The sequence below is a fragment of the Mustela nigripes genome, chromosome 14, assembly GCF_022355385.1.
Source record: "Mustela nigripes isolate SB6536 chromosome 14, MUSNIG.SB6536, whole genome shotgun sequence".
In the NCBI taxonomy this organism is placed as follows: domain Eukaryota; kingdom Metazoa; phylum Chordata; class Mammalia; order Carnivora; family Mustelidae; genus Mustela; species Mustela nigripes.
In genome coordinates this window covers 26,839,677-26,911,765 of record NC_081570.1, presented here as the reverse complement: position 1 = coordinate 26,911,765, position 72,089 = coordinate 26,839,677, and the positions used below count along the sequence as shown (strand labels likewise).

Sequence of the window (72,089 nt, the reverse complement as noted above, 5' to 3'; positions counted from 1 at the left end):
GTATAATTGACATATATTAATTTCAGGCATACATCATAGGAATTCAATATTTGCGTGTACTATGAAATTATCACCATAGTAAGTCTAGTTGCTGTCACCACTCATAGTAACAAATTTTTACTTGTGATGAGAAATCTTTTAAAAGATTTTATTTATTTGAGAGACAGAGATCACAAGTGGTAGGGAGGGGTAGATGGAGAGGGAGAAGCAGACTTCCACTGAGCAGGGAGCCTGATGTGGGGCTCGATCCCAGGGCCTGCAGATCATGACCTGAGCTCAAGCTAGACACCTAACTGACTGGGTCACCCAGGCATCCCTCTTGGGATAAGAACTTTAAAGATTTACTCTCTTAGTAACTTCGAATATTTGTCTTTCTCAGACTCATTTTACTTAGTATATTGTCCTCAAGGTCTTTCCCTGCTGTTGCAAATGGCGAGATCCATTTTTTAAAAAGATTTTATCTATTTATTTAACACAGAGAGGGGGAGGGGAGAGAGAGGGAGAGAGAGACCACAAGTAGGGGGAGCAGCCGAAGGAGAAGCAGCCGCTCCACCAAGCAAAGAACCCTTCCGATCATGACCTGAGTGGAAGGCAGATGCTTAAACAACTGAACCACCCAGGCATTCTGATTCATTCTTTATATGGCTGAGAGGTATTTCCTTGTATATATGTGCCACATCTTCTTCCTTCATCCATTGAATCCATTCATCCATCAAAGGATGCTTAGGTTATTTCCATGTCTTGGCTATTGTAAATAATGCTGCAAGGAACATGAGGGTGCATATATCTTTTTGAATTAGTGTTTTTGTTCTCTTTGAATAAAATACCCAGAAATGGAATAGCTGGATCATATGGCAATTTTTTTTAAGATTTTTTCTTTATTTAACTGACAGAGTGAGATCACAAGTAGGCCGAGAGGCAGGCAGAGAGAGAGAGAGAGAGGGAAGCAGGCTCCCTACTGAGAGAGAGCCCGATGCAGGGCTTGATCCCAGGACCCCGAGATCATGACCTGAGCTTAAGGCAGAAGCTTAACCCATCGAGCCACCCAGACACCCTTGGCAATTCAATTTTTAATTGGTTGAGGAAAATCCATACTGTTTTCCATAGTGGCTGCACCAATTTACTTTTCTACCAATAGAGCACAAGTGTTCCCTTTTCTCCACATTCTCACCGACACAGATATATAAAAAGAAAAGGCAATCAGACCAACAGTAGACTTCTTAATAGTAAGAGTCAATGCTAGAAGGCAATGGAATAATATCATCAATGTGTGAAGAAGAATGACTGTCTATTTAGAGTTCTATACCTGACTGACCTATAACAGAAAGTTGATGGCAAAATAACGTGATCTTAGTCACATAAAGACAAAAATAGTTCTTTTTGCTAAAAGAACTATTAAAGGCTGTCTAGCAGCAAGAAATACATAAAATCTAGAGAAGGTGTGGGATGCAAGAAGCAGGAATGTTTAAAATGTTTCTAAATATTAAAACAATTCCATCTCCTGTTCAGGATTTTCCTTCCCTACTCATCCCCTAAATATTGCTGTTACTTTGAATTCTGTTCTTTTTTTTTTTTTCCTGACTCTACCTGGGCAATTATATCTACACAAATATTTTCAAATATCATCAGTAAAGAGAAGCTTTAGAACATTCTATCTCTGTTCTTGAATTTGAGCCGATATATGCAACTGTATGAAGGGCATCTCTATTTAAATATCCCAAAGACTGCTTCAATGCATCATGCTCAAACTAAATTCATCACCATTTTCAAACTTGTTCCTCCTCCAGTTTCCCTGTCACAATAAATGTCACTGGTACCTTCTCAGTGGCCCAAGCTACATGCCTATACATCATGGTCAACTCAGTCTCCCCAAATCCAATCATTTACTGACTTCTAAAATGTTTCTTGAATCCATTTTCAGGCCACCATCATCCCTAGCTTTGACCGTAAAGGCAAGGAAACTTTTACTTGTAACCCTTGACTTAAACAAGGCAAAACGACTGGCACAATGTCTATCAGACAGCGACTACATAATAAGTGACAGGTATTTATTTATTTTTTTATTTTTTAAAAAGATTTTATTTATTTATTTGACAGACAGAGATCACAAGTAGGCAGAGAGGCAAGCAGAGAGAGAGAGAGGAGGAAACAGGCTCCCTGCTGAGCAGAGAACCCGATGCGGGGCTCTATCCCAGGACCCTGGGATCATGACCTGAGCCAAAGGCAGAGGCTTTAACCCACTGAGCCACCCAGGTGCCCCCAGGTATTTATTTTTTTAAGTTAGTTGATCATAAATACTTTATGATATAGGTTCTACTCTTATTCTTATTTTAGAGTTCAGACAGCTGATGTCCATGAAAACTAATGTCTCTTACCCAAAGTCACATAGCTTTGTGATAGAAGACCTCAAGCTTTTAACCACTGTGTACTTAATATATAATATTTTAATCATGGATAGAGGTGTCTATCACCTCTATAACAGCTACCAGCAGCGGCCCCAGGGTCAGGGACTGGATTCGATTTGTTTCTGTGTTATCCATAGATATTTGCTGAATTGAATCTGATTGAGAGCTTTGAGGATGAAGCTGACACTGATAGTTGCCCATAAGGACTAATGGCAGAGTTAGTGAAGAGACTACCAAGCGGGGGGAGGGGGTATTTGTGGGCAAAAGGTAAATATGGGGGCTAATGGAAAGAGGAACTTGATGTGTGGGGGACCTGAAGCACACTGTCTGGGAGTTTTAGACTCTTGTCCTATAGCTGTTCCTTCTTGATGGTCCTTTAGGCTTTATTTGGGGGGAGCAAGGTAGGGATGCATGGGGGCTATGCTGGCACTGAAGGGGTCACATTGTGAGCATCTACACTCTTCAGTGGACCTCTAGATGGATAAAACAGAAGTTTATGACTCCTTTCTCAGGGGGAAAAAAAACGGATTCAAAGCTAAGTATACAATGGCAGTTTCTTAGTTTTGACAAATGTATCATGACAATATAACAGTTAACAATGCGGAAGTTGAGTAAGGGGTATATAGAAACTCTCTGTAGTATCTTTGTAGCTTTTCTGTAAATCTAAAGTTAAAAATAAAAAGTTTATTAAAAACAGAAAAGCAATGTGTCACTAAATCCACGGCTAGAATCCTAGAAGAGCACAGCCTCTAGAAATAGAAAGGAAAGCCTCTGTTGTCCTTGGGCAAGCTACCTTGCTGCTTTGAACATCAATTTGTTCACCTGTGCAATGGAGAAATATCCTTTTGCAGTGTACCTGCTGGAAACATGATGACAATGAAATGAGCGAAAGGACAGGAAGGAGGTCTGGATCCAGCGGAACCATGAGATTCAGGACCAGGCACGAGTCTAGCAGGGAAACTAACCTAAGCCCTAGGCAGAAGCAATGGTGGCACTGGGTTCAGTTCATCCCAGTGCAAGGATGATAATTATCATTGATACCTCCCTTGATACCAAGGGAGGATAATTCAAGACCCTGTCCTGAGAGATAAGACAGTGGTCTACTTGATGGAGAAGGGGCAGGCAATGACTAACTCTTCCTTAAAGATGATGTCCCAAAGCCCTAGGTCCTGGGTGGCTTATCTCTGGCTCATCCTGTCTTTGTGTATCCCTGGGAGAGATGAACAGTTCGGTGGAGGTTGAGAGGGCCAGAACCCAGTGAGATTAGTAGCCCAGGTTCTGGCCCCAGAGGATAGGTCCTCCCTCCCCCATCAATGGAGGTAGGAGGCAGGTAGCAGCTCATGCCTACAGGAACAAAACAGCAACTTTGAGCTGGGGGCAATGAGTGAAGCTGGGCTCTGGCAGGTAGAGGCTGAGTGTTTCTGCACACTTGGGCCCTCCTTTGAATTAATTACCCACTGACATGGTTTGTGCGCTGCTCTCCCTTTGTGCTATTTTAATTAACAGAGATCTCCTCCGAGCAAACCAGCTGCTGTGTAAGTTGTCAAACTGTCAGCACACACAGGATGGGTGCCATGGGGACATTAAGTGTGGAAACTACTGATGGGCTCTCCATCTCCTTGGTGTATTTGAACTTCCCTCTAAACCTACCCCTGTGGTAATAATGGGCAGAAGAATGCCAAGATCAAGAACTGGCTTTGGGTTCAGACAGACAGGTCTGACTTTGTGTTTGCCACAAATCTGCTGTGAGACTTTGGACAAATAACTTAACTCTTCTGGATCTTATTTTCCTCATCTGCAAAATGGGAATCATACTTACCTCGTCACGGGGATTGTGGCAGATGAAACATATGACATGCCTCCTCTAGTGCCTGTAGTGCCCATTAAATATGATTTGTTATGAAATTGGTTTTCCTGGTCAGTATGGAGTTCCCTATCGGGCCCTTGAAACTTTTTTTTTTTAAATATTTTATTTATTTGACAGAGAGAGATCACAAGTAGGCAGAGAGGCAAGCAGAGAGAGAGAGAGAGAGAGAGAGAGAGAGTGGGAGAAGGAAGCAGGCTCCCTGTCCAGCAGAGAACCCGATGCGGGACTCGATCCCAGGACCCTGAGACCAGGACCTGAGCCAAAGGCAGAGGCTTAACCCACTGAGCCACCCAGGCACCCCGCCCTTGAAACTTTTAACTAAAACATACATGGGAGAAATCTCATAGTTCTCACTATTTTTCTATGCATTGTTCTATGCTCAGTAAACTCTCTTTCTCAGTAGTTTTGCCTCCCATCAAGTAATTAGGACCCTATAGTCCTCTTTCTTCTCTTTCTATTCCCCTAGCAGGTCCCTGGGTGGGATGGTCATTCTCTTAGAGAGCCTTACAGTTTACATGCAGCTACTCTCACCGAATAAATGAACAAATGAATAAAAGGATGGGTGGGATGGGGAGAGTTTTAAGGAACCAATGGTTGAGTTGGGCCCTAAAAGATAAGTTGTTTAGGTGAAGGTAGGGACAAGGGTAGGGAAGTGTTCTAGGCAGAGATAATAGGACGTTCAGATGACTAAAGGAAAGAGAGAGCATCCTGTATTTCAAAAGTTGAAATGAGTTTAGCTAAATTGCAAAGGCTTATAAAAGGCAAGGGGGGTAGGTATGAGAGGTGAGGTCACAAGAGAGGGTAGAATGTGAACACAGGCTTTGGTAAGCCACCTTTCAGAATTTAGATTTTATCATAGAGGCAAAGAGAGGCCAAGGAGAGATTTTATGCAGCAGAAGGACAAAGTCAGATTTATATTTTAAAAGGATAACTCAGATGAAGTATAGATAGTAAGTTAGAAAAGGCAAGAGTGGATCCAGGAAATTTAGTTAGGGAGGTGTTGTTCAAATTAAGATTAAAGCCGATAGTCTCATTTGACAAAAAGAGAGGTAGACTTCTTTTCTTTTTTTTTTTTTTTAAAGATTTTATTTATTTGTTTGACAGAGATCACAAGTAGGCAGAAAGGCAGGCAGAGAGAGAGAGGAGGAAGCAGGCTCCCTGCTGAGCAGAGAGCCCGATTGGGGACTTGATCCCAGGACCCTGGGATCATGACCTGAGCCAAAGGCAGAGGCTTTAACCCACTGAGCCACCCAGGCGCCCCTAGACTTCTTTTCCTTTGCAGATCTTTAGGAGGCAGAAGCTATGGAATTAATATTGAGTGGACATGGAAAGTCAAGGAATAGGACAGAAGAAGAAGAAGCCAATAAGAAGTGGCTAGAGAAGTGGGAGGAAGACAAGAGAGTCAAAATTTGCCAAGAGAGAAGACAACCAGGGGAGGCAGTCCCAAGGAGGGACTGACTGGTCAGTAATGTCCAACGTTGCCAAGAGCTTCCAACAGTGAGCACTGGACAGTGGACACTGGGTCAGCTCAAAAGACATGGCTGGTGCCCTGGGTGGGCAGCTGTGTGAGGGTGGGGTGGGGGTGGGTGGAGTACAAAGACATTGTAGTGACTGGGGAAACGTAGGGTGGTGAGAAGAGGATAGAGTGAGCAGACACAACTCTTCTGAGAAAATTGGCAATGAATGGAAGGAGACAGACAGAATGGCAGATAGGAAAAGTGTTGTATAGAAGAACAGCTTATTTTTTAAGCTGGGAGGATATGAGCATATGAGCATATTTAAATGCAAGAAGGACTTTGTGGAGAGCAGGATAGTGGATGGAGAAAGGTTCTAGGAAAGATAGATGGGGATGGGAAGCAGAGCGTCAGTGAGCAATTAGTTGCGGATACCTCTGAGATGGGAGGACATTAGGATGAAACCAAATTTGAGGACGATTCTATTGGGGGGTGTTCAGGAAGCTGAGAGGGTCTGCTTCGGTTGGTCCTCAAACCATGTATTTTCTCGGGGCGCCTGGGTGGCTCAGTGGGTTAAAGCCTCTGCCTTCAGCTCAGGTTGTGATCTCAGGGTCCTGGGATTGAGCCCCACATCGGGCTCTCTGCTCAGCCGGAAGCCAGCTTCCTCCTCTCTCTCTGCCTGCCTCTCTGCCTACTTGTGATCTCTGTCTGTCAAATAAATAAATAAAATCTTAAAAAAAAACATGTATATTCTCTGTAAAGAAAGAAGTGAGATTATATGCTGAGAATGAAGTCAGGAGTTGGTGGAGATGAGGGTTTCAGAAGAGAGGTTGAAGCAGCTGTTGAAGGAAAGGCTGGGAACTGGTTGGGGGTTTGGGAAAAGGCCTCTGTGCCAGGTTGAGGCCCCCGTGAGACAAACATGTGCCGCTCCCAGGATAGAGCTCTTCCTTTCTCTCACTCAGAGTTTTTCATCACCCAAGTGGAGACCCATCTGCCCACGGCTCACCTGCTTGCTGGGGATGCAGCAGTGAAATCAGGAGAGGAGAGACTGGGGGCAGCTAAGTTTGTGCAGACATCCTATGGGATATATCTGATGACTGTGGCATTGGCCTGGGGGATGAGGGCTCTCCAAGGACAAGAACTGTGGCTCAGAGGATCTGCAACTTCTGCTCGGAGGTGTGAGAACGAAGACCCCTAGGCATCTAGAGAGAGGCAGACAAGGAGAGCGAGGAAACAGTTCAGTTCTTCTAAACCTTCTCTCTCTCCTTCTCTCTCTCTCTCAGACTCTCTGCTTACCTGACTTGGCCCCAGACAGATTGCATCTCTGAGGATATGAATGTCTTGACACAAAGTTACAGGTTGGCAAAATCATTTGCTAACCAAGATGTCTTCCCTGTCCTGTGGATGTCCAGTCAACTCAACCCTCTCTAGGCAGAAAGGTTTTCAGTTTAGGGGCACCTGCATGGCTCAGCTGGTTAAGTATCTGCCTGCTGCTGGGTGCTGGGATCAAGCCCCGTGTTGGGCTCTGTCTCAGCACGGAGCCTGCTTCTCCCTCCCCTCCCTGCTCATGCTCTCTCTTGCTATCTCTGACTTTCTCTCTAGGATAAATAAATTATTATTATTTTTTTTAATTTTATTTTTATTTTTTTTCTGCATGTGTTTATGGGTTAATGTGTCTGTGTATCTATGTGAGCCTGTTTGCCAATAATAATGATAAAATACTAATATTTGTATTTTACAAGGCATTTAGACATGCTTTTCATTTCATCATACTTCTCACAACCTTGTGAAGAAGAGTCTGGGAGTGGGAATGAGAATATGTGTGGTTAATCTCAGTTTTGGGACACCCCCATCTGCCCATGTGAAAGGGTGAAGGGGTCCCCTCTTGTCAGCACAGGTGGAGCCTGTGGAGGTCTGGGCTCTCTGAATGCACATGAAGCAGTGGCAGGGGATGCTTGGAGGGAGCCTGCACATAACTAGCTCTTGGACAGCCCTTCACTCTTCTGCATCTTCAACCTGCATCTTCATTTTCTCCCGATCTACTGGCTCCTTCTTTTGCCTATAAACTTGCTTACATTGTCTCCATTCCAAAATGAGCTTACCTCAAACCATCATTCTAATCCCTCCCTTCCCTTCACTAGTGCAATTCTGGAAAAATAGTTGTGATCAGGGGCTACACTTCCCTCCCTTCCAATCTCTTTTTGAAACACTGCAGTCTGGCTTTTCTGTCCCACCACTCTCGATAGAGCTACTAATAAATCTGAAAGCCAATCCCAGTGGCCTTTCTCACAGCCTGTCTGAAACATTTGACACTTGTGGACCCTTGTCTTTCTCCTGAGAGCCTCTCCTCCCTTAGTTTTTTGACAGCACTCTATGTTCATCCTCTTTGTCCTTTGCAATACCTCATTCCTGGTCCTGCGCTCCTCTTTCTTTACTCACCCTTTGTTAATTTTACTTTATTTATTTACTTATTTTTTAAAAGAGTTTATTTATTTATTTGACATACAGAGATCACAAGCAGGCAGAGAGACAGAGGGAGAGGAAGAAGCAGGCTCCCTGCTGAGCAGAGAGCCCCATGTGGGGCTCAATCCCAGAACCCTGGGATCCTGACCCAAGCTGAAGGTAGAGGCTTTAACCCACTGAGCCACTGAGGCTCTCCTTATTTTAAAAATGTTATTTATTTATTTATTTGACAGACAGAGATCACAAGTAGACAGAGAGGCAGGCAGCGAGGGGTGGGAGGAATCAGGCTCCCTGCTGAGCAGAGAGGCCGATGTGGGATTCCATCCCAGGACCCTTAGATCATGCCCTGAGCCGAAGGCAGAGACTTAACCCACTGAGCCACCCAGGCACCCCTATTTACTTATTTTTAAGTAGGCTCCATGCCCAAAGTGGGGCTTGAGCTCACAACTCAGAGACAGAGACCTACATGCTTTACCAACTGAGCCAGCCAGGTGCCCCTCCACCCACCCTTTAAAGGCTGGGGTGGACTCCAATCTGCTTCTCTTACCTATAAATCTCATCTACGCCCAAGTCATGATCTTCCAACTCCCTGGTCTCTTTCTCCAGCGCTGATGTCTCACTTGGAATCCAGACTCTTTCCTGTTCCTATTCCATGCCGACACCCAATGCTCCTACCCTCCTCACACTCACCTTGCTGCGGTAAGCTCTTTCCCATTGTTGTGTGGGAACAACAGAACTCTTCGTGGTCCAGAACTCTTCGTGGTCCAGAACTCTTTGCGGTGCGAGCAGACCCTCTGTGTCTGTTACATAATAGCTCCCCAGTCCCCTCCCCTCTCAGGTTCTGGCAGCCACCATTCTACATTGTCTCTCTAAGGATTTGGCTATTCTAGGACTTCATATAAGTAGAATCATGCAGTATCCATCCTTTTGTGACTGGTTTATTTCATGGACCATCATGTTGTCAAGGTTCACTCATGTGGTAACATGTGTCAGAGTATCCTACCTTGTTCTGGCAGCCACCATTCTACATTGTCTCTCTAAGGATTTGGCTATTCTAGGACTTCATATAAGTAGAATCATGCAGTATCCATCCTTTTGTGACTGGTTTATTTCATGGACCATCATGTTGTCAAGGTTCACTCATGTGGTAACATGTGTCAGAGTATCCTACCTTTTTAAGGCTGAATAATATTCCATTGTGTGAATATACTACATGTAGTTTACAGCTTATACCCTTACATATTCTGCATAGTTCTATGCAATAGAGATCATTGTCCCCATTTTTCAGGTGAGGGAACACACTTAGAAGGAAGGTAGCTTGCGACTGTGCTGAAGGTGGAGCCAGGGCTAGAACCCAGGTCCCATCCTGTTTCTCTCTTCACTCCTCACTTCATTATAAGGCCCCCAGGCACAGGCCTCATGATCATCTGTGACTGAGATTCACTTATGATTGAGATTATCAGATAGCTCATGGTGGGAGATTGGCCCCTGTTCTCTCAGCATGCAAATCATCATAAACTAGACTCAGTTATAGGAGACACAGACTGAGATAGGGACCAGGCCCCATGTAAGCCTCCAAGGACAGAATGGGAGAGCCCTTGGTGATGGGGTGGGGAGTAGGCTTGTTAGGCAATCTTTGGCTCTGGTAGCAAGCAGTAAGACCTGGCTCTGACCTTAAGGATGGGATCCTTGGAAGGAGGAGGGATGAGAGGTGGGGAGATTTCTCTCATGAAATATCAGGGGGAAAGGGTTTTGTAGAATTTGGGCAGAAGTTTCTCTATGCATTTGCCAGACAGGCTAGCAAGATACACAATTGCATTCCTAGGATGCAAATTGTTCCAGATGGAACTTTAAGGGTGGGTGGGAGCAGGAGGAGGGAAACACAGAGAGAGGAGCGCCTTTGCTGAAGCTTGCTGCTAGGGGCAAGCACATGTGAGGGTCCACTCAGGTATGCACTGTGTGCTAGAAAGTATGATGCCATGTGCTGGGTCACACCCAAGTCCAGAGAGGGGGAGGGGGAGGGGTCACTCCCAAGTCCCATGCCATCTTGGCCACTGGACAGGGATTCTCTCTGTGTCCACTCCCACCCTCATCCTGGGCATAAAGAAGACAGATCACATCACATCAGAAGCTGGCATCCTTCAGTGTGTCTTACCCTAGTGGAGGCCATCACAGAAGCCCCACGGATATTGCCTGGTGCCTCATTAATGGCATTACTAAGCTCATTAAATTGATCTTTCTCTTCTCCTTAGTCTCTCAGCTCTGAGCTGTCACCTCAGACAATCCCAGCCTGGGACTGCATTAACCCTTGGTGGCTCCAGCATAGAGGATCCTGCAGTTGGGGCATTGGGTGGCACAGTTGGTCAAGAATACAACTCTTAGTTTCAGCTCAGACTGTGATCTCAATCCCCAAGTCTGGCTCCACGTTCAGTAAGGCACCTGCTTGAGACTCTTCTTCCCTCTCCTGCCCTCACCTTTCTCTCACACACAGAAAATAAATAAATAAAAGAAAAAAAAAAGAAAAAGGAAAAAATAAGATCCTGCAGAAGTTGCTGTTGGTTTTATGACACATATTCAGAAAGCCCCCCCTTTGGAGGTAGATTAGTTTGCTAGGGCTGCCATAACAAAGAATGACAAACTAAGTGGCTTCAATAACAGAATTTGTGGTCACACAGTCCTAGAGGCTAGAATTATGAGATCAAGTTGTCCACAGGGTTGATTCCTCCTGAGGGCTATGAGAGAGACTCTGTTTCAGGCCTTCCTCCCAGTTTCTGGTGGGTTGATGACCATCTTCGGCATTTCTTGACTTGTACAAGTATCACCTCATCTCTGTCTTCATGTGGAGATATTGATGTGTGTGTCTGAGTTTGAATTTCCCCTTTTCTTGAGGACACTAGTCCTATCAGATGAGCTCATTCTAACTGGATTTCTAATGACCTCATTCTAATTAGATTTCTCCTGGAAAGACCCTATCTTCAGATAAGGTTGCATTATGAGGTGGGGGATAAGGTTGCATAATAAGGTTGCATTTTGGGCTGGGACTCCAACATATCTTTCTTGGAGAATAGAATCCAATCAATCACAGGGACACAATCTTTTGCCCTTCACAATCTCCCTCCGGACACCATGTGTCATTAGGAAACACCTAACCTTTGCACCAGGAATGGTGTGTACTGAAGCTCAAAAATAACTTCCTAATAGGGCATGGTGATAAATCTGTCTGTGGCCATGGGGGAAGATAAGGGAGAAAGGCAGTAGGATAGGAGATATGTGGAAGTAGAGAAGTGAGGATATGGAGAAAAATTACCTCCAGACTTGCTTTTAGGGTGATGTTAATGAGCAAGAAAGCCATGGCCAAGTCTCTAAAGACTTGGGTTGAATCTCTCAGTTGGACCCAAACCAAAGCCTTGGCCAGGGACTATGATTTATATTAAAGAGCCTTTCCTCTCACAGACAAAATGTTGAGTGAAAGAAGTCACACATAAAAGAGGACATGCCACATGATTTCGTTTATATGACAGTGAAGACGAGAGGAAACAAATCTATGGTGATAGAGGTCAGCAGGTGTTACCTTTGGGAGGTATTGATTGGGAGGGGGCCATAAAGGAGTCTCTAGGCTACATTGATCTGGGTGGTGGTGTACACATATGTGACACCACAGAGCTTTATATTTTAGACAACCTCACTTGACTGTTGGTAAATTATGCCATAGGCGAATAATCAAAGCTCATTCTTTATGTTTTTTCTCACCACTGAACACTCTAGGCCATTCTGTTCAGTTCTCAAGCTGTTTCTGTGCTCTGTGTCTACAGACACTCACAAATGAGAAATGATATCGATAATATGTAGCACGATGCCCAGCATACAGCAGGTACTCACAAAATGCACACTCATATCACGTTCCTGTGCATATCATGTTCTGGAGACAAAGCTCTCGCCTCACCTCCAATCCATGGAGAATGATGCTGGGCCCTGGGAGTAGAAGGGGGTTCAGGTCTTGGTGGACGACTAGTAAAAAATAATATCCCCTATTCCCAGGAACAGAACATAGCCCAGCAGAAACCCCAAATCATAATTAAAAGATGCCCTGCAACTCTCTTGGCAGCATAAATTTTGAAGATGAAAGTAAATGATTAAAATAATTAAACACTTCAAGCTGACAAGCTGGAACAGAATCTTGCCAGCGGACGTTTGTCAGTAATTAGCTAATTAATCCTGGCGCAGATTATAAGCCATAACAAACCAGTCAGGCTGAACAGAGCCTGCTGCTCGGAATTAGACTTTTAAAAAAGAGAAGCACCAGTGGGGGGAGGAGAGAGTGGATAAGAAGGAAGGAGGGAAAAAATAAGAGAAAGACATGGTGTTTGTGGCCTCTTACTTTTTTACATTTAGCAGATGGTGTGGGTCCAGCCTGTCAGGGGCTTCCTGGAGAGTTCTGGGCCTGTGTCTGGGCCAGAGACCCAGCATGTGTTTGGACTACAAGCAGAATGGGTAGTGGGGAGGAGGAGAAGGCATGCTCTGGCCAGGAAAAAACAAAACAAAACGAAACAAAACTCTGGACAGTGGGAAGGAGTCCAGGCAGGTGGTGATGTCCACGGCAGGCGGGTTTGGCATTAATGCATTTGTTACTCCATTCAGCAAGGGACTCCCATGGTGACAAGGGTCCCATTTCTGTGGAAAGGAATGACAAGATCCAAGCAGTGGATCAGGGCCCAGCCAAGTGGTCTGGGATCAGGACGGATTGCAGGCTAGTGCTTTCCAACACAAATATGATGCAACCCACAGATGTCATTATATAAAGTAAAAAGAAACAGATGGAATTCATGATAGTAATATATTTTATTTACCCAATAGTATACTTAAAAGGCTATCATATCAGCATATAATTCATATAAAAACATTTTTTCCCCACGAGATATTTTACATTCTTAATTTTTTTTTTCAGTCTTTCAATTCTGGTATATACGCTACTTACAGCTCAACTCAATTTAGATTAACTACATTTCAGGTGCTCAACAGCCACGCATGGCTAGTGGCTCCCATTTTGAATGACAAGTTCTAGACAGAAAAGAAGTGGGGGAATTGGGATCCTAAGCCAGGGAAAGTCTGTGGCAGGTTGGAGGCTGGCCAGAGTGTTTGGATCTCCTCACGGTCTTTTCTCTTCTTGGCCATTCTCCCACCTCGCTGCTCCTGCAGGATATTTCTAGCCAAATCAATCCCTGTTTCAAGGGTCTCCAAGACGAAGGGTCTGGAAAGGACTGGGGAGAATGAAGAGGGACTAGATTTCTCCCCCGGCGCACACACGTGGGGTAGGAAATGCTGCTGCTGTACCCAGAGTTGTGGGTGGGAAACAGTCTGGGGATGGGAGTGCATGCATGTGTGTCTGTGTGTGCACCTGGACAGGAGTTCTGACCTTGGGACAGCTCCCTGCAGCTGCAGTCCTCAGGCAAAACTCAGTTTCCTTCATTCTAATCAACACCAGTCAGGGGACCTGAGATGGCACATTTTACTGCAGTAGAATGTTCTGTAAAGACTCAGATGGACTCTTGTCTCTTGGAAAATAATCAGGATCACTTCTTTTCCCACATTTTTCAATTGTGATAAAATGCACATAACATAAAATTTACTGTTTGAACCATTTTAAGTGTACAGTTCAGTCGTGTTGAGTACATTCACGTTGCTGTACAACCATTACTACTGCCCACCCCATAACTTTTTCATCTTGGAAAGCTGAAACTGTTTCCACTAAACAATAACTCCTTATTCCCCTCTTCCCCCTGCAGCTCCTGCCAACCACCAATCCACTTTCTGTCTCTGAATGTGACTAATGTAGGTACTTCATGTAAGTGCAATGAGATAGTATCTGTCTTTCTGTGGCTGGCTTACCTCCCTTAAGGTTCATCCAGGTGGAACCATGTCAGAATTTCCTTTCTTTTAAGGCTGAATACTATTTGGGTATACACCATAGTTTACTAGTCACATTTTAGTTATTGAGAGCAGTGCTGCTAATCAGAATCTTTGTGAGATTGAGGTCAGCTCTTTTGGCTAGAGACCAGTCCCCTTTTCCACCACCGCCCTGGCCTAAGCTCTCTGTGGATATGAACGGAAGCTCTCTGAATCAACATCAAAGGTCTGGTAAGAGGGAAGGAGTGATATGCAGCCTCGAACCAATGGCACAGACTTGTTGGTGCAGCCACTGCTACTGCTCCGTCTGCCTGGAGGAGACTTCTGGAGAGAGGAGAGGGTGCAAGAGGGAGAAGGTAGACCTCAGTCTGCAAGGACACGGAAGCTACCTTAACTTCTAAACTCATTACCAAAGAAACAAAGCTCTCCTTGCCTTGCCTCCAAACCTCATCCTTGTTTAGTCAGGCTTGTGTCTCTTGACTGTAGGAAGGAGGAAATCTCTTTTGTTATACAGTGGAAGATCCACATTTTACTATGCATCTTGGCCAGTAGCTCTGTGCCCACCATGGAATAAAGTACCATTGCTTAGGGCCAAGGGTGGTGCACAGAGAATCCTGTGGTGGCTCAGGGCCCAGGGCTCAGGGCCATCCTGTTAGCTGGGTTGATGAGGGAAGGCCCCTTGGAGATGAGGAGGAATCAGAGAGCAGAGAGAAGGAAGGAGGGAACTTGGGTAGGGGAATTTAACAAAGACTCTCTCATTCAAAGGGCTCTTTGGGGCTTACGAAGTATGTTCACACGTGTAACCTCATTTCATTCTCACTGGGCTGTGGGATCCCAGAAGCACTGTCTCATTTGAGAGGCAATATAGCATGGTAATTAAGAGTGCAGTCTTTGGATTTCTGGTTAAGTGTGGCAGATGGAATACATGCATTTATATCTGCGCCCTCAACAAGCCTCACTAAAATAAAAGTACAGGAATATAAAAGAGGCAATGGTGGACCACAGATGTCAGCACATCTTTGGAAGATTAGCAAGTGGGATGGAAAAGTTGACAGAGCTGGGATAGCTGCATATCAGGTGCCTCAACAAAAAGATACCAAAGAGGAGTCATCCAGTTGGAGACCCAGACCCAAGAAAAGATATTGGAGGCAACAGTTACAGCAGAAGCTGGAGTAAGGCATAGGGCTAAGAACAAGGAATTGGGAACAAAGGAGCATCAGAAACAGACCCCTTCCTTATTACACACAGATACCTGACCACACCTCCCCTAACCTGGCAGGGACTGGAGGTTTTATTCTGTTTCAAAAGCAAACCAGAAAGGCTCTAGTCTAGGAACAGTCAGAACTATGGTAATCAGAGAAGAATTGTCCCAATGAAAAGAGGAACATTAACTGAGAGTCTGAAGAGTGAGACTCTAGGGCTCACGAGACATGGCTTCTAAAATGCTTGTGGTCAGGGGCATATCTGCTCAGGTGGAGACTGGTGGGTTCTTCGCTGGAGAAACTGAGCAGAGAAAGGATCTTTAGATGTTGAAAGAGGGAGAAAAGAGGCTCACAGAAATAATAGAAGAAATTCCTCAGGGCTGAAAGACATGAATTTTCAGGGTGCCAGGTGGCTTAGTCCATCAAGTGTCTGCCTTTGGCTCAAGTCATGATCTTGGGGTCCTGGGATCAAGCCCTGAGTTGGACTCCCTACCTAGTAGGGTGCCTGCTTATCCTTCTCTCTCTGTCCCTCCCCCCTGCTCATGTACTCTCCCTTTCTCAAATAAATAAATAAAATCTTTTAAAAATAAATAAAAGACATGAATTTCCAAGTGAAAGGCTTACCAAAGATGTGACAAGTAAAATAAATTACAATAGGCCCCTATCAAGTCTCATGAACTTTTAGATGGGCGAGGGCACAGATAAAATCTTAAAAGTTTCCATATGGGAAGGACAATATACACATAAAGGACAACAGTGGAAGCAGCCATGGCAATGGACTTCTCAATAGCCATGTTGGAAGAATGACTTCAAAATTCTAAAGAATTCCTATACCAGCCAACTATAAATCACCTGTGAAAGTAGAATAAAAAATTTTCTGAAATTCAAGGTCTTGGAAATTCTACTTCTCTTCTATTCTTTCTAAGGAAGCTACTAATGGATGTCCATCTAAATGAAGGACTAACCAAGAAAGAAAAAGATGTGGGATCCAGGAAAGAAGATTCAGCCCAGAAAAATTGCAAAGGAGATTCCATGACCAACTGTGGCCCAAAGAGTCAATACCCATTGAGCAGGTAGGTGGAAGGTTCCAGCAGGGATACCCTAAGAAGAAAATAAAAGTAGAATTAATAGATCATCTGATGTGTTTTGCTATGTGGAAATTAGCATTTAGAAGGCTTTAACATTCTGTTGAAGAATCTGGAAAGAATGAATGGTAAGCAAGTACAAAACCAAGAAAATGCGAGAAAGGAAATAAAACAAGGCTGTTAACACAAGGGAAGATTAAGAAAAACTGTACATCTGTTGATGGACATCTAGGTTCTTTCCATAGATTGGCTATTGTGGACATTGCTGCTATAAACATTCGAGTACACGTGCCCCTTTGGATCACTACGTTTGTATCTTTAGGGTAAATACCCAATAGTGCAATTGCTGGGTCATAGGGCAGTTCTATTTTCAACATTTTGAGGAACCTCCATGCTGTTTTCCAGAGAGGTTGCACCAGCTTGCATTCCCACCTTAATCTCACAAAACAAACTGAGGGTTGCTGGGGGGAGGGGGTTTGGGAGAAGGGGGTGGTATTATGGACATTGGGGAGGGTATGTGCTTTGGTGAGTGCTGTGAAGTGTGTAAACCTGGTGATTCACAGACCTGTACCACTGGGGATAAAAATACATGTTTATAAAAAATAAAAAATTATATTAAAAAAAAAAAAGAAAAACTGTACAGGAAAGGTCATGCAGTATTAGTGTCAGTAATGCATGATGTGTGCAAAATCAATAAGGCAAATCCTGAATATTGATGTAACCAAAAATTGTGATATAATTATATTAGAAGGATGCAAGAGGGAGAGGTAGGGTGTAGGGGTAGGGTGCTATAAGATTTAATTATCTTTCCTAATAGATTAAAAACTAGCACAAAGGCATATTATTTAGATATTGAGAGTTAAATACTGGTAGAATCAACTCATTATTTTAAGTGACTGCCTTGGAGAGTGAGACTAGGGAGTGGGGTATGAACTGTTGTTTTTTGTGGTTATACTTGTATTACTAGCTGACTTTAAAAAACTATATATACGGGGCGCCTGGGTGGCTCAGTGGGTTAAGCCTCTGCCTTAGGCTTGGGTCATGATCTCAGGATCCTGGAGTCGAGCCCCACATAGGGCTTGCAGCTCGGCAGGGAGCCTGCTTCCCCCTCTCTCTCTTCCTGCCTTTCTGCCTACTTGTGATCTCTCTCTCTCTCTCTCTCTCTCTGTCAAATAAATAAATAAAATCTTAAAAACAACAACTAAACCATGTACATATATTGATTTGCTTTTTAAAAAAAAAGTGGGGGTGCCTAGGTGGCTCAGTCAGTTAAACATCTGACTCTTGGTTTTGGCTCAGGTCATGGTCTCAGGGTCATGAGATTGAGCCCCATGTGGGATTCCACACTCAGTGCAGATCTGCTTGAGATTCTCTCCCTCTGCCCCTCCCCCCATTCGCATGCATGCTCTCTCACTCTCATTCTCTCTAAAATAAGTAACAAACTCTTTAAAAAAAAATATATGTAGTGCCCAAGTGACCCAGTTGCTTATGTTTTTGACCCTTGGTTTCAGCTCAAGTCATGATCTCAGGGTTGTGAGATTGAGCCCAGAGCTGGGCTCTGTGCTAGGCGTGGAGCCTGCTTGAAATTCTCTCTCTCCCTCTTCCTCTTCCCCACCCTGCCCCCCATACACACTCTCTCTGTCTCAAGAAAATGTACATTGGAATATCATTCTTCCTTAATAAGGAAGAAAAGTCTGACATATGCTACAACATGGGTGAACCTTGAGGACATTATGTTAAGTGAAATAAACCAGTTATGGACACCTGGGTGGCTTAGTCAGTTAAGTGTCTGACTCTTGATCTCAGTTCAGGTTTTGACCTCGGGGTCATGAGTTCAAATCCCACATTGGACTCCACACTGGGCATGAGGCCTATTTAAAAGAAATAAGCCAGTTACAAAAACTGTATGATTCCATTTATATGAAGTACCTAGATTATTCAAATTCGGAGATAGAAACTAAAATGGTGTTTGGCAGGGGCTGAGCGATGGGGGTGATGTTTGGTGGGTATGGAGTTATATTGTTGCAAGATGAAAAGAGTTCTAGAGATGGTTGGTGATCATGTGAATGTGAGTGTACTTAATACCAATACTTATAAAGGTTAAAATGGTAAATTTTATGTGATGTGCATTTTACCACAATTAAAACATTTTAATTGAAAAAGAAAAGACTACAGCCTTCAATTCAGATTTCCAGAAGATTAAATGTAGGATTAGAATGTAAAGATTAAATGTAAACTCCAAAAGGGCATGGAGTTTTGTGAGCCCTGGAGCCTAGTACAGTAAGCACTCAATAAACAAATACATTTGACTACTGAACAACACAGCTTTGGACCGTACAGGTCCACCTACATGGATTTTTAAAAATATAATACAGTATTGTAATTGTATTTTCTCTTCTTTATGCTTTTCTTGGTCATTTCTTTACTTTTTTGTAAGAACACAGTAGATAATGCATATAACATATAAAATAGGTGTTAATCACCTGTTCATGCTACCGGTAAGGCTTCGGGTCAGCAGTAGGCTATCAGTAGTTAAATTTTGGGGGGAGTCAAAATTTATGTGTGGGTTTTTGGTTGTGCAGGAGGTCAGCATCTCTAATGCTCTGTTGTTCAAGGGTTAACTGTACAGCGAGCAAACAATAAATGCTTCCTATCATTTTTCTTCATATTTGTCTTCAGTGCACATACTTTCATGAGGGCGTTGCTTCTCATGCAAGTACACACGTGTACATACATGCACACAGGTATGCAGGTAGGTCGCAAGGCATATTTCTTCAACAAGCACTTGCTGTATGAATTAAGAATAACTCCACAAGGTAAGCATTATTACCCTATATTTCAGATGAAGAAAATGGGCCATATAACCCATAAATGGGATAATTCTCATTTCCAGTCTTGGCCTTCAGACTCCAAATCTGGCGGTTTTTTTCCTCAGCAGCCACAGCTGAAGAGTTTTAGAAGCACATTGCCGAGAAATTACCTAGATTTAGTGGGAAGGAAAGACGTGCCTGTTTGGCCAGAAAAGAGGAGGATTCATGCAGGGGAGGAATGGGTGATGACTGGGGACGTAAATGTTTGTCAGATGGTGGTGGACGGCCTTGAGCATCAAGCAAAGGGGTCTGGAAATTATTCAAAAGCAAAGTAGCTTCAGTGAGAGTCCCAGATGAAAGAAACCTTTGCGGGAGCATCATTTGGCAGCAGAAGACAGAGTGTACTGGAACGGAGGAGAAGGTCATAAAAGCCTCTTAGGAGGCCACCACAATAAAATGATAATGTCCCAAATTGCCATAGTGGAGGTAGTGGAAGGAATAATGAAAAGTCAGTGAGGGGCATCTGAGTGGCTCAGTCAGTTAAGCCTCTGCCTTCAGCTCAGGTTGTGTTCTAGGTTATGATCCCAGGGTCCTGTGGTGGGAGCCCCTAGTCAGGCTCCCTGCTCATCAGGGAGTCTGATTTTCCCTCTCCCTTTGCCCCTCCCCCCTTTCATGTTCACACACACTCTCTCTCTCAAATAGGTAAATAAAATCTTTTTTAAAAAAGAAAAAAAAAGAAAAATCAATGAAATTTATAAATCTCGAGTAAGACTAATCAGGAAAAATGGAAATAAGATGTAAATTGACAATATCAACATCAGGAACCAGAAAGGGTTTATTTATTACTGAAGATCTTACAAAAATTTAAAGGTTCATAAGTAATAAGAGGATACTATGAACAACTTTATACCAATAAATTGGATAAAAATATAATTTCCTCAAATTACTCAAGAAGAAATAGACAACTGGAATAACCCTACGGCTGTTAGAGAAATCACATCATACTTTAAGGTAAAGGGGGATGTGCCTGTAATTTCCCACAGCTCATTGCAAGAAGACTGGGCATTCAGTGTCAGCATAGGCCCCACCTCACTCATCCAGCTCAACCAAAGTCTAACTTAGGCTAGTTTAAAGTAGGTTTCCATTTCTTGACTAGTCCATGATTTTAAAAGACCGCACTTTCAGTGTAACAGCAGCCGATGGCATCTGTCCATGGTGCTGACTCTATGCCCCTAGTCACTGCAGCAGCAGGGAGTCAGGGCTACTGAACTCATTCTCACACCAAGCACCCCAAACCCTCTTGCTTCTATCCATGGTTCTGACCACAATCCCATCATTTGCCACTATAGCCTGAGATTTGATATGAGTTTATAACTAAGTCACGTTCTCCAAATTTGGGGATTCAAGAAGATGCTCCCATTTGGCTGTAGCCTCAGAAAACTTCAGTGGTCCCACAGTGGCCAACTAAGGCAACTGGGAGGCCAAGCTCTTGTAAAAGAAGACCAGCCATTACAAGTATATAAGTCCATACCCCTGGGGCAAGTTCAAGGCAGGAAATCAAGGCTACTACTAAATGGAGAGAGCTCCAGCCTTAGAGAGACAGGGAAGAAAACTAAAAAGCTTGTCATATAGAGTAGGCACAATTGAGTATAATGGGAGAGGGCACAGCCTGACATGCACAAGAATGCTAAGGGCACCCCCTAGATACCATATAACAAGCTTGGGCTAGAACCTCTAAATCCAGATGAATCTTGGGGGAGGGTCTCATGAATCTGAGCCTATCTGGTCCCTTTACTGGAATTTGACACTCCTCCAAAGGCAACCCAATACTACAGGTTGAGGTTCCTTGGAGGACAAGCTTCTCCAGGTCATAGCAAACACTGAGGTTCTTGCTGTCACTTGAACATGACACTCAAGTGATGAAAAGAGATATAGAATGAGGATTAACTACAGAAGGTTTCCCAGAGTGGGTGTCTCTTGAGGAGAATGGAGAATCAATTCCAACTAACTACTATGTGCCAGGGACTGCAGAGTACTTTTATATACACTTCCTTATTTAATCCAAACAATCCAGTGAGAAAAGTTATTTTTAATCCCATACTGTATTATTCAGGGTTCTCCAGAGAAACAGAACCAATAGAATATATTTAGACATATATATATGGAGATTTATTATAGGAATTGGCTCACGTGGTTATGGAGGCTGTGAAGTCCCACGATACACCATCTACAAGCTGGAGAACCAAAAAAGCAGGTGGTATAATTCAGTCCAAGTCCAAAGGCCTGAGAACCAGGAGCTCTGATGTCTGCAGGCATGGAACATGGATATCTCAGCTCAAGAAGAGAAAAAGAGAACTGGCTCTTCCTCAGCCTTTTTATTGTATTTGGGTCCACCGACAGATTTGATGGTGTCTGCCTGCATTGGTGAGGACAGATCTTCTTTACTCAGTTTACCGATTCAAATTCTAATCTTTTCCAGAAACACCTTTACAGACACACTAAGAAACAATGTTTTACCAGCTATCTGGGCATTTCTTAGCCCAGTTATTTGACATGTAAAATTAACCATCATGCATTCACATGGAGAACTGGGGTGCAGAGGAGCAAATGACTTGCCTATGGTCACATTGTCAATATGTGGCACAACCCTTGCTTTTTCCATAGCTTGTTATAAGCTACAAACTAAACCCTGTACCTGCTCACTCACCGATCCCTCCAAGCAGGTAGTGCCTTTTGAAAAGGCCATCTATCCTCCTGCCAGCTGTACCTAGCATGGCTGGCTGGATGGGTAGTAGCCATGCCCTCCTCTGAGCACCCATTAGGCCTGGGAATTGGTGAGGAATTGGAGACTTCAGGTAGCAGGGAGGGGGGAGCAAACTTCTGTGGAGGGAGGAAGCTGGTGGGGATGGAGGTGGGAGAGGACTGGCTCCCCGCTGCTCCTGGAATGATTCTCACCTGCCAATCGATGGCTAGAAACTCACGCAAGTGCTAATCAGGTCCATTGACACACAGAAGCTGGGGCTACAATCCATTTTCACATGGGATGGCAGATCGATTCCTCATTCTCTATAGTCCTCAACCAGCCTCATCAGGCCATTTGTCCTTGAGGGGTTGAGAAGTTGGTTAACTCTGCACCTCTGGTCTCCTGAAAGATTTAGTCTTCTGTATATTTTCCCCATATTACAATCTCACTCCCCAAACCATTGCCAGGTAGAACAATAGAGTGGAATTCTGGGCTGGGAGTCCAATAGGTCTAGGTTTCAGTCTCAGGCCAACTCTAACTGTGTGACCTTGGACAAGTCACATCAGCTCTTCTTAACAGCATCAGTCCTGACTGTATGACTGTCTACTGGATGGTGCTAACAGCATCCTCATTGGTCTGCTGACCCCTAGTCTCTCTCCCTCCAACTCTTCCTCACAACTGCTACACCAGCTTTTCTAAAACATGTGCCTGGCTATGTTATACTCTTGCTTTAGCAGCAATGGCTCCCTTGCGGAAACCATTAGAGGAAACCAAGTAAAAGATATCTTGAAATTCTCAGCACTACTTTGCAACTTTTCTGTAAATTAAAAATTATTCCAAAACAAAAATGTTTTTGAAAAAAATCATGGCTTGGGGTGCCTGCGTGCCTCAGTAAGTTAAGCATCTGACTCTTGATTTCAGCTCAGGTCCTGATCTCAGGATTGTGAGATCAAACCCCACATTGGGCTTTGCACAGGGTGTGGGCCCTGCTTGAGATTCTCTCTCTCTCTCCCTCTCTGCTCTTCCCTCTCCAAAAATAAATTAAACAAACAAACAAACAAACAAACAAATAAATAAGTCATGGCTCACCACAGCACTTATCCTGATATTCAGGATCCCCTAGCAAAGCCCTGCCCCCCATGGCTTTACCACCATTTCTTAAGGATGACATTCTGTTGGAAACCTAAATACCATTACATTATCTAGAATGTTCTTCTTCACACCCTTAAATTTCCACCCTGTCAGCCTGATGAATTCCTAGCCAGTTTGTGTTTATTTTCCAAACACTTGTATAGTGTTATGTGCTACTTATACTCAGGTTCTAAGCATTTTACAAATATCAACCCATATAATCATTGCAACAACCCCATAAGGGAGGTACTATTATGAACCCATTTTATATGGGTAGTTGGGTGGCTCAGTTGGTTATCTTCCTTCAGCTCAGGTCATGATCCCAGGGTCCTGGTATCAAGACCCGAATAAGGCTCCCTGCTCAGTGGGGAGTCTGCTTCTCTCTGTCTCCCTTTACCCCTCCCCCCACTCATTCTCTCTCTCTCCCTCTCTCAGGGATAAATAAAATATTTTTAAAATTTTATTTACTTATTTGAGAGAGAAAGAGCTGGAGAGAGAGAGAGAGAGAGAGAGAGAGAGAAAACAAGCAGGGGGAGCAACAGAGGCAGAGGTAGAAGCACAGGCTCTCTGAGAAGGGGTGGGGCTTAATCCCAGGATCCTGGGAACAGGACCTGAGCTGAAGGCAGATGCTTTAACCAACTGAGCCACCCAGGTACCCCAAATAAAATAATTTTAAGTGAACCCATTTTATAGATGGAGAAAGTGAGACACAAAAAAGTTATGTAATATGATCCAAACCACATGGAATTGGTGTTCCAATCCAGGCATTTTGGATCCAGACTCCATGCTCTTAGCCAGTACACTGTGCTACCTTTTCAGCTTTCAGGGTTCAGCTCAAATGCCAATTCTTCTGAATCCTTCCTTGACTTCTTTCCAGCAAAGTTACTTTTTTCCCCACTCTAAGATCCAATAGTTCTTAAATGTTCATTCATTGCTCCATGCACTCATTCTTTCAATATTCATCGAAACATATTTACTGAGTATTTACTATGGTCTAATATTCTTCTATGCATTGGAAATATATTCATATACAATAGTCTCTATAATCTTACATTGGAATTCTTTTTGAGCTCTCTTGTTCCCTGTGGACTTCCTGAAGATGTTAATCTTTATAACTCCTTTAACGTCTTGCATGGTACCTGGCACGCAGTTCATAGTTTATCTTCGGTAAATGCGTTTTATAGGAATAAATTAATAGTTATCAAGAATGGTGATGACAGTAATGATAATGTCAACCATTCAGATAAATCTGGTGTGCAACTGCCACAGTGTGGGCCAGGGGCCAGGTACATTGTCACAATTGAGCCTCAGGCCAGGAGGCTCCTGGGGAGATGACAAGTACCTTCTGCATGTATACTAAGCCGTTGTTGTCACCATGATTATTTCTGCCATTAGTGTTGGTGTTATGCTGCAGTGTGGCAGGTGCCAGCAGCAAACTTGCCATACTTCCTCATGGCAAGAGAAGCATCAGGGAAGCAAAGTCTCTTAGAGGAGAAGCAGCAAGGAGGACCGGGCTCAGGATAGGCTTTCAGCCCAGAGTCTCAGCAATCCAAACATCAGCTCTGGGTGGTTGACATCAGGGCTCATTTTCATCTTTCTCCTGTCTCCATAGTCCTAAGCTCTAGATCTATTTGGACATGTGCTATGGAGCAGAAACCTCCAGATTAAAGGGCCCTAAGCGAGATGACTAATCAACTTTCATTGCATCATGAGTGGGTAATTAAGGGTGGGCTGTCCATGAAGGTTGATTTGGGGTGAGAATCGGGGCAAGGGAGAGGTAAGGCAGAGCTTACCATGGTTCTAGTTCCTTTATAGTTCCAAGACCTGGGGAGAGGCTCACTGGGCTTCCTGGTTCTGTAAAATCTCCTTGGGGACCAGAAATTTGAGGGCACAAATGATGTTTGGGCAGAATCTTTGGAAATCCTCTATGACTTTTCTTGAAGTTTCCCAAAATCACTGTATTGATTATTTCAGACTTATTGGGCCACTAGGATTCTCTAAACGCCATTAGACCCCCTTCCCCTGCCCCTGGGCAAGAGTTTGAAATAATTATAGGTGGCAAATAATAATTGCTTACCAATGATCTGCATGGTGTCATCAGATTCAGACAGTACAAGGGAGCAGCAGGTGTCTGATCACGGACCACTTTAATTCTATGGGGGCTGCATCAGCTTCTGTGAGAACTACCAGAAAAGTGGTATTTGGGGCCACAAGCAGATATGACCATCTTGGTCCCTGGGGCTGATGAGAGGGTCAGGAAGGTGTCATTTGTCTGACAACCTCTCAGATTCTGGGGCCTGATGCTGAAAACATCAGTCAGCTTTGGTGTTGGCAGTTTAGGCAAATCACACCCCAGGGATGATGGGGGGAAACCAGGCCATTTTCCAGGCAGAAGTTTTCTTTCCCAGGCACAGAAACTAAGGCCTGGTGAGTGAGATCCAGTCACAAAGTTTGTTCAATCTCTAGGTCCCTGATTTTAAATTTAGCCTCCTCCTCAAGACTGGCTTCATTCCAAAGTCTTCTAACTGAAAGCCAAACTTCTTTGTTCCCAGGTCAGAAGTGGGGAAGCAGGATTCCCCTCTCCCCGTGATTCCTACCCCCCCATAATCAGTACATGGAATCTGGTGTCAATGGTAGATCACAATGAGCCCCCTTTGGAACCTTCCCCAAGCCTCTACGCATGATCTGGCCGGGACAAGGACACTGGAATTTCTCGAAGATCAATCTCCTTCCATTACTACCCATTCAGGTTCTGATCTGTCCTGGCTCTTTTCTTCTAAGGCTCTGCTTCTATCAACTTAGGTTACCTCGAGTCTGGAAGGATATTGTTTTTGGGGGTATTTGTTCCAAATATGTACAGTTCACCCATTTATATTTTAACCTTTCACTGGTCACCCCAAACACACACTTATCTATCCCTGGTCTTCTCCTCGGCCCTGCCTCTCTAGTTGAGGCTTTGATGGGCTGCCTTCCCCCCTTCCAGTCTTTGGCTTGGTGCTTGTGTTCCATCTGGCCTGACTGCTCTCTGGCGCAACCTCTTCTGTAATGAACTTCTGGTGCAGCCTTGGTTCATCTACCTCCCACAGTGGTGAGGGCTCTGATGGACAGTTCTTACTAGGTATTGCTTGGCCCTTTGCATAAGTGCTGCATAATTCTGGGCTTGAATAGCTGCCTTTGAAGATGGTGAATAAATAATAATAATATCATTTATGACATGTATACTGTGTATTAGGCTCTGGGCTAAACACTGCTTGATCTCATTTCATCCTCATGACAATTTTATGAGGTAATTACTAGTATGTTCATTGTCTGTGTTATAAAAAATGAAACAGACTAAAAGAAGTTGAGCATCTTGGTCAAGGTCTCCTAGCTTGTCAGTAGTAGAGCCAGGATTCGAACTCAGGCTTGTTTTATTTCAAAATATAAGCTTTTCTTTTTTCTTTTCTTTCTTTTAAGTAGGCTCTACACCTAGTTTGAAGCCCAGTGTAGAGCTTGAACTCATGACCCTGAGATCAAGACATGAACTGAGATCAAGAGTTGGACACTTAACCAACCGAGCCACCCAGGTGCCCCCAAAATACAAGCTGTTGAACACCACATTGTGCTGCCTATCCAGGTTGGAGGACTTGAGTTTCTCAGAACATGACAAGCATCACTGGTTAGTATAGAGACTGTTTTATTTATTTTTAAAAGATTTTATTTATTTGACAGAAAGAGATCACAAGTAAGCAGAGAGGCAGGCAGAGAGAGAGGGGGAAGCAGGCTTCCCGCCAAGCAGGGAGCCTGATGCGGGGCTCGATCCCAGGACACTGAGATCATGACCTGAGCTGAAGGCAGAGGCTTAATCCCCTGAGCCACCCAGGTGCCCCTAGAGACAGTTTCATAGGTATTTAAGAAATGTATGTCTGGAAGAAATCTTCCTGACACAATGCAGCAAGTGCTAGATATAAGTGTGATGAGGAAAGATGAACATCCAGACTAAAGTAAAAATAGATACCACGAAGGTCAAAGATGTGATATAGAAAGGTCCTTTGTAGAAAAGGAGGAGGCTGGTAATACGAACACAAAAATACCTATAAGTAGGATTTAGAAATGCTGCTTATGACTTCAGGTGTCTAATCACCAACAAAATAGGAATGATAAAAAAATGAACTTAAAGTATTTACCCAGCCAGGGATGGACAGCCTCAGAGGTACCAACAAGGGTGAGTAGAGTGGGACACCTGACTTGAATATAGAAGAGGATGTTTTATACAAAAAGGGTCTATGAAGACCAAAACCTCAGGAGTATCAGGGCCTGTTCCAGGCGGGCAACTAGCATATGTCAGATGCAGTCAAGGAGGCAAAGGTAGCATTGAGAGATGAAGCCAAGGTCAACTGATGAACGTCAGTGGTTGCCATCATGACTAGTCTATGAGGCAAAGGTAGGACCAAAGGTGAAGCTGTCATTACTTAAGTTTCAGTCAGAATGTACCAAGTAAAAGGCTACAACTGGCAGACACAAATGAAACAGGGAACCCAGAAGCCTGAGTCAGGAAATGGTCATTCAGTTAACCGTGGTTCTGCAGTTGGTGCCTTGCGAGCATGAGACTGCTTCCTCTCAAGTTGTGGACTGTTCTGAGAGTGTCATGCTAAGCAAAATAAGTCAGTCAGAGAAGGACAAATATGATTTCACTCACATGTGGAATTTAAGAAACAAAGCAAATGAGCAAAGGAAAAAAAAGTGAGAGAAAGAGACAAACCAAGAAACAGATTCTTAAGTATAAAGAACAAATCTATGGTTACAAGAAGAGAGGTGGGTGGGGGTGGGGTGATGGGGGAAATAGAAGATAGGGATTGAGGGGTGTACTTGTCATGGTGAGCACGGGGTGATGGACGGAATTGTTGAAACACTATATTGTACATTTGAAACCAATATAACCCTATATGTTAACTATTCTAGAATTTAACAAAAAGTGAGGTAAAGAATGCTTTTAAAAAGTGCTGACTTGCATCTGGCAATGGAAGAGACACCTTTTTCAAAATAAAGCCACTTACTGGAAGAAGTACGGTGTAAACCATATGACAACAAGATATTCACCCATAATGGATGTGAATTTTACAAAACTCACATGTAAGAGGTGGTATATTTTGTACATTAGATAAATACTATTTAAGCCCTCACTCACTCTGGTTAACAAGAAATTCTATTTCAGAAATGTTTGGGGGAATTCTACTTCTCCATAAGGTTACATAAAAATTCTGACCAGCATCCTCTGGGTTGGTTTGCCTAGAGGCAGTCTGAGACAGTGATTCTTGTTCAAGTGATTTATTGGGGGAGTCATTTCTGGAGGAAGCCTGAGAGAAGCAGAATGAGACAGGGAGTAAAAAGCTGTCAAGGATGTGATTCTGATTCTCTCAGCTGATTCTGCAAGAAAGCTCTGGAACATGAATTGGATCTCAGAATCAGATCCTTATTGAAGCAAAAGAGCCAGTCTTTCATATCCCCTTGTCAGTTTTTTATTGCCCAGGTCGAATACAGCCTCCCACTTGAGGGAATTGACAGTTCTCCGTAAGAGAGGGTAGCTTTGATGGGATGAATATTTGTGTCCCCCAAAATTCATATGTTGAAGCCCTAACTGCCCAAATATGATGCCATTTTGAGATGGGGTAATTAGGTAATTACCTTTGGGAAAGGTAATTAAGGTTGGATTAGGTTGTGAGGGTTTGGACCTCATGATGGGATGAGTGGCTTATATGAATAGGAAGAAATACAAAATAAAGTCCTGGGATGTAATGTACAGCATGGCAGCTATTGTAAATAATGCCATATTGTATATTTAAAAGTTACTAAGAGAGTAGATCTTAAAAGTTCTCACGACAAGAAAAAATTTGTAACTTACATGTGGTGATGGGTGTTGAAGAAACTTATCATAGCAATAATTTCACAGTATATACATATATCCAACCATTATGTTGTATACCTAAAGCTATGCAAGGCTTTGCATAGCTTTAGGTATAACATGTTAGTTATATCTCAGTTTTTTAAAAAGGAAGAAAGGAAAAGCACTCTCTCTCCTGTTTCTCTCTCAGTGTGCATGCACTGAGGAAAGGCCATGTGAGGACATGGTGAGAAGTCAGCCATCTGGAAGCCTGGCAGAAAGCTTTACCAGAAACTGAATCTTGCTGGTACCTTGATCTTAGACTTTCTAGCCCCCAGAATTGTGCGAAAATAAATTTATGTTGTTTAAGCCACCCCGTCTGTGGTATTTTGCTGTGGTAGCCCAAGATGACTAATTCAGCAGGTGTGAGTTGTTAACCGTCAGTGTAGTTGGGGTGTGGGCACACCAGTAGATTTTCAGCAGTCCATGTCTTGTACCAGTTATCTCCAATTGCTTCTTACATTAAATTGACTCCGTCTAGGTATGGCTGCTCCAGGAAACTGACTGGCCCTGATTTTTGTAAAAACTTTCAAGAGAAGGGTTAATAGAATGAACTTTGGCATTTGGCTCATGAGTTGTAACTGATGCTCATCACCTCCTTCCATTACTACCCATTTTAGATCTCCTTCCCCTTTGGCTTGCCTGGTGAGTTGATGCATACTGTCATTTCTTTCCTCCCCAGCTTTATTGAGATATAACTGACATATAACATCTTGCAAGTTTAGTGTGTACAATGTGATGATTTGACATATATATTTACACTCATTTCTTTTTTAAAATTTTTTATTTTTTATAAACATATATTTTTATCCCCAGGGTTACAGGCCTGTGAATCACCAGGTTTACACACTTCACAGCACTCACCAAAGCACATACCCTCCCCAATGTCCATAATCCTACCCCCTTTCTTTTTAAACATATTTTATTTTATTACTTTTTTAGAGAGAGAGAGAATGCATGTGCATATGCACATTACTGGGCAGGGGAGGAGCAGAGAGGAGAAAAAACCCTCAAGCAGACTCCACCCAATGCAGAGCCCAATATGGGGCTCAATCTCAGGACCCTGAGATCATAACTTGAGCTGAGATCAGCATTTAGCTCCTTAACCAACTGAGCCACCTAGATGCCCCACTCTTATTTCTAGGGAGTAAGGCCTGGTCACCACACTCTTCAGGCTATGGTGGCAATAATTGCACATTTATAACTCAACTGAGCACAAGTGGATCAAAAGATGCCCCCAGTGGATCACATGAATGCCAAAAACATTTCTTTATGCTTTTGTTAGGTAGCAGCAGTTCTAGGTCCTCATAATGATAAGAATTAATTACCTCTGACAGATTGTGCAGCTTACTTATATTCTCTGGACTTCCTTTTATTTATATGAGAGAGAGAGAGAGAAAGAGAGAGAGAGAGAGAGAGAGAGAGTACAAGCAGGGGGAGGAGCAGAGTGAGATGGGGAGGGAGAAGCAGACTCCCCTGCTGAGCAGGAGCCTCATGTGGGGCTGGATCCTGAGACTTCAGGATCATGACCTGAGCTGAAGGCAGACGCTTAACTGACTGAGTCACCCAGGCACCCCAATTTTGTACCACTTCTATTTTATGATATGTTACTGCTGAGCCCACAAGACCTTATAAACTGATGGGTTTGACAGAACCTAGCTCATAATGGGAAGTTCAAGCTACATAGTCATTTGGTACTCTATAGTCAGACACTTGGTTTCTACCAAGTTGGTAACCCCCTGTTTTAGATTTCTAGAGGTTTGTGTCTTGCAACTCTTCCATTGTGGATTACCAGAAGATCCATATGGCATATTCCTTAACCAAAGGCACCTCAGTAACATGCAATCAGCTGGGTCAAATGGCCTGATGTAGTCTGATGTTATTCCAGAGTCCAACACAGCAGAAACAATGAAAGCTATTACTTGGTTAAGCATGCAGTGATCCATTGTCATCTGTTGTAGCCCTTCCAATCTTTGCAAGTGACAGATTGGTGAATTAAATGGAGTTAAGGGGGCACCTGGGTGACTTGGTCATTAAGAGTCTGCCTTTGTCTCAGGTCATGATCCCAGGGTCCTGGGATCGATCTCCACATCAGGCTCTTTGCTCGGCAGGAAGCCTGCTTCTCCCTCTCCCTCTGCTGCTCCCCTGCTTGTGTTCCCTCCCTCGCTGTGTCTCTTTCTGTCAGATAAATTTAAAAAGTCTTTTAAAAAATGGAGTTATGATGAGATGACCACCACAACATCATTGAAGTATTTGAGGGTCACACTTGGGGTGCCTGAGTGGCTCAGTTAGTTATAGCATCTGCCTTTGGTTCAGGCCGTGGTCTCAAGGTCCTGGATTGAGCTGCATGGGGGGCTCCTCTGCTCAGCACAGAGTCTGCTTCTCCCTCTCCCTCTGCCCTTCCCCCCAATTGTGTTTTTTCTCTCTCTCTTTCTCTCAAATAAATAAATAAATAATCGTAAAAAAGAAGAGAAGTATTTCAGTATCACACCAATTTCTGCCACACATAATAATGTTTTAAAATAGCTTTCTCAAGATATAAATAATGTATATTAAAATGCACATATGGGGGTTCTGGCTGGCTTGTTCGATGGAGTGTGTGGCTCCTGATATTCGGGTTGTGGGTTTGAGCCCCATATTGGGTGTAGAGATTGCTTAAAAATAAAATCTTTAAAAAAATAAAAAATAAAATAAAAGACACATACAATCTAATGAGTTTTGACACATGCACACACCTGTGAAACTATAGCTGTACCACATTTTATTGCGCTTTGCTTGATTGTGCTATGCAGATCATTTCAATTTTTTACAAACTAAAGGGTGGTTGGTAGCAGCCCTGTGTCAGGCAAGTCTATCAGCACCATTTTTTTCTTTAATATTTGATGTATTTATTTGATAGGGAGAGAGCACAAGGGATGGGAGGGATAGAGGAAGAGGGAGAAGCAGACCCTCGCCGAGCAGGGATCTCGCCTCAGGGCTCCCTGTGGGGCTTGATCCCAGGACCCTAGGACCACGATCAGAGCTGAAGGCAGATGCCCAACTGATTGAGCCACCCAAACGCCCCTTTCAGTGCTATTTTCTAACAGTATTTGCTCACTTCAGGTCTCTCTGTCACATTCTGCTAATTCTTACAATATTTCAAACATTTCATTATTATTGTATTGGTTATGGTGATCTGTGATCAATGATTACAATTCACATTAAAGCTTAGATGATAGCTTTTTAAAGCAATTATGTATTTTTTAAAAAAAAGATTTATGTATTTATTTTTGAAAGAGTGTGGGGGAGAGAGTGTGGGAGTGGGAGAGGCAGAGAGATAATCTCAAGCAGACTCCCTGCCGAATGCAGAGCCTGTTGCAGGACTCGATCTCAGGACCTTGAGATCAGGACCTGAGCTAAGACCAAGAGTCCATGGCTTAACAGACTGTACCACCCAGGCGCCCCTTAGCAATAAAGTATTTTTTTAAAAGATTTTATTATTTTATTTATTTGTTTGAGAGAGAGAGGGAGGGAGTGGGGCGGGAGGGCAGTGAGGAGCAGAGGGAGAAGGTCAAGGAGACTCCATCCTGAGCCCTGAGCCAGGTATTGGGCTCTATTCCACAACCCCGGTATCATGACCTGAGCCAAAACCAAGAGTCAGATGCTTAACCAACTGAGCCACTGAGGCGCTCCAGCAACGAAGTATTTTTAAATTAAAGCATGTACATTGGGATGGCTCAGTTGGTTAATCATCTGCCTTCAGCTCAGGTCATGATCCTGTGTTCCTGGGATTGAGTCCCATGTGGGGCTCCTTGCTCAGCAGGGAGCCTGCTTCTCCCACTGCCTGCTGCTCCCCGTACCCCCTGCTGCTCCTCCTGCTTGTGCTCTCTCGCTCTCTGAAAAATAAATAAATAAAATCTTTCAAGAAGTGTGTACATCGATTTTAGACATGATGGTATTGCTCCTTTAATAGACTATAGTATAGGATAAACATAACTTTCATGTGCACTGGGAAACCAAACAATTCATTTGGCTTGCTTTATTGTGATTTTCGCTTTACTACAGTGGTCTAGATCCGAACTCTCAATATCTCTGCTGTATGTCTACATAACCACAATCAAGATAATTTACATGTCCGTAACCCTCTAAAACCTCCTCATGCCCATTGCACACTTTCATCTTGTCCCTCGCCACCCTCTCCATCTAAGGCAACCACATATAGCTTTTCTATCATTACAAATCAGTTTTTGTTTCTAGAATTTGTTTCTAGAATTTTATATAAATGAAATCATACAATGTGTATTCATTTTGTCTGTTTTTTTTTCCCACTCAGCATTATTCTTTTGAGGTTTTTCTATGTTGTTGTATGTAACAACAGTTCTTTTTAAAGCTGTTATGAACATTCATGTGCAAGTCTTTGTGTGTATTTAAATTTAAAATGGGTGGGGTGCCTGGCTAGCTCAGTTGGTAGAGTATGTGTCCCTTAGTCTCTGGGTTGTAAGTTTGAGCCCCATGATGGGTGTAGAGATTACTTGAAAATAAAATATTTTTTAAAGATTTATTTATTTATTTTGACAGAGAGAGAGAGTGAATGAATATTGGTATGTACAAAGGAAAAAAATCTGGAAGGATACAGATATCTGGTGGGTAGTTACCTCTGGTGGGAAGAGGAGAGGTATTTATATTTCTTCTGCATGATTTGTGGTTAGGGTACAACTGTGTACTTTGTGCAATTAATGTACAAACACACACAAAGAGAAAGGGAGGTGGGAGAGAGACTCAAGAGACTTCCCCCACCGTGGAGTTTAAGAAAAGAATCTTTCTAGGATGATGGATGCGTCTGTGTTCTTAGTGGTGTGGTTGACTTAATGACCTCACTTGCCCCTGGCATCCATCCTATGATAGATGGGCTGCCCCTAACTCTTCAGGCTCTATATTCCTTCACAGGCACAGAGCTGTTAGAAACATTCTGAAGGGAGTGAGGACTACAGATTTCTGCAGGAGCAAATGAATTGCAGAGTTGTGTTGGAAATAGAATTGCAACTGTTTTGCCATTTCTCAGGAAGCTAGTAAGGCTGGCATGAAGACCAAATTGTGAATGTCAGGAACTAATCATGGAATATTTCAGATTTTCCCAGAATGGCTGCAAGATATAGAGATGGCCAAGTGTGTTTCTATTTATAAGAAATGAGTAATACATGAGCATTGTAGAACATTCAAACAATACAGATGTGTATAAAGTAAGTGAGAGTCCTCCCTTCCAAGTCGCTGTTACCAGAAGTAACTGCATATAATTTGAAATTAGGACATCTGTAAAGATCTGTTATAATGTCTTCATGCTTAGATCTTTAACGCAACCATGTTTTATTTTTGTGAAGCATGTAACGAGGGCTCCCGTCAAGTTTATTTTTCTGTAATCTGGCTTTCAAGGGAGTTTCTGGATTTATTTTACCGAGCGAAGGGAAACAACCATTTAGGAACGTCCGCCCGCCTTTTTGGCACCCACACGTGCTCGGCACTTTATTTGCAGTGTGTGATTTTACCTCCACGCGAGTTTTGAACTCAACTCGTAAGTAAAGAAACCGGGCGTTATCTAAGACAAGCAGCCCGCAGAGCGGATTTACAAGAAAGCCGACAGACCGAAAAGCGAGCGTTAAGAATCCTGACGCCCAAAGCCTCGCCCCCTTTTCCAACCTCTCGCGACAATTGTGCGTCATCCGAAAGCGCCGGTGGCCCGGGCGGTCGCGCGGCCTGTGTCGCACGAAATCTTCGCTCGGCCGTGCTGTCTCACCGGGGAGGCCGAGAAGCCGGAGAGTCCCACACTGTCCTCTCGGCTTCCCGACGCTATGGAGTACCTCATCGGCATCCAGGGCCCCGATTATGTCCTTGTCGCCTCCGACCAGGTGGCCGCTAGCAGTATTGTCCAGATGAAGGACGGTGAGAGGAAGCAGGGGAGGTCCGGCGGGGCCTGGGTGTAAGGGGAGTCGGAGGGAGTTCGGGATGGGGGGTGGGGTGGGGGAGTTCGGTGAGCACCAGGGAGGTCTAGGAACCCCGCGTGTCTTGCTCTGTCCTTGCATGTTTTATAGAAGGAGGAGACGGGCAGACTAGCTTAGGGCCTTGGCATTCGCTCCTCCTAGGTCTCCGAGGTAGTGCCCTGCTCCGGCCTTCGCTAAATGCTTGCTGGGCGCAAGGTGCTTGTGGGAATTCAGTTTTTAAGTGTTTAAGCGCCTGCCGGGCACCAAGCTCCCTAGATCCCCGAATCTTTTAAGGGTTTCTGTTGTCCCTGCTAATGAGGTAAATTTGCTGGCGGTGTAAGATGGGATCCTGGGGAGACTGGGACTGTGGGACTAGAAACTTGGCATTTCCCTTCCGTTACCTGTATCTTCCCCTTTCTCAGCTCTTATCCTCCTTTTCCAGTTTTCCGGGGCACTGGCTGCCGAGTTTTCCTTGTATGTAGGTAGTTAGTGGAATTCGCAGACTGGAGTCTTATGACTTACTTTCTTTGTGACTTTGTACAAGTTTTTTCACGGTGGCCAGATTGGCTCATCTATTAAGTCAGGTTATTAATACCAACCTCACAAGCTTGTTGTGAGTATGGAGTGAAACAGTTTAGTGCAAATGCTTTAATGCAGTGACAAATAGTAGTAATGATACTAAGGACTTAAGCAGATGCTATTTGAAGTGATTTACATTATTTCATTTAAGCTTTTAAGATCACTATCATATTGCCATTTTACAGATGTTAGTTCTGAGGCCTAGGGTTAAGAAACTTGCCTGAGACCACAGGAGGCAGAACCCAGGTTCAGACCTATGCAATTTGACTCAGATCCTTTGCCCAGAACTGCTATACTGTACTGTCTCCCCATAGTCAGTACTTAATAATTTTTTTTAAGATTTTTGATCTGTGGAATCTAAGAGTGTGTTTTTGTGATTGATCACAGACATGCTCCTGTTGAAAAAGTATTGTGCTTTGGCTCAGATGACTTTATGTTTATTTGACAGATATTGTGTTTTGACACCTGTGTTGCCCACTGCCAGTGCTAGATTCTCAAGGGATGCAAGAAGAATAAGATGTGGCCTGTATCTGAAAGGAAGTTACAGTTTAATAATGGACTCAGATATGTGTACAAATAATTACAGTACAAGCTTGAAAATTATGCTACGTATGGAAAAAAAAACTTCTCGGGTAATGTAGAGGAAGAAGAGATTCTTTCTAGTTGTAGAGATTAGGGAAGGCTTTGAGAAGGCAGGTATAGTTCATCTTTGGTTTAAGGAAAGGAAAACTAAATCTGGAATTTTCTGAAGTATGTGTCTATCACTGCTTTTATAAGCAACAGGCATCTGATTGTCAGGCTGTCATCACTTGGGGAGATGGAAAGAGCCCTGAGGGACTCTGCTTGAGTTCTGTTCTTTCATTCTTCTTTTTTTTATTTATTTTTATTTTTTTATTTGAGATACAGCGAGTGAGTGTAGGAGCAGGGGAGCAGAGGGAGAGGGAGAAGCACGCCCCCTGCTAAGAAGGGAGCCCGATATGGGGCTCGCTCCCAGCACCCTGGGATCATGACCTGAGCAGAAAGCAGACACAGTCATCTGAGCCACCTAGGTGCCCCTAGAAGTTTTATTTGTAAATCATGCTTTCCAAAGCAGTCAGTTTGTTTTGAGGGCAAGTCTGTCCATTATTTTGAATACTAAGACCTTTGATATACAGGTGATTTTAGGATGAAGTAGTGTCTGGGTAGAACAATAACCAAGTCAGTACCTTTACAGATATTCTGTATAACCAACACAGGGCTATAAGACATTAAGAAAACAAGGAAATAACTACTGTAAGATGATTTTGTATGATGAAAGAACTATCACTAGTCAGTATTAGTTTTTAAAATAATGATTTCAGGAGAAAAGCCTAAGGGTATTCAGAGAAAAGAAAGATCACTGTTGTATGGAAGAAAGATGAATTTGAGTTAATTCTTGAAAAATGGGTTGGAAATAATTGCACTCAAATCTAATTTTCCCTGTAGTCTTTTCTGGTATAAAGCGTTTTATGATAGGAACTTTGAAATTCTGTGAGGACTTTTCCACCTTTCATTTCATGAAGGAACTTAGGTAGGGTAAGCAGAATGCTGAAAATGGATAACCTTTTGGGATTTATTTTCTCCAAGTATAAAATAAGAATGATAATTCCAATAATTTTTTTTTGGTTTGTCAGTTTTGTAAGATATTTTGATATAGAGAAGATATTTCCCAGAGATTGCTTGCTTATGAAAGTGCCCCACATCTTCAGTTTGATTATATGCTACAATTCATGTCTCTTGTCTCTTGGTCTGTACAGAATTGCTTTTACATTTCTCAGAGTAAGGCACCTGGGTGGCTCAGCGAATTAAGCATCTACCCTCAGCTCAGGTCATGATCCTGGGGTCCTGGGATTGAGTCCCACGTCAGGCTCCCTATTTAGCAGGGAGTCTGCTTCTCCCACCCTCTGCCCCTCCTCATGCTTGTACTCTCTCTCTGTTGCTTTCAACTAAATAAAAGTAATGTCATTGAAAATTATAAATTACTCAGAGCACTTAAACCCACACAGAATGCTTTTTTTTTCTGAATTCATATAGCATGCGTAACCTGAGTTACACTGACTAATACTGAATATGTGATACTGTTCATGTATAGTTTTCCCTCTGTACCAGGTAGGATAAGTGATAGTAGAACTATTTTATACACTTGGAAATTAGAGCCCAAGTTCAGAGTGCTGAGTCCAGATTATAATATAGGTCTAAAGGGGCATCTGGATCAGTTATTAGAGCATGCAACTCTTGATCTTGGGGTTGTGAGTTCAAGCCTCACCTTCGTTGCAGAGCCTACTTTAAAAAAATAAAAATAACTAACGTCTGATGGGTTCTAGTATAGTTGGCCTTTCACAATATTTTATGGTGATGTTCAGTTTGTTTTCCGTTTGTTTCATCTGTGTGGATTTTTAAAGTTCTTTGTCAAGGATCAGAAATTCCCTAGTGTTATGCAGGCTGTTTCCTCAGAGAGCCATTAGCATTTATAACACCTCCCTTTTACTACTCACTGGACACACAATAAATGTTTAAAACACACTTTTGGCCTTGTATTGAATTCATTACAAAATTGAACAGTTTACTGCCTAGAATTTTAGCATTTTTTCTTAATGTGACATTAATTCTTCATAAACAAGCTTTTTCTTTCCAAAATAAAAACAGCTTTTTTGGGGGCGCCTGGGTGGCTCAATTGGTTAAGTGTCTGCCTGTGGCTCAGGATGTGATCTCAGGGTCCTGGGATCAAGCCCCGAGTTGGGCTCTTTGCTCAGCGGGGAGTTTGCTTCTCCCTCTTCCTCTCCGTCTGTGCTTTTCCTCTCTCTCAAATCAATAAAATCTTTAAAAAAAAAAAAAAAAACAGAAAAGAAAACCCAGATTTTTTTTCTCGTTATGAAAATAATAGGGGCACCTGGGTGGCTCAGTCGATTAGGCAGCTGCCTTCGGCTCAGGCCATGATCCCAGGGTCCTGGGATTGAGCCCCATGTTGGGCTCCCTGCTCAGTGGAGAGCCTGCTTCTCCCTCTCGCTCTGCCTGTTGTTCTGCCTACTTGTGTTCTTCTCTCTATCTGTCATATAAATAAATAAAATCCTTAAAAGAAAAAAAAAGAATGCAAGCTTATTAAGTAATATGTTCTTACAAAAATGATACAGGGCATTTTAGGAAAGCTAATAAAATGAAAGAAATGAAAATCACCCATACTCTTGCCACTGGCAAGAACTTGGATGCCAGTGGCATCTAATATTTTTCTGGTCCTTTTTCTTTGCATAGATAATATATCCATAAGTGAATTTTTTTAAAAAAGATTTTATTTTTATGAGGGTTATTTTATAATCTTTTGGGATGTGGGGGCAGAAGGAGAAGCAGACTCCCTGCTGAGCGTGGAGCCTATGCAGGACTCTGTCCCAGGACCCTGGGATCATGACCTGAACCGAAGGCAGCTGCTTAACTGACTGTGCCACGCAGGCGTCCTGAATTTTTTCCTTTTATGACCATGTTTGCAAACTAACAGTCTTTAAATCTGTAGCCTACAACACATAAAAGTGTGTTTGCAAGGCAGATTGATACTCTCTGCAGGTACAATTTGTGTGTTTTTTTACCCCAAGTCCAAGAAGCCACATTGTGATTCTACAACTTTCGAACATTTGTAGAATATTTGACTGAGGCATTTTGTTCTTTAAATCCTATTAAGGGATTTTGACATTTCAGAAGCTTTCAGACAGGAAACATGTCTCCCAGGGAAGATTATTCAGCACTATTTGAAAAATGGAAAGTGAAAGTGAGACTGAGATAGGGAGATTTAGGCTTCTTCTGAAGCTACAGACTGCATTTGGGGTTTTCTTCCTTAGGCACTAACTGCTATCTGAATATTTATTTATCTATGTAATCTGAATGAGTCTGGTTCCACTAGATAAGATTAGACTATTGGGATTTTTGAGGTATTTTTAAATAGCATAGTGTTAAAATATTCATTTAGAATTTTTGCTCTGGCATTATAATTTACTCTGCTTTGGAAATGGTGTTGATTTACTTTTTAAGGTAATTTATATTCTCAGTTGATTTTTTTTTTTCTTTCTCGAGATGACTCCTTAATTTTCAGTGTAGCTCTGGTCCTTCGTGTATGCTTTTGTGTGTGTATAAATAACATTTGTATATGTAGAGACATTTCAGGGCTTTGAAATCATGAACCTAAAGATAATGGCCATTGGCTTGATTCCTTCAGTCTTTGAAAGTTCAGTTTTTGCATTTCAGGGGCCTTCAAATGTATTTAACTGTATTTTCAGTTTTCAGCTTTCAAATATATTCTCCAGCTGAGACTGACCTTAATAAAATAGGCCAATGGGTTTAACATGGACAGTGAAAGGGAATAATTAATACAGTTGCCCATTAAAGTCTTCTAAAAACAGTGATTGGCAAAATTTTTCAATATAGTGATTGATAAACTTGTTTGTGGTTGCCTGTGTAATAGCGGTAAATTTCTGATGAGGTAATTTTTAACATTTTTTTTTTCTTTGAGCAGATCATGACAAGATGTTTAAGATGAGTGAAAAAATCTTACTCCTATGTGTTGGAGAGGCTGGAGACACTGTACAGTTTGCAGAATATATTCAGAAAAATGTGCAACTTTATAAGATGCGAAATGGTGGGTAATACTTGGAATGTATCTATGTTTTTGGAATATAACTTGTTTTGTCTTTAAATCTGAAATAAAAAAGTTTACTCTCTACTGGCAATTCTACATATGAGCAGACCAGTGTGGTCATATTTTTACTTGAATCTTCCTACTTTTAAAACATTATCAAGACCCTCCTGATCCTAAAAATTTTCTGCACAAATCCCAGAGCTGAGAAAAGAACCATTATAACACTGATACTTGAGGTCCACCTTGGTGATGAACATGGTGGTATCAGACTTTTTAAAGTGTTAGATATTTCAGAGGATGTTACTTGACTAAAGTATATCTGAACCTCAGAACTAAAAGACCTCAGTTAAACTTGGTTTTACTATTTTTTTTTAATGTGACAAGTCACTTAGCTTCTTTGAGTCTTTATTTTCCTTACATCTAAAATGGGATAATAATAATATTAATGAATAATATGTAAAGTGTTTGTAAACTTAATGCTCTGTGTAGTTGTGGAGGAGATTTAATGTAATAGAAGAGTTCTGCCTTGCCTTTCTGGTAGATTCTTGTCTAGGAAGATAATTAGGATTTTTGTGAGTTCCCTCTGGGGCTAATAAGCTGTCATCCTTATTAGAGGATTCCTCACTAGGATTTCCTCATTAGAGAAAGCCTCACTAACAGATAATATTAGCCACAAGCTTTATGATCCAGGGAAGTTTATAGTGACACCTTAGCAGAAGGGACATTACTTCAGTTACTTACTTCATAGTTTAATACACTTATGCACAGCACTGATACAATGTGGGACTGTGAAAGAAGTTAATTTGAATATAATTGTATAAAATGGCTAGATATGACCCATTTATATAGATTTTAGGCAGCAAATTTAGCATCATACATTTAGTTCCATGAATAATTTTGAAGGCCTCCTCTATCTTAAGCACTCTGGCTATTACCATAGGGAATTCAAAGATGAAAAACACCTAAAGGACGTAGCACTCAGGTTTAAGCAAATTGAGAATATTTCAAGAGTTATTTTTTAGTGGCTCTCTAATTCATGCCTATGGCAGGTGAGGGATGCCAGTATTGTTTCTCAAGTATATTTCTCAATTAGCTACAGCAATATTTCACTGTCCTGTCCTGGGAGAGGGAGGGAGAGCAAACAAGTTGAGAGGGTTGCTTATTGCGTAGGTGTTAGGGTTGAAAGTCAGGGCACAAAACAAAAATTATGTGTGGTTAAAATTTGCCTTTAAAATCTTTTAAATTGGGGACGCCTGGGTGGCTCAGTCATTAAGCATCTGCCTTTAGCTCAGATCATGATCCCTGGGTCCTGGGGTCAAGCCCCACGTCAGGCTCCCTGCTCAGTGAAAGGCCTGCTTCTCCCTGTCCCTCTCCCCTGCTTGTGTTCCCTCTCTCATTGTGTCTTTCTCTGTCAAAGAAATAAATGAAATCTTTTAAAAAAAATAAATAAATAAAATCTTTTAAATTACCTGTCAAATGTAGTTTTGTTTATATAACCCTATATAGTAATTCTTATGCATATTAAAGGTCAAGAACTGAGCTAAAATAAGGGAAAGGAGGGAAAAAGCTATATGTAAATAGGCATCAGACCTTTCTGCCTTTAAGATGACTGTCAAATCCTTAGTGGTGTTTAGGGGATTAGGTGGAGAATTGAAAAGTATTCCTACTTGTTCACAGTTGCTTGCATTATAATTTAATATGCACTAATAGACTGGTTGTGAGGATGAAGTTTAATAAACTGTGAAAGCACCTGGCACAGACCCTGAAACATAGCTGCTGTTCAATAAGTAATTGTTAGGATTTTAATCTAAATCTTACCTGCTGGGCTTGCTTCTGCAGCACATTTTATCAAATCTTACCTGCTGTAGCACTGGTGTTTGATGATAACTTAACACGTGCTGTCTGTCTTTCCAAAGTTGGAGTTTATGCATGGGTCTGCTCAGTTGCGGGTCTTTCTTGGCTTTTGGCTTTAGTCCCATTTTACTGGGGGTGGGGGTTAAGTCCCCGAGAGAGTGCATTATTAAACGCACACCTGATGGCATTCCTCTGGGCTGTAGTTTTGTTGTCATTACAACTTTTTTTTTTTTAGAAATTTATATGCTTTTGATACTCCCATTTTTAGAAATGTTGCAGATAGTGATGGAAACATTTTTTTTTCTGTTGCTTGTACTTTTGAAAATCATATTTAATAAACTTACTTATTTTTTTAAAGAAAACTTTATAAAGTATGAATCCTCTATTTTCCCAATATTCTTTTTAAATCAACTTTAAAAATCAGCATCTCGAAACCTCTTTCTTTTTTCCCCAATACCTATACATTTGTACCCCCTTCCTTCTGTAGAGGAAACCAGTCTGACTCCGGGCATACAGAGAGTGGAAGGATGTGAAAACAGGAGTAGTGGAATGATTTGGGGTGCTGTTATTCCTGCTGCTTCACTTTTAAGTATGATTGTTTGTCTCTTGTACCAGGTTATGAATTGTCTCCCACAGCAGCAGCTAATTTCACACGCCGAAACCTGGCAGATTGTCTTCGGAGTCGGGTGAGCAATATATCAAGCAGCCTTACATGAAAGAAGAAAAATCTTCTGTGCTTCTGTATCTTACTATACATGGGAAGCATTTTTGCCCTTTTTTGGACTTCCTAAGCCGTTCTTGGTACTTCTTCATTCTTCGGTCTCTATGGACTTGTTTTCTTTTTCTGCATAGTTGCTAATTAAAGCCCGAAGGACAAATACACTCCCAGAGAATTTGGATGGGGCACACCAATATGAAGGCCTATGAAAGCGTTTAAAATTTTTTTAAAGTTTTCATAGCAAACTATGTTCCTTAATTCCAGTGGCTGAAGGTTCTTATGTGGTAGTGGAGGCGAAACTTTAAAAATAACAATGAAGGAGTGACTGGGTGGCTCAGTGGGTTAAGCCTCTGCCTTCGGCTCAGGTCACGATCTCAGGGTCCTGGGATCGAGTCCCGCATTGGGCTCTCTGCTCAGTGGGGAGCTTGCTTCCCCCTCTGTCTTTGCCTGCCTCTCTGCCTACTTGTGATCTCTATCAAAATAAATAAAATAAAATCTTTAAAAAAAAAAAGAAAGAAAGAAAATAACAATGCAAGTTTTATTTTTTTTTTCTTTTAAGATTTTACTTATTTATTTGAGAGAGAGAGATCACAAGCAGTGGGTGGGTGGGTAGAGGGAGAAGCAGACTCCCTGCTGAGCAGGGAGCTGGATTTGAGACTTGATCACACAACCGCAGAACCATGACCTGTGCCAAAGGCAGAAGCTTAACTGACTGAGCCACCCAGGCGCCCACAAATTTCATTTTAAGATTATGTGTCTTTCTGTGATTATTCTTGCCAAAGCACACAGATTTATTCATCTTCACTTACTTAGGCCTTGTTGCTGTCTTAGAGCTGTTTTTGTTCCGTGGACAGCATGTTAAAAAATGGCAACATTAAGTTAAGGATTGCATGTATTAAAGATTGTGGAGGATGTGCCAAGAAAGTTCATATGATTGCTAAAGGTGTGTATTATTCCCTTCCCACGGGAACTAAGTAAATGGAGCCTTACCATGTGACCTTACCCCCTGTGCCTGTTTACTCATCTATGAAATGGAGATAACTTCCTAACCCCGCAGGAGTGCTAGGAAAATGAATGCTTGTAAATCATAATATTTAACATTCATATGACTTTTGCCCAAAGCATTTTGCTTAATAATTTAATCTACTCACTATTCCACTGAGATATATAGTAGTTAACTCTCTATCACTGATTCGGAATGAGTGGCATAAAGTGGGAGATGGACTAGCTCCAGGTCACACAGTAGGTCAGACAAAGTTACACTAATGGTGCCATAATTACTTGACTGTTCTGCCTTATGTCAGCTCCTTGATTTTTCGGTAGTGTTTCTAGAACATCAGTGCTATTCATATTTTTACTATGGTTTTAGTTTCATCTATACTTGCTTAAGCTGAACTATGACAGAAATCTAAAGTAGAGGGTTTTTTTTTTTTTTTTTTTAAGTTACATCAGAATGTCTCAATAAATAGAACCTCGTTTTCTCAGTGCTACCTTTGACCCAGGGGCTTGTGCAATATAAGGATCATGAGGTTTGAAGGGAAGCTAAAGATATTTTGGTGAGAAGGAGATAGATTTACCTATATTGTTTTGATCTGGATAAAAGGTCAGTGGCCTTTTCTTGTTCACTGCTCTGTTGAGAGAGGGAAATGGGTCAGATAAGGCCTTTTCCTGCCTCTCAGAAATTCCTGTGGTGTTTGGTAAAGAGTATGCTGTGGCTTGCTGTGTAAAATCTTCCTTTGACTTGTCAGGCAGAACTGGAATAAGAATTCCAGCTTTGGGCACAATAAAGACTTTGTCATAAATATAGCAGACATGAAGTAAGTTAAGCTCCTTTTAGAATTGAAATAAGAGTGGCAGGCAGTGTGCTTCATGTAAATGCAGTGGATCTGGTTAATCTAGCAGAAATGTTTGATGTCTTAACAAATAAATACCCCTTGTAGACAGTGACATAGGGCTTTAGTAAATACTGACTACATCTGCCTATGATTCTCAGCCTAACCTTTGCTCTCCCTCCCTTCTATCAACTTAGATTGTTAGCTCTAAAATATGAGTTGATATTTTAGTCATTTTATTCTGGGGAGAAAGGTGATGATATTTTTTCAGTCTTTCTAATAAGTGTGAAGTCACTAGATTTGGTTCATTTATGCAGTCACACCAGGTGGCACATGAGACTTATTTCGGGTCATCCAGTTCCCATGTATAACTTTGTGTCTATAGCTCAAATTGTCTGATACCTAATTTGGTATGTGTGTGTGTATGTATGTGTGTGTCATTGGGGGTGGTGTTCGGTTGGGAGGACATTTACTTATTGCAGAATATATAATACATTTATTGTAAATTCGTTCTTTAAAATGCAAGCACGTTGAGCATTGTGGTTAAGCACTGTCTCTGGAATTAGACTGCCTGAGGTTGTTTTTTTTTTTTAAAGATATTTATTTGAGAGAGAGAAAGCAGGGGGACGAGCGGAGGGGGAGGGAGGACAGCAGATTCCTTGGTGAGCATGAAGTGGAATTGGGGCTCAGTCTCATGACTCCCGAGGTCATGACTTGAGCCCAAGTCAGGAGTGAGATGCTTAACCAAGAATTGAATGCTTAAATGAGCCACCTGCATGCCCCCTAGCCTGCCTGAGTTTAAATCTTTTTCTCACGAATTTACTAGCTATGTGTCTTTGGACAGATTCTAAGCTTAATTTCTCTATTTATAAGATAATAGCACCTACTTTAAAAAATTAATATAAACTAAATGAAGTGGTCATACAAAGCTGTTAGCATAGTGTGGGGCACATATGACTAATCAGTCACTTGTTTCTGTGCTGCCATTGCTGCTTGGTTGAAGAAGCAATTTAATAGCTATTGGTTGGTTTTTTATGGAGGTTCTTTGTTGTGCAAGTTTAGTTGAACTTTTTTGCTGGTAAAGAGGATATAAAAAAGTATTGATATGAATAGGGAAGATGGAAGTAAAGCAACATTGATCATTTATTATGTGCAAGGCTTTATACATTTTTATGACCACTAGTCATAAGTGGCAATTAAAATTTAAAATAACTAAAATTAAATAGAATTTAAAATTTGGTTCCTAGGTGAGAGTCTCTTGGACTTTGAATGAAAAATAAACTTTTGTTTCTATACGAACATTTGGTTCCTCAGTCATAGTATCCACTTTCCGAGTGCTCAGTAGCCCCATGTGGCTAATAGCTACCATATTGGACATTACAGAATATCTTCATCATTATAGGAGGTTCTCTTGGACAGTGCTGTTCTAGATAGTTATATATGTGACCTAATTTAATGCTTACTATGACATCATAAGATGAATGTTATCCCCATTTTACTTACAAGCCTACTTTAGATTGGTTACTAATAAAGAGGTTAAATATTTCTGTTTCATGTCTTGAGTATACCAAAGACACGAGTATAGCCCGTAAAAGTCTGAGGCAAAATTCTAAATTCCAATACCATACTCTTTCATACTGTCTCCTTAATTAGTGACTGGACTAATATACAAGTATGTTTGTGCGTTTGGGGAAGTATAAAATTTCCAGTTCTGTTCAAGTGTTTAGATCTCCAAATAAGAGGGCACCTGGGTAGCTCAGTCTGGTGAGTGTCTGCCTCTTGATTTTGGCTCAGGTTGTTGATGTTGGGGTTGTGAGGGCCAGGCCTGCGTCCAGCTTCATGCTCAGCATGGGGTCTACTTGGGATTCTCTCTCATCTCTCCCTTTGCCCCTCCCCCAGCTCCAGTGCATGCATGCACATGTGTTCTCTCTCTCTCAAGTAATAAAATCTTTTAAAAGATCTCCATGTAGGATTATATAGATAAGATGTAAATATGTGCCCATTGTAGGCGTTCAGTAAATATTTGCTGAATCGAGGCGCCTGCGTGGCTCAGTCAGGTAAGCGTCTGCCTTTCGCTCAGGTCCTAATCTCAGGATCCTGGAATCAAGCCCCTCATCGCATCGGGCTCCCTGCTCAGTGGGGAGCCTGCTTCCCCCTCTTTCTCTGCAGCTCCCACTGCTTGTGCTCTCCCTCTCACTGTTCTCTCAAATAAGTCAGTACAATCTTAAAAATATATATGTATTTGCTGAATAAATGTCACCCATTTATTGGAAGGGAATTTTATTAAAATATTTTTTAAAAGATTTTATTTATTTATTAGAGTGAGAGAGCACAAGTCTGGGGGAAGGGCAGAGGGAAAGGGAGATGCAGACTTCCCACTGAGCTGGGAGTATGGCAGGGCTCAGTCCCAGGACCCTGGGAATCATGACCTGAGCCAAAGTCAGGTGCTTAACTGACTGAGCCACCCAGGCACCCCTTATTAAAATATTTTTAATTAATTGATGTTGCTTTGCCATGTACTATGAAATTAAAGATGAAATCAGCAGGAAGAGATGGAAAAAAAAACACAGAATGGGAGAAAAAAATCAAAGGCTTCGTTCTAGTTTTTACTTAAATGCATGTGTATATTTAAGTTGAGCTCCCCCTTATTATACCCTAGGGAGCAGGAAAAGGCTTATTGGGCTTTTTGCTATGGGTTTGTCTCCCCATTTTTTGATTATTTATGAGGCTTCTTTGAGCATGGGTTTTGGAGTCACATATATCAGAGTTCTAATCTGTTCTCTCATATGTTCTAGTTTCTGTGATCTTCACTAAATCACTTATGTTTGCTAAGCCTCACTTTCTTCATCTGTTATGAAGGAAGGAGTGATCAAAAATGGCGAATTACAAGAACTAAGAATTAGCCATTGGCTTAATAAAATATATTTGGATGAGTGAATGATACATCCCTGAAAACAGCAAGTATTTAATAATGACTTTATTATTAAGAACATGCTATTTGGATTTTTAATAGGATTATTTTGGAAAATTTCGTAATGGCTTATAGGCATAGTTGGCACGATGCTTATTTCAGGTCTCCTTATGATTTGATTAATAGGCTATAGAAGAGAGAGTGATAAGTAATGGGGCTGTTTCTTGCTTAAAAGGAATTAGGTGGCATATTTGGATGCCCTAAAATTATCTGTTATTATCCACCCAGATCTTCATTTCACATATGCAGAGGCCAAGGTATGAGCCAGCCAAATCTGATATCCTTAGGGACTGTGGCATGGCAAGGCTTAGAGTAGAATGCTGCCCTCCATGGTTATGTAATCTTTAGGGCTTTACTGCTGCCACTCACTGGCCAAAGTGTTCTCATAGAACCTTTTCTGCCAAGCACTTGGTGAGCTTTTGGTAATTTATCTTTTTATAGCACTATACTTGCTATTGCTTAGCACCTAAAAATTGGAAATAACGAGTTGGAAAAATTATCAGCCAGGCTGGTGTGGTGGTTTTCAAACTCTGTTCCATGAAGCTGCCTCAGGAAAGTCACCAAGGAAGACCACTGTGGTGAAACTTTAGCTCTGCTTCTATTCTATTTTATCTATTGGGGTTCCCTGTAGGATTTTATTTGAAAAAAGCAGCTTCACGGTCCCCTTTCTGCCAGAGTTTGGAAACCAGTAGTGTAATTGAAAGGGCCCTGCTTTAGGAAGTTTTCCCATCTTTCTTGTGAGGTAGTTGAAAAAACCCTGGGAGAAAAGAGAATTTGTTTGAATATTTTTTATGGTTTCTTCTAGCCCTCAAATAGTATAAGTTAAAGATCTGATGTCAAGACCATGACCAGACTTGAATTTATTTTTTTCAGGGAAAGGTAAAGAATGTGTTGGAAAGAATTTCAGGTATTAGTCATTTTTGGAAGTGACCATGACTTATTCCAACACCCTGGCCTGACTTTGAGTGTATTTCGTCTGGCTTATAGTAGGCGTGGATATGTGGTCTTGTCCTAGAAGAATCTTGGTTGCTTTGAGCCTGTAATCTGACCAATAGAGTTACTGTCCTCTTGGCTGGCACAAAGATATCATCTGTTTGTTGTTATCAGTGAGGTCATGTGACATGGTGAGCAGATGGCCCTGGTGAAACCTTGACTTTGCAGGTCTTGTCCTCTAAACACGACCAGCCGTTTGTTACATATGATTAAAATACCACTAACAAGGGTAATTTCACATGCTTTTTGGCGAATGTGGTTAGCAGGATGTGACATGATACAGCACTACCTTCTTCCTCCATGTGCCACCTCCCTTGAGGCCTTGTCTCCCCTGCGCACTCCCGTCTCACCCATGCCCAGGCTTGCCTTCCAGCTTACCTGCTCCAGATGGGCGGCACAGTGGGAGGACACTGGCAAAGGCAGATGTGTTTATTTTCCGGAGACAAAATGTTTTGCTGCCACAGATGGCAGCGCCTTCGAGCAAATGGCAGCCTTTGACACCACTGCCACACAGCCTGGGCATCTCGACAGACAGAGCTGGCTTACTTTTGGTGATGAGGAAATTGGAAAAAAAAAATCAAGATGTTCATCATGAAACTCATGGAATTTCAGTGCAAGCAGCAGCTCTTCTAGACCTGGAGAACAGTTCTTTCCCACCAGACCTCAGTCAACTAGTCAGCTAACTAGATGGGCCAAGAGTTGTATATTCGTTTATTATCTGGTTTCCTAGCCTGAGTAGGACATACAGTAAAAACTGAAAACATATGATTACATTTAGATGGATATTTGGTGGTACTGCAAAACACATGTGCATCTCAGGTCGCATCTCACAGGAGTCTCTTAAGATTGGGGTGGCTCATGTCTGCCCCATTGGAGATAGTGCTGTTCTATTTTTAGTGGTCATTTTGATTATCCAAGGGCCCAGCCACAGATATGCCTTCAAGTTGAGATGCCTTAATGAATATGGTAACACGATAACACTTGGTGCTTACAGTGTAAGCACCAAGAAGAATAAGAATTCTGACAGTGGCCCTTTAACATAGTTTCCTTACATAGTCATTAGGGCTTGACTAAGTCCATTAAGAAGACAAAGACTTGAATGTTGAATCATTATACTTACTCATCTTCTAAGGAAAAAATGGCTTAAGAAGATCCTTCTTTGAAAGTTACTGGCTTTATCAGGAATCCGTTTTTTTTTTTTTGTTTTTTGTGGTTTTTTAAAAATATGTGCTGTTTTTCCCAGCCTTAGTGCTGATAGAGTTAGGAGTTTGCAGGTGTAAAGTCCTCCTCCCTCCCCTTCCCCATCTCTCTCCAGGGGGTTGTATGTGAGAAGGTGTTGCTTTCTCACTCAGAGAGCATATATGTGCTACCCTGTTGGATGCCTGCTGTGAGCAGAAAGAACCCCTGTTCTGGTTGAATGGAATGAGCTTATTGGGTAGCTGGGATTGTGCAACCCCATAATGCCAACTTTTCACTTAAAGAATCTTTCCTACCCACAATGGGGTTGAAGGTAATTGGTCTAAATTCATACTGTTTTGAAACTTGTGTCCTGAAAATTATGCTGTTTCCTACTAAAAAAGCTTGGAGCAGCAGAGTACTGTGTCTGCTTAGTAAAAACATGCTTTTATTTTGAAAATGTGTACCATCAGAAGTACAGGTTTACCCTGCCTTTTAGGATTGCTTTAACCCTGGCCTGTGTGGGCACTCTCAGACATACACACAGATAAAAATATGCAAATACTCTGCCTCTTCCCATGCCCCCTAGCCACCTGCAGTTGCTAATGCCTTTATTTTTATTTCTTAAATTTTAATTCCAGTATAGTTAGCATACAGTATTAAATTCGTTTCAGGTATACAATATGTGATTCAACTTGATGTCTCTCTTTTTTTTTTTTTTTGGCCTAACCCAGGATCATGCAGGCCTATGAATTCAGTGGCTGGTCCTAAAAATTCCATGGGGTTTTCCTGTACTCTAGTTATCTAAAGCAAAGGACAATGGGAAGTTTTTGTTTCTTTGTTCTTTAAGATTTTGTTTATCTGTTTGAGAGAGCAGGAGCAGGGATAGAGGTAGAGTGCTGAGCAGGGAGCCCCACATGGGTCTCAATCCTAGGACCCTGAGATCATGACCTGGATCTTAAAGGCAGACACTTAACTGACCGAGCTACCCAGGCACCCAGGACAGTGGGAAGCTTTTGAAGAGGGAAGGAGTTCACTGTAGTATTTTTTAACCTAGAAAGTAGTTAACGTGTATACTCATTTTATTCATTAACCTGTGTGTGTATATTTTATGCAGCTTTATATGTGTATGTTACTTCACAAAAAAAGTTTAAGCAAATAAAAAGGGTAAAAGGGCAAGAAAGCATAACATGTTTTTTGATAAGTTGAAGAAAATGAGGTCAGATTTACCATTGCTTTTGAGTGTAAACCATAGAGCAAATAGCATTAATTAGTTTGGAAAGAAAAAAGGCAGGGAGAGGAAATAATGATCTCTGAGTCTTTGCAAATTGAAGTAACCTGCCAAACTCTGCATTGCCTTTCTGATGCCTCCTAATGTGTGCAGTTTTTTATAGGTGAGAAGTTCTGCAGGTGCTGATAGCATTCATTCAGTAAATCTACAGCTTGCATTGTCCTTGGGGCTGGAGAAACAAGTGTAGAGCTCAGTGAGTGCCTTTAGATGGAGAAATTGCACTGCAGAGTGACAAGTGGCACATTGGCCATACAGAGATAGATGGGTGCTCTGGGAACAGAACCTAACCTGAGCCTTAAAGGACCCACTGTCATTAAAGCAAAGGTGAGGCCAAAAGGAAAACCAGAAGCACAGACTAAAGAGGTGTGTGAGAGTGTGTTAAGTCAGGCATAGGGGTTTTCTAATGAGTTTGGAGTGGGGGCAGATAGTTCTCTGAGCCTCCTACTCCTAATTTTTTAGCTGTTTTAACCAGTTGGGTTAACCAGGGCTCTACTGATTGAAAAAACAAATATAAATACATACCTCTATGTAGTTTTTACTATGTATCCTACATATGTAAAATCCACAATCTAAATAGTTTGTTAAATATGGCTGAGATTTTTAGGGGAATGGAAGAGATTGAAACTAGAGAGGTAGTCCATGTTATGAAGACTTTGATGAAAAAGCTTTATGCTAAAGCAGTGGAGCTCTCTGGAAGCTTGTTGACTAGGAGGGGGATAGCATGATCAGATGAGATTTGGCTAGACCATTGGCTCCTTTTTGGTGAAGTGTTTGGGGAAAGAAAAGAGAAGCAGGGAGAACAATGAGAAGCTTCCATGTCAGTTGAAGAAGTAAGAGTAAATTGTGTTGAACCTAGGCTGTTAATGGGGAGCACTATGTTCTAATAGAAGGGCTCCTGAACATTTGTGGTTGCTGTGGCCGTCCAGAAACATACACAATCATATATGGTCCTAAATAGTCTTTCCCAGCAGACTTATTTAATAACTCGGGAAGGTGAATCAGCTCTGATGTTCAATATCCGTTGATATTCATGGGCATGCTTAGTATGTACAACCTAATATTTGCCTTGTAGTGTACAAAGCATGGCTTCTGCACTTAACTTTTTGAGCACTAACTTAAAGGTATATAGAATCTTGAATTTCCCTGGAAACTGCTAGCTCATGAAAAAAATTCAAGTGGCCTTGTTGCAGACAATGGTGGTGTTGGTTTTACCATTGCACGATCAGCAATTTTATTTTGATGTTATTTGGGAGAAAGCAGTATTTTTGATTAGCAAGTAAAATTAATGTAGAAAACAAATACCGTGTTAACTAGTTGGTATAATAAGGCATCTGTGCCATGCTGCATTTCAACTCATTAAATTTCTAAACTTCTAATTACGATAAGATTACAACTTTAATGGGAGAACTCTTCAAACTTGAAGTTAGTGATGGCTTTAGAGAAGTGAAATTTACAGAAATTTTGGAATTATTGAAGGAGAACTTTAAAACTTAATTTTGCTAAAAATTGAAATATGCACAATATTCAGGTTTTTTGCTCCTAAAATTCAGATTCAGTTGACATTTATTGGGCACCTACTACTTACTAGGCCTTCTTTCAGAAACTTTAACACAGAACAGCACTCTATTCCTCACAGCTGGCAGACAGGCAATACCATCCCCATATTTAGACGGGGCACTTGCCCCTCCAGGGCCAAATGACTCTCTCACGTAACAAATGACAAAGCTGCCGTTGATCTTGGGTCATCATTGCTTTTTTTCACAAAAATACATCCCTATCTTCTGACTTACAGCATTTAAAATCATAGTTTATTCAAATAATAATTTAAAAGTTGTTTGCTTTTAATTTTTAAAATGGTGGTAATTGCAGTAATTTAGAGATTGCTGAACTTAGAGAACTCAGCCATTGTAAGAATGTTACCAGTGTGCTAAAACATTTGACATGAGCTAATCATTATAAAGGAAAGTGAGGACAGTTCTTACATGATGATGATTTCACATCTGCCAGCATCAAACAGGTACACCAAATAGACTTTCAGAGAAGGACCTATGGGGGAGAAAAGAGAAAGAAAAAACTTGGCTAGACACTCTCATTTTCAGGGTAATGCTTTTATTTTGTCTTGGGCCTCTAAAAAATCAAAGGTTTGTTTGTTTCTCTATTTCTCAAGTTAGTGTGAGAATCTATAAATATGGGCCAGTTTGTTTTTTTAGCACTACAAAGACGAATGTATCCCAAACAGGAGAAAAGGCAAATCAGGCAGTCATTTAATCTAACTTCTTTGTTGTGAAGCTCAGATTGGTTTAACTCTTATTTTTTTTCAGTTAGAGGATTAGGAGGAAACTCATTCCAACTTCCAACTTCATACTTCCTTTTTTTTACCCTGTAAGTGGAAACAGTGGGTAACAGAGCTGGTCCTAGCTTGTGATCATAAAGAAAGTCCAGTTTCTTCTCAGTTCCCCAGAACGTCTCTCTTAAACTTAGAAGTCCGTGCAGTCTTCACGATCATCCTGTTTTTCATCTTTCACCTTCCACTGCTGACCTGCCTCACCCTTGTCACCCTGGCTTTCTCCACTTCTTGCCCAGTCACTCTCACTCCCCAGCCTGCTGTGTGTTCTTTCTCGTCTCTCTGTTTTTGCTGACCAGGCCACTTTACTAGTCATTCATGCCTGAATGTACTTTGACGTCTCCCAACTGGCTGACTTTTAATTGCCATTTAAGACTCAGTTCAGCATTTTCCGGGGAAATTTTCTCTATATTACTTCACCCACCCCCCCAAACACACACACATGTCACCCTCGGTTTCTTTGTGGTCTCATGGCAACCTAGGGATAGCTCTGCCAGTGTCCTTTTGTAATTGTTCACTATCTTTCTTACACATGTGAACTTTTCACTATCTTCCACATGTACAGGAATGAGTATTTGTAGAAATGAAACCTCCTAACTGGCTGGCTCTTCATTCAGACTCCTAATTTGGGTTGTAAACTCTTTTCTCTTTCCAGCTGCCTCTCGACAGCTCATGGGATCCAAATTGAGTTTTTTACATTTGCTCTACCATCTTTTCCCTTATTGAGAGCCTTAACTCCTCTTTCTTTCTCATCTTCTATTCTACTAGTTATTAATTCCTGTCAATTCTACGTTCCAAATAGATCTCATATTCCATTTCTCCCCTTCCATCCCTACTGCTTCTGTAGTATCCTATGACGTGGAAAAGGCTTGGCTCAGCAGGGGAATAGGAGTGGTTTTCACTGGCTCCTCTTCGGTTTACATAGTGAAGTTCATTTTTTTTAGGAAGTCAATGACAGTATCATCCCAGTTCCTCTGCTTCCTGACAAAATCACCTAATTCACTAGCTATACATGTTCCCATATTCACCAGCACCTACTGTAAATGCTAAGAAACATCTGTTGAATTTAAAATAAAGGGGCGCCTGGCTGGCTTAGTCAGTGGCTTAGTTGGAAATTGCTGAAGTCTCTTGAGATTTTGTTAAGTGTTTGATATAGTGAACCTTGCAATTCTAATATAGATACAAAGTCCTTTCATTAAAATGGCAAAATTGACATTGAAATTTTAAATTTATTTATTTGTTAGAGAGCGAGAGCACAAGCGTGCTGTGGGGAATAGGGGACAGAAGGAGAGAGAAGAAATCTCAAGCAGACTCCCCATTGAGCACAGAGTCTGACGTAGGGACTCTGAGATCATTACTGGAGCTGAAATCAAGTCAGACACTCAACCAACTGAGCCACCCAAGTGCCCTGACATTGAAATTGTAAAGTTTTGCCATCAAACCCATGCAAAGCAGGTATCTAGTATCTAGTGAATTCTATTGATTATTGGAAACAAGCTCCTGATTCAGAGTTCAGAGTATCAGTATAAGGAAATGATAACTAATCCATTTTGTTTATTAATGAATTTATAAAATTGGGCATTGGCAAAGCAGTTACGGTATTGGTATCTGCTCATCATCACAGGTATTTATTAAGTACTTACTACATGTTTTATATAGTTTTAGACACTTTGGGGGAGTCATGTGGTCGGACATTAAATCTGCCTTTTTAAAACTTAAAATATTATTGGTCATGTAAGATGTGATACATGAAATAGAGAACAATAGATACTGGTATGCAAAATAGTATATCCTGAAATATTTGAGTGTGAAACTGACATTTACATACGGGATCATATTTTCACACTGATTTCCATTTTGTGGAGGCAGCGTGGTTTCCTAGAAAAGCACACAAGACTCAGAATCAGAAACCTAAATTCTGGTCCTGACACTAATTAGCTGCATGGCTTAGGGCACATCATTGTCCCTTCTTTGATTGAGTCCCCACATTTGTAAAAGGGATGTTGGACAAACTAGTTGAGCTTTCTTCTAATTCTGTAAACTGCATTTTTGTGAAATACTCTTGGTGCCAAAGGTGAGATTTTAGGAAGCTTTGACAGTCAGCTGGGGTGAAAGAAATAGCACACACTGCCCTTCCAAGCCCCGTCTCTGTTTAGTGCATTTAGAAGTCTGTTTATTAAAACACTGTATCGCTAGATAAACTCCTTTGTCCTATTAGTGGTTCTGCATCTCCTTCCATTACCCCGGGAATGGGAGTATGCTTCATGCACTGCTTAATGTTCCAAGGTACAGCACAGGCAAAAGCAGCTGCACCTCCAGAGCACCTCACTCCTAGCAACATCATCCTATTCAATTAGAGGTGGCAAAGGCTGGCCTGGCTCCAAAGGAAGACTGTCAATTCCTCTTTTTTTCTGTGTCCACGCTCGGCAGGATGCTTCCTCACGCCCACCTCTCTCCCCCTTGCTGTGACTTTGGCTTCCGCCAGATGTCACACCGCTGCTTGTCACCGCCCAGACTCTCGTCGCTGATTTTGTTGTTTCAGTGTATTTATCACAACTGTTCTCTTTAGCTGTAAAATTTATGGAATTTCACACTCTTCTTAATCACTACAGTGTTTCTTTTTCATGAGAGAGGGAATATACAAGGAGTAGTGTGTATAAGAGTTGGAAGGGGCGAAATGCTCTACCTAACTTGAGGAAAGTTTGTATGTGTGTACCATCTCATGCCCAAATACACAAAGTGGAACCAAGTTCAGTTCTACAGGGCACAGGTATTAGGAAGTCCATTTCAATCCCAGGAAGAAGTGCACTGGAGATGTGCTTATTGGCTAATTTCCCTGACTTAAATTTTATCCCTTTTTGCAACCAAAAACGGGGGTGATTTTATTGGTTCTTAGTGGGACATCTCAATATTATTTATCTAGTCAGATCTGTTAATAATACAGTCAGATCCTAAAAGTACCAGTCGTAGTGGTGATTATGGTTATAATAACTAATCTGTATTTTTACTGTCTAGCAGGCATTTACATTGGACACTTTACATTTACTGTTATTATCCCTGTTGTATAGATGAAGAAATCTCAAAATGACTTAAAGCTTTCCACTTTAAAATAACCTTATGTCATGTATTAGGGGGAAGGGGAGCAGAAGAGGGAGAGTGAATCTTAAGTAGGCTCCTGAGATCATGACCTGAGCTGAGATCAAGAGTCAGACACTTAACCATCTGAGCCACCCAGGCTCCTCTCATAGATTTTTAAAAAATATTTTATTTATTTATTTGAGAAAGAGAGAGAGCACATGCAGGGGGAGGGGCGGAGAGAGAAGAACAAGTAGACTTCCCGCTGAGCAGGGAGCCCGACACTGGGCTCACTGCGCTCGATACCAAGACCCTGGGATCATTACCTGAGCTGAAATCAAAAGTCAGATGCTTAGCTGACCGAGCCACCCAGGCGCTCCATTGTGTATTTTTTTAAAGGGAGGAAAAGATAGCACATTTGTCATTTGTCTAGCATTGCCCAGTCCCCAAAGAAGCAAAATTTTGGTGGTACCTTATTTTAGAAGCTAAAATTCATTTCGTGTTACCAGAATGGTGCATTTAAATTTTTTCTTTGTCTATCAATTAGATATGGTGTTTGTGGTGTTTGCTAGGCTGTTGGGCAGAGAGTGTCTCATCTAAATGTTTGGATTCACTTATTGGTCATTTGGATGTTTAGATAAGTTCAAAATTGTGTTTAATATTCAGTCCCAGCCTATATTGTGAAGGGTGCCTTGACATACAAGATACAGTTCTTGCCTTGGGGACTTCGTAACTTTGTTTCATTACCTAGACTTGCTATCTAAATAATTAGAATAATGGTAACAGCCAAAGACTAGATTATATCATGACAGAACAAGGATTACTTTGTAAAGGATTCCATTTTGCTAGAATAATTTGCAGATTCTCACAGGGAATGCTGATCATGAGGTAGAATGGAACTGATGAAAAAGCTGGAGGGGCACCTGGGTGGCTCAGTCGGTTAAGCAGCTGCCTTCAGCTCAGGTCATGATTCCACGGTCCTAGGATCAAGCTCTATGTCAGGCTTCCTGCTTAGCAGAGAGCCTGCTTCTTCCCCTCCCTCTGCCTGCCACTCTGCCTACTTGTGCTCTCTCTCAATCTCTCAAATAAATGAATATATATGTACCATATATATATTTACACATGTGTGTGTGTGTGTGTGTGTGTGTATCATCTTACCAAAAAAAAAAAAAAGGTAGCTAGAAAGTGAGGCCTGGCACTCAGGTGCACATATCTATAGCAGCGGAAACAGCATGAAAGTACTTAATAAATAAAGTACTTTTATTTATTCTCCAAGTCTACGTGTAAGGTTTGTTTTTATTTGTATTTTTTCAGACTTCCAGAAAATCTCTAGGCCTCCAGGTCTGTGATCAATCTCAAGATAGGTTAGGGTAGGTTCACTGTGAAGTGGGTATGCTCTAAGTTAAGATACTTGTGAATGTCTTTGGCAGTGAATACAATGACCATGAGGCCCCTGAAAAGAGTCTGGTAAGGGGAAAGGAGGAAACTGTCATTTACTGCATTTCTCCCATGTGTCAGGCAGTGTGCTAGGCACATAATATATCTCCATGTCTCTTTATGAAGACACATATGCTAGGAGTGGGTGGACTTCTCCTGAGTTCTTGTTCTGTGTATTTCATGGGCACTGTGAACTGCATAGATGATTGTGTTTCTCTAGTGATAATTTTAGCATTTATCAAGTCTTTACTGTGTCTTAGGCACTGTGTTTACTGTTTATATGCATTATCTCTTTGAATCTTCACTGTAGCTCTTTTGTGTAGGTATTAGCCCATGTTTTTAATGAGAAAACTAAAGTTCAGAGAAGTTAAAGTGACAAGCCTTTCTAAGGCCACACATTGGTAAGAGAGCCAGATTTTGAATTCAAGTCTAACTGTATAGTGTAACCCAGCAATTTTTTTGTAAGATACTTAACTTAGGCTATTATTTTCCTTTTGTTCATCTAAATGCCTGACCTGTAGCCTTAGTTTTTCTTTACTTAGCAACCCATGTCTGAAGGGAGGTAGAAAGAGAAGGACCTAGGAATCTAGCAAAAAGCAACAGTGTGTGGACATTCAGAGAGATGCTCGCAGTCTGTTTAGACTTGAGTGAATTCTTGGAAGTAGGACCTATCACTTTCTGACATTTGTTTAGTGATTTTCCTCATCTTGGGATACTAGGCATTAGCCACATGTAAGTTAAAACGTGTAATGCTTTCTGGTATGATTATTACTCAGTCAGCAAATATTATATTGAGTGTATACTATGTGCTTATATATCATTGAACAAACCATACATAATCCTGCCTTCATGGAGCTTTTAATTGGCATAAATATTTGAATATTTGTATCCAATATAAATTATATTGTATTTGTAGCTTACACATAAGTATTTCCTTAAACACACCACTAGCAGTCACACATGTGTATGTGGTCAGAATAGCACAAAATTGAAGGGCTTGGAATTTGTCTCATTCCGGGACAGTGGTAAGGATTCGAGAATATGAGGGGCTGTAACAGTCAAGAAACCCATAACAATGGCTTTGTCACTTTGAACACCATGATTCTCAGAGGAGCAGGAGTGACAGTATACAAGACTTTATTTGAAATTTTAAAAAACTAGTGTGAGCCAGAGATCTTCGATGGAGCATTGTCAGAAGAATTTCAGAAACTGCCAAGTTGTTACACAGATGTATTGATTTAATTAGTCTAGATAACACCATTTATTTATGCTTAAGCATCTCACACTTGCAAAAGTTGGTAATTCAAAGTCACACAATAATTTGTGAGTTATCTTCTCTACCACGTATTGTGGCTTCTGAATACCGACTTTGACGAGTACATGTATCAGATGCTTCAGCATAAATAAATGATGTTATATAGACCAGTTAAGCAATACAGTTTGCTTTTGAAGTTCGTTGATACAGTTTCATGTAAAAATCTTTTGGTGGTGGCTTTTAAAATCACGTGTTTTAAACACAGCGTAATCTCTCATAGTGTAGACAAGATCATCCCTGGAGATAGAACATAATCCGGGTTCTGCTGCTTAGACTTCTTGGGGTAGCAGAGTGGATCCTTAACTTACCATTACAACTTGATAAAATTGTTCTAGTTGACCAGATGGTGGGCGTTTTGGCCTGTGAACAAAGAATAGTAGAGTTAACCTCTTAGCGAAAAGATGAACTTTTTTTGTGATAGGCGAGAGAATTTATTATGAAATCTCTTGGGGAGGAAAATCCTAGAATCCCCATCTCTGCCATCTCTGTCTCTCTCCCTTTGCCCCTTGTTCTTCTCTGTTTCCTCTTTGCTATTTCACTTTTAACCATAACAACCTGAAGGTATTCTGTGTCTGCCTGATTTTACAGTACTGTTTTCACACTTGGAAAAAAATTCTATTAGATATATATTTTTATCTCTAGCCAATTTAAACAGTTTTGTCTTTGTTGTTTAAAGTGGTAAACTACTGAAAGGAGACTGGGGTATGGCTAATATACTAAGAAATTTCAGTAGCATCTTCCAGAGTTTGGGATGCTCACCTCTGTTATTTTTTCTCACTGTACTTCCTGGAAGATAGAAAGGGGAAGGATTAACTAACCCAGTTTATACGGAAACAGAAGCTCCTAGGGCTTAAGTGTCTTGCCTAAAGTCAGACTTACTAAGAACTTAGTTGCAGAATGTGGCAGAGAGTTCTGGAGCCTGGCAGAGTATAGCATACTGCCCACCAGGAAATGTGACAGGCAGGTAATTATTTTCTCAGAAGACTTGACTACTGCTGGTCAGTTCCTACTCCTCTCAGACCATCCACCATCTTATCCCTAAGGCAGAACCTTGTTTGCAGTTTAGAGCTACTCTGTAGTATTTGAAAAATGTTACTAGGACAGCTGACTTGGAGTTCCAGTTAAGTATATAATATTTTCATGTGTTCTTCTAACATGAGTTTCTTCAAGTTTCCAAGAGCCCATGTTAACCATTGTTCCAAGAATGTGAGATGTCAGTTTTAAGACCACTAGCTGTTACTACTTGATGCTCTATAGAAGGGTGTGTAAATATATTCAGTTTCATTTAACGTGCATTTAATTGAATATGTAACTTTAAGGATGGGCACATAATCTTGAGCAAAGCTTGCTCACTACCCACAGAGGCAAATGTAAGATGAAAAACACATTTTGCAGTGAAAAACGAAGCTATGTAAAATGGGAGTCTCACCACTGATGCCTAGGGGCATAGACAGGCTGAATGTGACATGGTAAATGGCCCAGCTGGTGTAAAAGAAAAAAGCATCCCTTTGGAGACGAAGAGCAAGGCAGACTTAGTCAAGGTTCTTTGTAGAAACTTGCATATTTAGGGGCACCTGGGTCACTCAGTCATTAAGGGTCGATCTTCGGCTTGGGTCATGATCCCAGGGTCCTGGGATCGAGCCCCATATCAGGCTCCCTGCTTGGCAGGAAGCCTGCTTTCCCTCTCTCTCTTCCCCAGCTGTGTGCCTGTTCTCTTGCACTCTCTGTCAAATATATAAATAAAATCTTTAAAAAAAGAAACTTGCATGTCTAGATTTGCTGGTAATGCAAAGAAAAGACACCTGTTAATCACTTCACATTTGTCTCATTGATATAAATTATTTTTCAGTTATCTTAGGAGAGCCTTGTTATATAAGGAAAATATTATTAACATTTCACTTAAATCTACAGTTCTTCTAGTATTTACTATGTTTCCACAGTTCTAGCATATTTTTGGACTTCCATTATTACTGTCTGCACTAAAAGTTTAGTGCTTTGAGGGGTGCCTGGCTGGCTCAGTTGAGGAGAACATGCAACTCTTGATCTAGGAGTTGTGAGTTTGAGCCCCACATTGGGCATGGAGCCTACTTAAAATTAAGAATTAAAAAAAAAGTTTAGTGATTTGACTTAAATTTTTGAGACTGCTATCCTTCTGCAGCCCACGAGTTGTTTCTTTAATACTGGGGCATACGATCTACCGCTTGAGAGTTTGGTCCCGGTGCCCAAACTGAAACTATTTATTTTGGAGGAAGTGGTTGGGGCTGCTGCTTGCTTTATTCTGTGGCATGACACTCTTAGAACTGTGTTTGTTGGTTTCAGCGATTAGGAAAGACAGAAGAGCACTGATGCTTTCTCTGCCTTTGAAATGCTTTTGTAACAAGTTCTTGTCCATAGTCTTTAAGAAGAAAGCAGTTTTTGTTTGTTTGTTTGTTTGTTTGTTTGTTTGTTTTAATACCTTAAAGAGTCCCAATGCTCTTCTGTTCAGAGAAAAGAAGCCAACCTCCCTTTACCTCTTACCACACTCTTGGACCTTTAAATTTTTCTCAGTTTTTACTTTCATCATGATTTCCTTAGCTGGTGCTATTTTCTTATTCATCAAGAATTGGAATGTTTCAGGGCACCTGGGTGGCTCAGTGGGTTAAGCCTCTGCCTTCAGCTCAGGTTGTGATCTGAGGGTCCTGGAATCGAGCCCCACTTCGGGCTCTGTGCTTAGTGGGGAGCCTGCTTCCCCCCGCCCCCCTCTGACTGCCTCTCTGCCTACTTGTGATCTCTGTCAAATAAATAAAAATAAAATCTTTAAAAAAAATTTGAATTTGGTGTGTTCCCATTTGTCATGGGAAGAGATGTTGGTGTTCCTGCTTTGACCATGTCTTTCTTTTGCAGACCCCGTATCATGTCAACCTCCTCCTGGCTGGCTATGATGAGCATGAGGGTCCAGCGCTCTACTACATGGACTACCTGGCAGCCTTGGCCAAGGCCCCTTTTGCAGCCCATGGCTATGGTGCCTTCCTGACTCTCAGTATCCTGGACCGATACTATACACCAAGTAAGTTCTAGTGCACTAGGTAGGGAGTAGTAGCAGAGCCCCATCCTGAGCTGCTTCCCCATTTTGTACACCACCCCTTGGGCTTGTGTGGTCAGGGCTTGAGTAGAGGATGGATGGAGCCTGGGAAGCACATCCAGGTACCTTGTGGAAGCTGCTCTCCCTGCAGGTCAAGGCTGTTGAAGAGCTAATAAAAGTAGTCCCTTTCTGCCAGACAAAAGGAGATACTGCCTATGTCCAGAGCTGGGTTTTGTTTTGTTTTGAGGGGTGTGGGAGTAGTGAATAAGACTAATTTTTCAGTTTTTTAACTCACTTTGCTCTGCCTGGATGCTTATTAGCATCTCAGCTATAAAGAATGAGCAAATAAACCAAGTGGTTTGTGTGTTTGTTTTGAACTTGTGAGGTTGAACAGGTCCCTAGCATGACAACTGAGGATATTTTTTGCTTAAATGTTAAAGCTTTTGAAGGCCACAAGTCTAGGCCCTTCCCTTGGTTCTTATCACCTGATGGCTGACCCTCCTATAAGAAAGAGCTGGCTCTCTCCTTGTCGATAAACTGTTAGCTTGGCCAAGCTTTCAGCACAGGAATGCTTTTGTGCTAAGTTCTATCTTCTGACTCCAATCCCAACCTTGATTTTCACCACCATGAGCAATAGGCACTTGGGATTTTTCCCTTTTTACAGGCTGTAGATGCAGCACAGATAGCCACTTCTCTCCTTAAATTCCATTCTTCCCTGTCAGTACAGGAAAAATCTGGCTCCTCCACTCTTTTTTTGGTGCTGCCCTCTCATTCAACCTTAGCCATGCCAGAGCTCTAGGCCACATCCTGAAAAGAATTAGCCTGGCCTCCTAGTGACTGTTTCTTGATTTGGCATCTGTCAGTAATACAGCTGACTTGCCCACCAAAATCACCACTAACCACCCCTGAAGCCAAACTGCATAATATGTCATCCCAGTTTGCCATGCTTCTGGACAGTTCCTTTGGCTCTGATTTTATGAGAGTCTCAGCCCTATCCCATGAATTCTCTTTCCATTGTTAAAGGGAGACCCAGCTGGGAAAGTGAGGCTAAAACTCGGGCCCTGTCCTCCCTTTCCCTGACTTGCAGCTGGCTAGGGCAGATGGAACTGATTTAAGCCCTGGTCTAAAAGGGGGGGTTGGGGTGCGTGTAGGGGTGAGGGGGATGGGCTGTAAAAAAGAGGCAAGCCGCTGGACTTCTCTAGAGGCAGGCCCTGGCCATGGGAGGCAGAATTCCGTCATGCTTACCCTTCTCTGTAGCAAATCAATTTGCAATGGCTTGTGGCTGCCAGAGCACTGGGTCTGGGGCACCTTCCACTGCATATGGAATAAGTTTATTGGAAACTAGAAGGCTAGGCTTTTTTTTTTTTTTTTTTTTTGCCATTTCCATTTGTCTGGCATACTGACCTGAAGAAGTTTGAAAGGTAAAAGTTGTGGCAGATAGACTTAATGGCATCACCTTGAGTGCATGGTCTCTTGTGTTCTCTTTCAGCTATCTCTCGTGAGAGGGCAGTGGAGCTTCTTAGGAAATGTCTAGAGGAGGTGAGTAGCTCCCACAGGATCCTGAAAGGAATGTTTATCTCTGTTTGCCAATATTGTTCCGTTCCTTGGTTGCATTTTTTTCTGATCTTTGCCAGAAGGTGTAATACATACCCACTAACCAGATGTGAAGTTCCTACCAGGTATAGAGTTTGGTGGGTAACAAGCTTAGTTTTTCCTCTCCTGGGTTTCCTCTCATCAATGTCAGTTTTACAGTTTAGATACTTGTTAAGTGGGGATGGACAGGTTCATCCAGCCTAGTGGCTCTTAGATTTGGGTGTGTATAATCTAGGGACCTGTGGGGTTTTTTTGTTTGTTTGTTTGTTTGTTTGTTTTTCGTTTTGTTTTTAAGCAGATTCATGACCTCCACCTCCACCCGCTTTTTTTTTCTTTTAAAAATTTTATTTATTTATTTGATAGACAGAGATCACAAGTAGTCAGAGAGGCAGGCAGAGAGAGAGAGGAGGAAGCAGGCTCCCCGCTGAACATAGAGCCCGATGTGGGGCTCGATTCCAAGACCCTGGGATCATGACCTGAGTCGAAGGCAGAGGCTTTTAACCTACTGAGCCACCCAGGCGCCCCATTCTGATTCATTTGTCCTGGTGTGGAGCCTGAGTAATTGGCAGTGCCAAGTGATTTTGTTGCAGGTGGTAACTGGAACATACTGTAAGAACTACTACTGCCCTAGACTTTATACCTGCTCTATTCTTGTGCCACCTGGAGTTGCCATACTGTCTGCTCTCTCATAGTGCAGTGGTCCTGAGAGAAAGCCTTCCCTGAGAATTCGGGAGGCCACAGAAAGCAACTAGGACGCTTAAAGCAGAAGAGAAGGGAAGCCTTTAGTTTATGAGGCCAGACACATGGACACCACCCATTCCAGTACTACTCCTAAGAGTCTTTGGGGTACATATGGAGGATGAGGAGGAAGAGAAAGCAGCTCCCATAGGCATTTGAATTCTTTCTCTGTTTCTGTGGCCTAAGGATGAACTTGAATTTGTGGTCTGGTGAGAGAATAGGAGGGTGAGAGCCAGGTGGGAGCACTGGGCATGATGTCGATTTGCCTCTTATACGGCCCTGTCATTTTCAGTTCACGGTGCCCCCTTCTTCCTCTTGTTTGTGAATCCCCTTTCCAAAGCAGAAGCTGAGAATAAACTCATGTGCTTTCTTCAGTCATTCAGCTAAGAGGCTGTTATTAGTCCAGCTGTCCTAAGTGTTAGAAGGGGCTGATAGGGAGAAGTCACTGGCATATCGAGTGCTTTGAGACTTTATTCATCATGGATTCTCAGGTTGATCATTTAGAAACCCACATTTCCTTGTTGTCACCTTTTCTTGATTTTGCAGTTTGTTTCTGGACATAGGAGCCATCAGCTAGAGGGGTCTCAGGAAATGGAATGGGTTGTTGTCGATGCCTAGTCCTCAGTTGTAAGAGGAGATGGGAAATATGGGAGGGTGGGTTTAGGCCTGGGGAGGTGGGCATCTCTGGGATATGCTCCTAAGGGAGCAAGTAGAGAGCTTTCTGCCTTCTCTCTGAAGACTAAGTGAGGTATCTGGGAAGGGTGGCTGCAGAAGCATAGGTTTCCTCCAGCTGTGTTCCTCAGCTGTGTCTCTAGCCAGGTTAGTGGGGGCTGTGTGCTTCCACGCACCTAGACTACAGCTCCTTTGGAACAGTCTCTTAAGCAGAGAATCTTAAGAAAGTGCAGAGATGTTACTTTAATCACAGGTCAGCTTGGATTGCAGGAGTCAAGCAGGGGTTGTTCCAAGAGCAGTTCTGCCAACCTCCTCCCCCCCATTCTTCTAGCTGCACACACCTGGGCCTTATATAATGTTGGGGTGGGGGAGTTGACTGGAGCAAATTCTTGGGACGTAGGAGTACATTGCTTTGGTCGAAAGCTTATTCCTAGGGCAGTCATTCCTTTGTTGGCTTACTACCTTGAGAATTTTAAAAAAGAAATCTGCGTTTGCCAGACTGATTGGTAGCTGACTGTGGGGAATAGAGCCTTGACTTGTCTTATTCTTGTATCAGCTGAGTGACCAGAGACGAGCGCCCAGCTGCCTCTCCCAGTTCTTGCTCACTGCCCCCCAGCCTCCAGCTGCAGTTTGGGCTTTCTTCACTGTCTGAGTACTGACTGCCCCCGGTAGAAAATAAGCTCCACAAAAGCAGGAATTTCTATCTGCCAGTATGCCCAGTGCCTCAAAGAGAGCCTGGCCTATAGGTAGTGCTAAGTAAAGATCATTGACTGATTTTCTTCATGTCTCTCTGCAGCTCCAGAAACGCTTCATCCTGAATCTGCCAACCTTCAGTGTTCGAATCATTGACAAAAATGGCATCCATGACCTGGACAACATTTCCTTCCCTAAACAAGGCTCCTAACCTTATGCTGTCCCTCCCACTTGCCAAGGGACTTTTTTTTGATGGGCTCTTTCATCTTTTCTACTCTTTTGACGTGCATCCTTGACAGATGGTTACTTCAGAATAAAGCTAAATCTGGATAAATTGAGCTCTCTGGATTGAGTCTCAGTTTACCTAGTATCACCTCAAGACAGAAACGGAGAGAGGATTATCTGTATTGGACTTTTTGCCAGGACTGTTTCTCCCTCTGCCCCTTTCCCTTCATTAATGCTCTAATTGCCCTTTAGTAGCAGATAGCCTCACATTCTGTTTCACTGCCCATCAGGCTCTCCATATATTTTGCTCGCCAATGTCTCATTCCCCTAAAGCAGTGGTTCTTTTTGCCCCTAAGCTTAACATTTTAAAAATTAATTAATTTGAATAGGTGATGCATACACTTAATTAAAAAATGCAAAGGATACAAAGTAAAATGTTACATAGTAAGGAAATTATAAAGAAGAAATTACAAAGTAATTACATAATAAAAAATATTTCTCCTTTCCTATAATTTGATCACCTGCTTCCCTTCCCAGAGGAAACTTCAGCTACTAATTTCTTATCTATCCTTTAAGATCTAAGTTGTTCCTATAAAAAGCATGCACATTTATGCATGCATGCATACACATATCCCCTCTGAAAAATATTTTTAGATGTTCTGCATATTGTTTTTTTCATTTAACATTATACTGGAGATTGTTCTATATCTCTCCGTGTGTGTGTGTGTGTACACATATTCTTGTTGACAGTTTTGTAATATTCTATTCAATTGATGTACTATAGGTAGCTAACCAGATCCTGTTTTACTTCCTAATCTAGCTTTTTGGGTGATTACATGAATAATGTAGGTGTTTTTTGATTAGTGCCATTGAAACAGTGGTTCCTAACTGGATGTTTGTATCAGAATCGCCTGGGAGTTTTCTTTTTCTGGGGTACATGATTAGGCTGTTTGCCCAGATTCTTCTTCTTCTTCTTTTTTTAAAAAAATATTTTATTCCTTTATTTGAGAGAGAACACAAATAAGTGGTGGGAGCGCGTGGGGAGGGAGAGGGAGAAACAGACTCCCCCTGAGTAGGGAACTTGCCGTGGGGCTCGATCGCAGGACCCCAGGATCATGACCTAAGCCGAAAGTAGATGCTTAACCGACTGAGCCACCCAGGCACCCCTCACTCCCAGATTCTAAGTAGGTTTGGGTCTTAGACATAGGAATATTTTTTAAAGCTTCCCAACTTATTTTTATTTTCAACCATGATAGAGAACCACTGGGTGGAAGTTTCTTTAGAGAGTGGCCCTCAAACTTGAGCCTGGAGGGCTTACTGACACACAGCTTGCTAGGTCCTACCCCTGTAGCTTCTACATGTTTGGGGTGTGGCCTGAGATCTTGCATTTCTAACATTTCCAGTTTGAAGCTGCCGCTGCTGGTCCAGCAACCAAACTTCAAACCCCATTTGATCTCAGACTAAGATAAGACCTTTATCTCGTTCTGTGCTACTCTTAATATCAAATACAGATAGGTTTTTTGTTTATCTGAAATAAAATACCATCTCTCTACAGATCAGAGCATTTGTACTAACAGTATTGTGTTAACATCAGCTTAGAATATCATACACTTTGATAAGCCACTGGTAAATGCTTTATACCTTAAGAAGGAAGTTAATTATTGGATAAGTGGGGGAAAGAGATGGTTCATATCGCCACAGCTGGCTCAGCTGCTAGTGCAACTATGAATATGCATGGGTTTGGGCTTTTGACTGGATTTCTGAGTCTTTTTCTAGGGCATCTTTTTTTTTTTTTTTTTTAAGATTTTGTTTATTTATTTATTTGCCAGAGAGAGAGAGAAAGAGCGAGCACAGGCAGGCAGAGTGGCAGCAGAGGCAGAGGGAGAAATAGGCTCCCCGCTGAGCAAGGAGCCTGATGTGGGACTCTATCCCAGGACGCTGGGATCATGACCTGAGCTGAAGGCAGCCGCTTAACCAACTGAGTCACCCAGGCGTCCCTAGGGCATCTATTTTTAAAGCTCCAGAGTTGATTCTGGTACTTGCCCCAGTAGAGGACCACTACTAAAATATAGGCGGTCCTGCTTCCTGTTTTTCTCCCAACCGTGAAATGGTCAAAATTGTATCTATTCCATGGGGGATAGTTAGGAGGATTCCATGAGGTAATTAATGTAAGGCATTTTGAACAGGGCCCGGCATGTGGTATGTGCTCAGTAAGGATATAATTGTTGGTAAACTTGGAATTTTGTATCCATGCCTCACTAGGAATGAAATGGTTCTCTGCCTCTGAATGTTAAGTGTCCCCAGGACAATCTAGGTAAGCCCACCAGCCCACCCTGATTCCCAGTCTCTTTTCTCCAATCCAGATCTCTTTCCTGTTCCAGATCCACTTATTCCTAAGTAGCTTACCCTCCTGCCATAGGAACTATCATGTCTAAAGCTGGGCTTTACCATCTACTCCATCCAGAAGACCTCTGCAGCATTCCATCTTAGATAATAATGGTCACCTAGCTCCCAAGTACCCAAACCAGAAACCTAGGCATCTTTTTTTTTTTTTTTTTAAGTAATCTCTGTATACAATGTGGGGCTTGAACTCATAACCCTGAGATCAAGCATCAGATGCTGTATTAACTGAGCCAGACAGATACCCTGGCATCATTTATTTTTAATAAATGTAATCTAATTGGTGCCTGGATGGCTCAGTTGGTTAAGCATCTGCCTTTGGCTCTGGTCATGATCCCAGGAGTCCTGGGATCATGTCCTGCATTGGGCTCCCTGCTCCACGGGGAGACTACTTCTCTCTCTCTCTCTCTCATGAATAAATGGAGTATAAAATAAAATAAACTTGGTTTTACAGAAAAGTTGCAAAGATAATACAGAGTTTCCCTATACCTCTCACATGGTTTTCCCTAAGTTAACATATTACATAGTCACTGTGCATTTGTCAAAACTAAGAAACCATAATTGGTTGGTACGTTAGTATTAACTAAACTCCAGGTTTTATTCAAATTTTACCAGTTTGCCCACTAATATCCTTTTTCTGTTCTGGAATATAGGCCAGGATACCACACTGTACTCAGCTAAGCACCATTTTTGGTGCCTTCTTTTTCTCCTACCTTCACATAGTCATCAAGTTCTAACAGTATTAGTTCCTGAATCTCTTTTAGTAAAAATCTGTACCCCAGTATTCTGATTTATTCCCTCATAATTTTTCTTGGACTGTTTTTTAAAAAGATTTTATTTATTCATTTGATAGAGACACAGCAAGAAAGGGAACATAAGCAGAGGGAGAGGGAGAAGCAGGCTTCCCACTGAGCAGCGAGCCCGATGTAGGGCTCGATCCCAGGATCCTGGGATCATGACCTGAGCCAAAGGCAGATGCTTAAAAACTGAGCCCCCCAGGTGCTTCTTTCCTGGACTATTTTAACAGCCTTCTACCCTCTCTACTTTTCCTCTTTCCTCTCTAGTTCTTCCTCTGTACTCTACAAGTTTGATCATTCATACCTCTTTTCACTTAAAACTTTATGATGGGGGGCGCCTGGGTGGCTCAGTCATTGGGCATCTGCCTTCGGCTCAAGTCATGGTCCCGGGGTCCTGGGACCGAGTCCCACATTGGGCTCCCTGCTCGGCGGGGAGCCTGCTTCTCCCTCTCTCACTGCCCTTGCTTGTGTTCCCTCTCTGGCTGTCTCTGTCAAATAAATAAATAAAATCTTTAACAAAACAAACAAAACCTTTCTGATGGTTTTCCACTACTTACAGTAGTGGAACTTACAGTTCTTTAGTTTGACATGCTGGGCATTTCCTAATCTCCATGCTAGCTCCCCAAGTTCCTTTCCCTCTTCTATACCCAGTAAAGCCCTTGATTCAAATGAATTTCTATGGACTCAGCATGCGTTTTTACTCCACACCTGTTTGTACCTACTAGACGAAGGGTGAACATTGCTTCAAGAAGCTTTTCTTACAAATGATGTATATGTATGTGATTGAGTCATAGTGTGGTATACTCTGATGTTTTCTAATCTGCAGTCTACTAGATTATTTATTTATTTATTTTAAAGACTTATCTATGTATGAGAGAGCGAGCAGGGGGAGGGCAGAGGGAGAGAATCTTTCAAACAGACTCTCCACTGAGTGCAGAGTCCAGTGATGCAGGGGCCTGATCTCACAACCCATGACATCACCACCTAAACTGAAACCAGGAGTCAGACACCCAATCGACTGAGCCACCCAGGCATCCCAAGATTTTGTCTTTTTTTTAATGTCAACTGTGTCCCTCTTAAATTGATTTCCTGAAGTTTGAAAACACTGGGAATTCACTGATTCTTTAACACTCCTGCCCAGGCTCCTCAGAACGGTCTTCTGATTGGTTCCCATCTGCGTTTAAGTGATTAATACACAGAAAACAGTGTATTCCTTTCCAGACCCGAGGTGAGAGGAGATAGGCTGGAGAAGAGAACAGCTGGTTTGCCTCAGGGTAGGGAAGTGCAGCCCCAACTGGTGAAGAGGTTGGGGAAGTGATGAGGAACAGTGGAGGAGGGCACTGAAATAGCTTGAGAAGTGCTTGGCTTCCCAGCTCAGGAACAGTGGCTGAGCCTGCTCTGCCTGAATCCTGGCTAATGCCTGGAGCTCGGAGTCCTTTCACTGTCTCCTCAGCATGGCCCTTGGCCCGAAGCAGCAGCCGTGTAGAAGCAGAAGTGGGGGGCCTTCTTGGGATTCGAACTGTCTGCTGTTCCCTTAGCTCCGGCCTGTGGGTTAGGAATACGTGTTTGACGTAGAAAAAGAAAGGCCTGCCACTCAGCCTCACTCACCAAACGTCGTGAGGTTTGAAAGTGGGACAGGTATTCAAAGGCTACTCTTACTCTTCCTGGAGCCCCATGAGCCTTTAAAATAGAACAGGAAAGTCTTTTCTTTAAATGAATATAAACTCCAAAAACTGATGCTCACCCAGTCTAAACACTCTCCATTTAATTCACAGCTCCTTGATTTACAAAAAAGAAGCCACGTAATCCGTCCGTATATGCTTTTCCCTTAATCATCATCTACTGTTCTTTAGGGCTAGACCCAGTTTGTCAGAGGCTAACACACAATTTTTTCCCCCTGTGGAGTAACAAACCTTACTGGGAAGAATCAAACGCTGAGACCTCATTTGAAGCTTCTTATGCCACTTACATTCCCCACACTAACTCCTGCCTCTCCTGCTACCATCTTGACCGTAGACTGGAGGGCCAGAGCCTTGGGGCCCAACGGACTGCCCTCTCTGGACTCAGATCTGGGAGCCCTTCTGCAGAGGGCATGGGGAGCAGTGGGAATGGAGGGGTGGATCAGACAGACCTGCATGCGTTCCTCTTGGTCGCTCTGTGACCTTAGTCAAGTTACTCTGGACTAGAATTTTCTTATCTCTAAAATAGGACTTGGTTAAGACTACATGGTTAACAGGGAAAGTTGTCCACCGAGTCATTTGTAATAAACTAATTTCCTCCTTGCTCACCTTAGAGATACCTACAGCCTTATATTGACTTGTTGCTATGTGTGGGGCATTGTTTAAGTGCTGTATGTGTCATCTCATTTAATCCCCTCAACTTCCCAAGGTCTCAATTTTAGTGGTCGAGTGTCTCTTTCCAGGCCCAGGACTTTGGTCAAAGCAGAGCATACATGCTTCCTGCCATCCCTCCCTTCTGTCTTCTATATGGGTAGTATGAGGGAGTGAACCTTCTTGGGAAAAGAGGTCACATCTTTGGACCTTTACCCTGGAGATGATCGCTAGACCTTTTGTTCCCTTCGCTTGTGCAAAACACTCAACATCTTGGACAACACACCTGCAAGCAACTGGCCGAAGAGCATTCCTGGCAAAGAGCACAGTGAGTGCTTCTGCCCGGAAGCATAAGACTAAGTGGTAATTGCAGGTACAAGCAGGAAGCTCAAAGGGTATCAGAAAGAGAATAGTTTAA

The 72,089-nt window shown here is 42.1% G+C and overlaps 1 protein-coding gene across 1 annotated transcript; it reads left to right on the top strand.

Moving 5' to 3' along the window:
* The first annotated feature begins 34,682 nt into the window (after nucleotides 1–34,682).
* PSMB2 (proteasome 20S subunit beta 2) lies at nucleotides 34,683–66,257 on the top strand. Its single transcript, XM_059377239.1, has 6 exons — nucleotides 34,683–34,900; nucleotides 40,034–40,156; nucleotides 42,626–42,696; nucleotides 62,046–62,208; nucleotides 63,713–63,762; nucleotides 66,023–66,257. The coding sequence occupies exons 1-6, from the start codon at nucleotides 34,810–34,812 to the stop codon at nucleotides 66,128–66,130; spliced, it is 606 nt and encodes a 201-aa protein (XP_059233222.1). The 5' UTR covers nucleotides 34,683–34,809; the 3' UTR covers nucleotides 66,131–66,257.
* The last annotated feature ends 5,832 nt before the right edge of the window (nucleotides 66,258–72,089 follow it).

Excerpts from the sequence above, each read along its gene's own strand:
- PSMB2 (XM_059377239.1), top strand. The coding sequence starts at position 34,810 with ATGGAGTACCTCATCGGCATCCAGGGCCCCGATTATGTCCTTGTCGCC. Across the intron at positions 34,901-40,033 it reads TATTGTCCAGATGAAGGACG|ATCATGACAAGATGTTTAAG; the intron begins GTGAGAGGAAGC and ends TTCTTTGAGCAG. Across the intron at positions 42,697-62,045 it reads CAGATTGTCTTCGGAGTCGG|ACCCCGTATCATGTCAACCT; the intron begins GTGAGCAATATA and ends TTTCTTTTGCAG.